General features: G+C 45.5%; 1 protein-coding gene and 1 non-coding gene across 2 annotated transcripts; both read right to left on the reverse strand.

Moving 5' to 3' along the window:
* Positions 1-26,126: 26,126 nt before the first annotated feature.
* On the reverse strand, positions 26,127-45,984 carry LOC115474566 (zymogen granule membrane protein 16-like). Its single transcript, XM_030210080.1, has 4 exons — positions 45,957-45,984; positions 44,825-44,894; positions 35,294-35,426; positions 26,127-26,661 (listed from the first exon to the last, which is right to left on the reverse strand). The coding sequence occupies exons 2-4, from the start codon at positions 44,877-44,879 to the stop codon at positions 26,340-26,342; spliced, it is 510 nt and encodes a 169-aa protein (XP_030065940.1). The 5' UTR covers positions 44,880-44,894; positions 45,957-45,984; the 3' UTR covers positions 26,127-26,339.
* On the reverse strand, positions 45,782-45,884 carry LOC115475223. The gene has a single exon (XR_003942995.1). It is a non-coding gene; the product is annotated as a U6 spliceosomal RNA (small nuclear RNA).
* Positions 45,985-72,089: the final 26,105 nt, after the last annotated feature.

Below are 72,089 nucleotides of genomic sequence, written 5' to 3' on the forward strand. Positions count from 1 at the left end.
ACTTCAGGCTTGCAGGTATCATAAATATTTAGGTACAGTAGGTAGGTATATGTCTGTTTCTGGAAAGCTCACAATTTAAAGGTAAAAAAACAGGAGAGCTGAAGCAGTAATTGAATCTGGATCCCCTGGTTTACCATCCACTGTATTGGCCACTAGGCTACTCCTCAGATTGCTTTTTGCTTTATTCACACTACCCATAATACCTGATGCTTTCATAGAGCCGGGTATTCCATTTGGTTTCATTTTCAGGGGAGAGGGAGGGGGACAGCAGCCACTGGGGGATTCATGAGAGGTTGTGAAGGCCTTAATCTCTCCAATGGTCAGCTGCTCAATCAGAACACCTTTTTGTATCCTGGATGTGACTGAAACAGGTCTAAATAAAAACGTCCTTCTTTTTAAACGTGGACGTTTCTTCTAGTTTGATTATCACTGTTGGACATCCTAATTTTGAGCACTGCCTAGTCCTGCCCGAAACACACCCACGACATGCCCCCCTTGCTATTTGGCCAAACTGCAGCATAGGACGTCCAAATTCTGCCTTTCCAAAATTGCAATTTGGATGTTTTTGGCAGATGGATGGGGGTTTTTGGGCCATTTTGAGATGTCTTTTTGCTTTGAAAATAAGCCCCATAGCTGGTTGTCCATGTTCAGGGTTGCCGCATAAAGATAAGACTCTGCTTTATGCAGTCCCATTTATGTGGTTACCCTGGCCAGTTAAGTGCTGACTCCACCCCCAGAACACCCCCCCCAAATATCCAGTTGTCATGTGGGCACTAATTGCTCATTTTCAGCAGCAAAAATTGGTTAAGTGCCCCTGAAAATTAGTGGATAGCTCTGAGCACACAATTTAACCAGTCATCAGCCTTCAGGAAGAGGTAGACATACGCTACATTCTGACTAGAATAGATGTTGCTGGTGAAATGCACACAGCTACCATCTGTTTCCCAGCTCTGCCTGCTGTTGGGCACACAACAGATTGTACAGGCTAGGAGTTATCCAGTGTGTGTGTGGGGGAGGGGGGGTAGCCTAATATCGCATCCATGACCCTTTCTCTTACTAAAGTTATCCTGCAGCACCTCTTAAACCCCAGCTTCTCAACCACCTGTAGTAGCTAATCATCCAGGGCTTTCATTTCCCATGTCCATGGGCGTAGTTTGGGGGGGAGAGGGGGGCATTGCCCCCCCCCCCCAAATGCAGGGCCAGCACAACGCTGCATGGAGCTCTCAGTCCCTTCTTCCCGCCCTCAGCTCCCCGACAGCCCTCCTCTTTGTTCCTTCCTGCCCCCTCCTGCGTTTAAACTTTTTATTTTCAGTTGCAGTGACGACAATGAAGAAAACAGCACCAGCCTTTCCCTTCCCTCACAGACAGTGACTCGCCTTCCTATGATGATGTATTTCCTGTTTCCGCGAGGGCGGGACACTGTGAGGGAAGGGAAGGGAAAGGCTGGAGATGAGCCCGCTGTGCTGTTTTCTTCACTGTCATCGCTGCAACTGAAAATAAAAGGTTTAAACGCATGGGGGAGGCAGGAAGGAATGGAGAGGAGGGCTGTCGAGGAGCTGAGGGCGGGAAGGAGGGACTGAGAGCTGCCTGCAGCATTGTGCCAGCCCTGCGTTTGGGGGGGGGGGCAATGCCCCCCCTCACCCCCTCAAACTACTGTAAATATAGAGAAGAAAAGAAGCTTTTACCTTGCCCTCCCCCCTCTTTCCTGGGAAGGGAGCATCCTGCAGAGGACAGGGAGGTACAGAGGTCTCAGGGCAGCACAACACGGATACCTTTTAGTTAAAATGCTTAGAGTGTTTAGAATGCTCCAGCACTGCTATAAAACAAAGAACTCAGGTGTCCATAAATGCTGGAGGTTTAATAAAGTTTCAGCAGTTTGTAACTGTGGGAGAAAGGATAGAAGACTTGTTACAAATCTTCCGATTGGCTGTCTGAGAGTCCAGTACAAGGCTCCTGATTTGCTGTTTGAGAGCTGGGAATAGAGGAGGGGACAGTGTGTGAGATAGCCAATAGGAGCCTGGATCTGCTAAAGGGCACGAATTTGGACCAATGAAGTGGCAGGAGGCAGTCTGATCCTTAGATTGGCGCGAATTTTGAGCCAATCCAGGGGGCAGGAGGAGTGGAACAAAGGAAAAAGTTTTTGAAGAATCGGGCAGTGCAGCCTGGGAAGAAGGAGAGAAGGAGACCACCAGAAAAGGACAATGGAGACTGCCAGCATGGCCTGAGGATGAAAGTCGATCCCAGGCAGGGGTGTACAAGCTGGAACACAGAAGGGCATGGTCAGACACGGAGAGACAGCTGCAGGTTGATAGAGGACTAACTGATGAACCCCAGATGCAGAGACAAAGAGTGCTGGTGAGTGTGGCTGGGCACTGAAGCAGACAGGAACAGAGGAGGAGGAGAAGGGGGTCTGGAGTGTGTTGGGAGCAGTGCAGAGCTGAAGAGAGAGCAGAGGTCCCTGAAGTCCCCCCCCCCCCCAGCGCATCCCTCCGTGTGTGTGTCCGCTTGTCCAGAGAGGAGAGAGAGAGAGCCAGCCAGCCAGCCAGCCGTGTGACTGTCCTGTAAAGAGGAGGCTCATCCGAAGGAGAAGGGAGCTCCACAGAGAGACAGAGGGACAACCCCCCCTGCACTGAGTGCCCAGATAAGAAAAGGAACTGTGCTTTTTGAGTGCCTGCCTCAGGAGGGATCTAGCCCAGAAGCTTGCTGGTTTGACCGTCCACAAAGAGAGAGAAAGAGGCATTCCCCTGCACTGAGTGCCCAGACTAAAAGTGAACACTGTGTTTTTTTGTTTATGTCTGCCTCTGGGGATCCAGACAAAAGCCTGCCTTGGGGAAAAGCTGCCCAGCCTAAGCTTCGAGTCCTGTGAGTGCCTGCCTTTAGGAGACTTAGGAGACATAAGTGGGGTTAGAAGGTGGGTGTATAGCAGAAGAAAAAGGGGGCATGTTTTGGGTGGTGTAGATAGGAATTTTCCTTGCTTATCTTTTATTTGAATCTAGTTAGTGCACAAGTTCCACAGAAAGTCAAGGTTTTCCTTTTTTGAGTTTTTTTGAGTCAGAGTAGTAGGTATCGTGGAGTCCCTGAACCAGTGAGCTGACCTCACCAACCGAGGAGACGTGGAAGTGGAGAAGACCAAGGTACCCAACGCAAGAAAGCAGCGATGCTAGCGAAGACTTTAATATACTGGTAACGAAATTGTGTGCACACAAATTAAAAAAAAATATATATATATATCAGATCTGAGTACACTAATTAGAGCTGTGTACATGTGTGGGATGTTTTATGTTGTTGCAGAAGTGGGGTTGGGGTCTTGGTAACTGTGATTGTAATTTTGAACATGCTATTGTCTTTATTTCCTTTGTAACTTATCTCAAAGCATTTAACATCTTGCACTAATTTTATTTAATACCATCAACCTGTAAAAATTGGTACCAACATTTAAGAAACATAACCAACAAGTGTTTCTATTTACTTTACCCTTTATTAAACCTTTACCATTTCTTTTCATGCTAGATCACTTGGTTGTGTGGAGTTTATTTGGGAACCCTATTTAAAACTGATTTGCTTACTTTATTTATTTTTTTGTCTATTAGATTGTAAGCTCTTTGAGCAGGGACTGTCTTTCTTCTATGTTTGTGCAGCGCTGCGTATGCCTTGTAGCGCTATAGAAATGCTAAATAGTAGTAGTAGTAGTAGTAGTAAAACTGTGACACTCATATATTTATTTCTTTAATTATTGTTGTAATTTACCTGCTCCACGACTAGGGGGTTTACACTACACCCATGGACATGGGAAATGAATGCCCTGGATGATCAGCTACTACAGGTGGTTGAAAAGGTGGGGTTTAAGAGGTGCTGCAGGATAACTTTAGTAAGAGAAAGGGTCATGGATGCGATATTAGGCTACCCCCCCCCCCCACTCTGGATAACCCCTAGCCTGTACAATCTGTTGTGTGCCCAACAGCAGGCAGCGCAGGGAAACAGATGGTAGCTGTTTGCATTTCACCAGCAACATCTATGCTAGTCACAATGTAGTGTATGTCTATTTATACAAATGAATATGCTAATATGCCCCGCCCCATCCTTTGCCCTCCCCCAAATGAAACAGTCAAACTACGCCCATGCCCATGTCACTACCTTTGATGCTGCTTGCTGCTTGTCCTGTGACAGTGCTGTTGAGGTTCACCCCATGTCCTCCATAGTAACTTGTTTTAATTCCTGTTGAGGCTACAGGCAGGCTACCTCACTGAGGGAAGAGGCTGGAGGCTCCATTTTAGAAAAAGATTTCCTTTTTCTCTGTAACTTTCTTGCCACTGCTGTTTCCTCTGACAGATAGAGTTCCCAGCATAGGATCAGTGCCCTCCCTTGAACTGAGCTGCAAAGGGTACTGTTTCTGCAAATCACTGGGCATGCCACTCTCGGTAAGGTGGCTCATCAACTTCCCTCTGCTAATGGCAGTGAAAGTAACCAAGAATGCACCTAAGTGTTTTTGAAGTCCTGGAGCAATGAAGCTCAAAATCGTTCTCTGAAAGCCTCCAAGAAAATGGTTCTCTGCCCCTGATGTTGTGCTTTGCCTTCCAGCCCAGCTGTGACATCACCATCCATGAGATCAGGATGATTGTCTAAAGTGCCTTATGCTTCTGGATTGTCCTCTACCCATCTCCCCTTCTTCCCCTCCAAGAATGACACCACTCTGTCAGTACTGTGCACACATATGCTTGTCCTTGAAGGAAACAAATGGGACAAATGACAATTTGTGCAAACTCATGGTTCCACACATTTGGTTCAGGGATGGTGAATCTAGCTGAAAGTGCTGCTGTTTACTCTGTTTTATCATTTATTATGTTTTACCATTACTGCAAAAACAAATGCACTTCTTTATTACATGCTGACCTTTCTAACATCTACTGCTGAAAAGGAACAGTTTATATAAAACATGCATTTCACTGTTAAGTTAGTCACTTAAAAATGTCAACGTTAATAAAAGACAGTATTACAAAGAACATTTACAAAAGAATGAGCACAGATACGAAGAGAACTGTAAAAAGAGTTCAGAACAAATTTTTGATTTGTATAGCAAGGAATTTGTAGGAAGATGTTTTCCATTATAGAAATTTTTTTTAGAGTTTTAGAAATATTTCGTACTGTTCGTGGTATTTTTCAGAACATTTAGAATGTTTTTATAGCAGGAGTTTTATATGTGCTCACTCTGCTGCTCCCCAGTATCTCTCCACACTCGTCCTTCCCTACACCCCTTCCCGTGCACTCCGCTCCATGGATAAATCCTTCTTATCTGTTCCCTTCTCCACTACTGCCAACTCCAGACTTTGCGCCTTCTGTCTCGCTGCACCCTACGCCTGGAATAAACTTCCTGAGCCCCTACATCTTGCCCCATCCTTGGCCACCTTTAAATCTAGACTGAAAGCCCACCTCTTTAACATTGCTTTTGACTCGTAACCACTTGTAACCACTCGCCTCCACCTACCCTCCTCTCTTCCTTCCCGTTCACATTAATTGATTTGATTTGCTTACTTTATTTATTTTTTGTCTATTAGAATGTAAGCTCTTTGAGCAGGGACTGTCTTTCTTCTATGTTTGTGCAGCGCTGCGTATGCCTTGTAGCGCTATAGAAATGCTAAATAGTAGTAGTAGTAGTTTTGTTTCAAAAACAAGTCATTTATAGCGCTAACAAATTAACCATTTTTACTACTGACTAATATAGTTTAATCAAAAGGAACCACCCACATGTATACATAAATGCCTAAAATCATGTTATTTACACGCATTCCTGGTGCCTACATCTTGGTGCCCTCCTTATGGAATTACCCCCTATACATGTGAAGGGTGCTTCTATAACATAAACGCCCACTTCCATATCATCATGCTGATCAATCCATAGACTGGTGGGTTGTGTCCATCTACCAGCAGGTGGAGATAGAGAGCAATCCTTTTGCCTCCCTATATGTGGTCATCTGCTGCCGGAAACTCCTCAGTATGTTCTCTATCTCAGCAGGTGGTGGTCACACACAGCAGCAGCTCTGGCTAGGCCTCCAAGCCTAATTTTTAGGTTTTGTTGAGTGCCTGGGGTTGAGGGCTCTTCTTGAGCAAGTGCAAACCTGGTGGTGCCAGGTCCCTCCTTTTCTCCCCCCTCCCGCTGGCTCCATTTAAAAAAAAAAAAAAAAATTGTGGACGTCCTTAAGGACGTTTATTTCGACGTTTATTTAAACGTTTATTGCAGCTACTCACTGGGACACCAGGTCGTTACAGCTCGGAGCGGAAAGCAGGTAATTTTACCTTTTTGTAGCGTGCAGGGGGTTCCCCGATTGATCTCCACGTGGCTGATGGCGTCGGAGGGCGAGGGCGCAAAGAATCGCTCCCCGGACCACGTGTGCGCGTCTAGCGGGGATGCGGGGGTTTTAAAGTCTGATTCGCCCTTGTTGGGTGTCAGTTTGGAGGCCGGTCAGTGTCCCGGTTCTTCCTTGGGTGCGGCGGTTTTTCCCGCCATAAACGCCCATCCCCCGCTGCTCGCCTCCGCCATCTTGACCGGCCACGCTGCTCGGACGGCTTCTTCTTGGGCCGCCCTTGAGGTGGGAGACGTTAATGCCATGGCCGCCCTTCATTTGGGTGACGGCAGAAAAGCGGCTAAAGTTAAGCGCCGTTCTTCCCGCGTGGCTCCTTCACGTAGTGTCGCGCCAGACGCCATCTTGGATGCGCAGCATGTTTCTCCCCCGCTCTTGCGAGCGCCGGTTGAAGGTGCGTCTAGGGCTGTGGCCCAGGCTGCTGAAGTGCACAGTCTGGGGGGTTTCTCCCCCAAGTTTATTTTGCTGCTGCATCAGGCCTTTCTTATGCAAAACGCTGCCCCTTCTCCCTTGTCCGATAAAGGGGTTGAGGCCCCCGGAAGTAAACACCCTCGGGTGGATTCCCAGGCCTTAGAGGACTCTGTTTCCTCTGATGTAGATGAGGGCAGCGTATCTGAGTTCTCCCAACGGTCCTTTGGGGATTCCTTGGAGGAGACGGATTCCCGCTCGGATGGAGCGGATGACCCCTCTGCAGCACGGATCTTTCGCTCAGAGGATTTGCCCAACCTGTTAGTGCAGGCCATGAGCATTTTGAAGATTTCCTCTCCAGAGGACATCTCTCCCTCAGCCCCTGTTGGCTCCGCCATTATGCTGGGGACGAAGCGCCCGCCTAGAACCTTCCACGTGCATGATGCCATGCACACCTTAATTTCGGCTCAATGGGATGTCCCGGAAGCGAGCCTTAAAGTGGCTAGGGCTATGTCCCGCCTCTATCCTTTGCCTGAAAGTGAACGGGAGACCTTTCTTTGGCCTACCGTGGATTCTTTAATCACTGCGGTGACTAAGAAAACGGCGTTGCCGGTGGAAGGTGGCACGGCCCTAAAGGACGCCCAAGACAGAAGATTGGAGGCGGCCTTAAGGTCGTCCTTCGAGGCGGCTGCCTTAAGTTTGCAGGCCTCAGTTTGCGGCTCCTATGTGGCCAGGGCGTGCCTGACGATTGTGCAGCGGGCTTCCCCCTCGGATCCTTCGTTGAGGGCTGACTGGCCGGCCCTGGAATCGGGCCTGGCTTATTTGGCAGACTTACTGTATGATGTCTTGAGAGCCTCGGCTAAAGGTATGGCTCAGACAGTCTCTGCGCGGCGGTGGCTTTGGCTGAAGCATTGGTCTGCTGACCACGCATCTAAGTCCCGCCTGGCTAAGTTGCCTTTTAAAGGCAAGCTGCTCTTTGGGGTCGAGCTGGACAAAATTGTGACCGATCTCGGCACGTCTAAGGGCAAGAGGTTACCAGAGGTCAGGGCTCGGGCCAGTGGTGCTCGCCCTGGTAACTCCAGAGGACAGCTTCAGGAAGCCCGTCGGTACCGCCCGGGCAAGTCGGGCTCCTCTGCCCCCTCTTCCTTCAAAAGGAACTTCTCCCCCAAGCAGCATTCCTTTCGCAGAGACCGCCGTCCCGGAGGTGCGCCCTCCGGTCCTCCCCCAGGGTCTCGTACCCAATGACGGGGCCCTGGTCCATGGCCCAGTGCAGATTGGAGGACGCCTGTCCTCGTTTCTGGGCGAGTGGACCAGGGTAACTTCAGACGCTTGGGTTCTGGAAGTCATCAGAGACGGCTACAAGCTAGAGTTCTGCCGACCCTTAAGAGACGGGTTTGTACTCTCTCCCTGCAAGTCTCCGGTCAAAGCTGTGGCAGTGCAGCAGACCTTGGACAACCTGATACGCCTGGGTGCGGTCGTTCCGGTGCCAGAAAATCAGATTGGCAAGGGACGTTACTCCATTTACTTTGTGGTACCAAAGAAAGGAGGTTCTGTCCGGCCTATCCTCGACCTCAAAGGGGTCAATCGGGCCTTGAAAGTGCGGCACTTTCGCATGGAGACTCTCCACTCTGTTATAGCGGCAGTGAAGGCAGGGGAGTTCTTGGCTTTCTTGGACATCAAGGAAGCGTACCTGCATATTCCCATCTGGCCTCCTCATCAACGCTTTCTGCGTTTTGCAGTCCTGGGCCGACACTTCCAGTTCAGAGCCCTCCCTTTCAGGTTGGCTACTGCTCCGCGGACCTTCTCCAAAGTAATGGTGGTCATCGCGGCCTTCCTGCGAAAGGAAGGAGTACAAGTCCATCCTTATCTGGACGACTGGTTGATCCGAGCCCCCTCTTATGCAGAGTGCGGCAAAGCTGTGGACCGGGTGATTGCTCTTTTGAGCTCCCTGGGGTGGATCATCAACTGGGAGAAGAGCCAGCTGCGCCCGACTTAGTCCCTGGAGTATCTGGGAGTTCGATTCAACACCCAAGTGGGCAGAGTGTTCCTGCCAGACAATCGGATTGTCAAACTTCAGGCTCAGGTGGACCAGTTCCTAGTAGCCTCTCCTCTTCGGGCTTGGGACTATGTGCAGCTGTTGGGCTCTATGACGGCCACGATGGAAGTAGTGCCCTGGGCCAGGGCTCATGTGAGACCACTACAACACTCTCTGCTGCAGCGCTGGACTCCGGTGTCGGAGGATTATGCTGTGCGCCTTCCCTTGGACCTAGCAGTGCGCAAGGCGCTGAGCTGGTGGCTGCAGACAGACAAGTTGTCTGCAGGAATGCCTCTGGTGACCCCGGAGTGGATTGTCGTCACGACGGACGCCTCTTTGTCGGGCTGGGGAGCCCACTGCTTGGGAAGGACAGCGCAGGGGCTCTGGTCTCCTGCAGAGGCAAAGTGGTCTATCAACCTCCTGGAACTCAGAGCCATTCGGTTGGCGCTTTTGGAGTTCATCCCGGTACTGGCGTTGAAGCCAGTACGGGTCCTGTTGGACAATGCCACGGCTGTGGCCTATGTCAACCGCCAGGGAGGTACCAAGAGCGCCCCTCTAGCCAAGGATGCCATGAATCTATGCCAGTGGGCGGAAGCGAACCTGGAACAGCTGTCAGCGGCCCACATTGCCGGAGTCATGAATGTCAAGGCGGACTTTCTCAGTCGCCATACCTTGGATCCCGGAGAGTGGCAGCTATCTGCTCAGGCGTTCTTGGACATCACGAAGCGCTGGGGCCAGCCGAGCCTAGATCTGATGGCGTCATCGGCCAATTGCCAAGTGCCGCGCTTTTTCAGCAGAGGACGGGACCCTCGATCCCTGGGAGTAGATGCTCTTCTCCAACAGTGGCCGACACAGGAGCTTCTCTATGTGTTCCCGCCCTGGCCCATGTTGGGCAGGGTGCTAGACCGGGTGGCAAAGCATCCGGGCCGGATAATCCTGGTGGGTCCGGACTGGCCCAGACGTCCCTGGTATGCGGACTTGATCAGGCTCTCAGTGGACGATCCTCTGCGGCTGCCAGTGGAGCAGGGCCTGTTGCATCAGGGTCCCGTGGTGATGGAGGATCCCTCCCCCTTTGGTCTTACGGCCTGGCTATTGAGCGGCAGCGTCTGAGAAAGAAGGGCTTCTCAGACAAGGTCATCGCCACTATGCTGAGAGCGAGGAAGCGCTCTACTTCTACTGCTTACGCCGGGGTTTGGCGTACCTTTGCAGCGTGGTGTGAAGCAGGCTCACTTTCTCCCTTCACTGCTCCAATTTCTTCAGTGTTGGCGTTCCTGCAAGAAGGTCTGGAGAAAGGCCTGTCGCTCAGTTCCCTTAAAGTCCAGGTAGCGGCTCTGGCTTGCTTCAGGGGCTGCCTGAAGGGTGCTTCCCTGGCTTCGCAGCCAGATGTGGTGCGCTTTCTCAAGGGAGTTAATCACCTGCGCCCTCCTCTGCACTCAGTGGTGCCTGCGTGGAATCTCAACTTGGTGCTAAGAGCCTTGCAGAAGCCGCCTTTTGAACCCTTGTCAAGGGCATCTCTGAAAGACCTGACGTTGAAAGCAGTCTTTTTGGTGGCTATCACTTCAGCCAGAAGAGTTTCCGAGCTCCAGGCACTCTCATGTCGAGAGCCCTTTCTGCAGTTCACTGAGGCAGGAGTGTCTATTCGCACAGTGCCTTCCTTCCTGCCCAAGATTGTTTCTCGCTTCCATGTGAATCAGCAGCTCTGTCTCCCTTCCTTTCGTAGGGAGGACTACCCAGAGGAATACTCTGCTCTCAAATATCTGGATGTGAGACGAGTCATCATCAGATACTTGGAAGTGACCAATGATTTCAGGAAGTCGGATCATCTGTTTGTCCTGTTTGCAGGTCCTCGTAAGGGTCTGCAGGCTGCTAAGCCTACAGTGGCAAGATGGGTCAAGGAAGCCATTGCAGCGGCTTATGTGGCCGCGGGGAAGGTGCCGCCTATCCAGCTGAAGGCTCACTCCACTAGAGCTCAGGCGGCCTCGATGGCAGAGGCCGGGTCCGTCTCCTTGGAAGAGATTTGCAAGGCGGCAACTTGGGCATCGGCCCATACCTTCTCCAGGCATTACCGCTTGACTGTGGCTGCTCGGGCGGAGGCCCGGTTTGGAGCTTCAGTGTTGCGGTCAGGGATTTCTATGTCCCGCCCTGGGTGAGTACTGCTTCGGTACATCCCACCAGTCTATGGATTGATCAGCATGATGATATGGAAGGTAAAATTATGTATCATACCTGATAATTTTCTTTCCATTAATCATAGCTGATCAATCCATAGCCCCTCCCAGATATCTGTATTGTTTATATTCTGGTTGCATTTCAGGTTCAAGTTTAGTCTTCAGTTCCTGTTCAGGAGGACTTCGTGTTCAAGTTTTTCAATGGATTCTTCAAGAGTTGAGACGAATTTGTGTTACAGTGAGCTGCTGCATTCCTCTCCCCTCCGTTTTACGGGGCTGGATTGAGACTTAAATTCTGCCGGCGCTCCCTCCCGCTTCGTGCGGCAGTAGGGCAGCTTTGTACCCCTCCCGCTTCGGCGGTGTTAGGGTCAGTCAGCTCCTCCCGCGGTTGCAGGATAAGCCAGATCCCCCCGCATCGGCGGGTGTGGTGTCCCTCCCCCGCTCCGCGGGGATGAGCTGGACGGATTCCCCTCCCCCACTTGTGTGGGGATGAGCTGGGTTAATTCCCCTCCCCCGTTTCGGCGGTGGTGAGCTGGGCAGAGTGTCCCTTTGTGGGTGTAATTCTCTAAGTGCTGAGTCCTGCGGATGGAGCTTGGATATCGACATACTGAGGAGTTTCCGGCAGCACATGACCACATATAGGGAGGCAAAAGGATTGCTCTCTATCTCCACCTGCTGGTAGATGGACACAACCCACCAGTCTATGGATTGATCAGCTATGATTAATGGAAAGAAAATTATCAGGTATGATACATAATTTTACCATGTACATGCACATTACACACATAAATATTTAAAATGTATGTATGCACATACTCATATAAGTGCTAGCAGGTCACTAAGCGCTATCCTGTAAATATCTGCTTAACTTACAAAGGGGGGTGTACATGGGCAGGATATAGGTGGAGATCCCACCAACACACGTAACTTACAGAATACTGGAAGTTACATGCATCTCAGCTACATCTAGGTGGGCGCCTAAATATTAGGCATGTCGAGACCAGGTTAGATTAGGACTAGGGGGCACGCAATGAAACTACTAAGTAGTACATTTAAAACAAACTGGAGAAAATCTTTCTTCACTCAACTTGTAATTAAAAAAGCAATAGCTTAGCAGGGTTTAAAAAAGGTTTGGATAATTTCCTAAAAGTCCATGAGCCATTACATTTTCGCTGCTGGTTCTCTGTTCCTGTCATCTCACTTCCTGTAAGCCACCATACGCAGAAGTTCCCCAATATTTTCAAGCTGTCTGTGGCATTTTGTGACTTTGTCTGCCTGCCTGTCCTGAATGCTTGTAGCTAGTACAGAACTGTGTTTTTGTGTTTCCATAGGTTTTTGCTGCTGGTTCCTTGCTCCTGTCAGCTAACCTTCTGTGACCCATTCCTCTGCCCACATGACGTGCTATGTAAGCCATCCTACCCAGAATTCCCCAATATTTTCAAGTTGTCTGCTGCATTTTGTGCCATGATGGTGCACACCGTGGGCACACGCCTAAGAAGCATGTACAAGGAGCAGGTCGTGCTCCTTAGGTGAGCTTCTTGGGGTGAACTCTGGGGACAAACTTGGTGGCTTTTCATTTCTTTGTTCTTTTATTCTGTTTTTTCCTTACCTTGTCCCTTCCCCATGACTCGTACCAACACTGCTGTCCTCTCTCAGCTCTCCACTGCCGTTCTGCCGGTTCTTGTTATAACTTCTAGATGGCCTCGGAATCCCCTTCTGGTATGGTCCCCCTCCTGGCTTTTGGTCCAATGTCCTACCGTTTCTTATCCGTCTGTTAAGCTCCCTGACACTGTGTCTCTTTTGCTAGGTCTTCTTAACTATAGGTCACTTTGTTCTAAGGTCACATTGCTTGCCGACCTGCTGTCTCCTTCCCATTTTGACTTATTTTGTCTTACTGAGACCTGGTTGCAGATGGTGAGGAATCCTATCTTTATCAATGTCTTCCCCCCAACTATTCTGCTTTGCACATCACCCACTCTTCCAGGCAGGGTGGTGGTGTGGTCCTGTGCTACCATTCTTCCTTCATTGTACTCCAAGTCCCCTTCCTCTGTCCTGCTACTGTTGATCTATTGGCTATCAAGATTATGGCTCCTCTTCAATTCACCCTCTTTATCACTTATTGCCCCCCCTCGGCAGAAATTGGCTGATATCACTACTAATTTATCAGACCCTGTTTTTGTAGGAGACTTCAACATCCACATTGACATCCCGTCTTCTTCTAGGGTCTCTTCCTTCCAAGCTTATCTTGACAACTTAGGTCTTGTCCAAATATTTACTTTCCCGACTCACACTGCTGGGCATACTCTTGATTTGAGTCTGGTTCAGACTTCTTCCCATCTGGCCTTCTCAGGGTTTTCTTCTCATAGCCTTCTCTGGACTGACCATTTCCTTGTGTACTTTCAACTTTTGGATAGCTCGGGACATTCAACATCAAGAGGAATGCTCCTGGTTCCCATAATCAGTTGCCATATCATGACCCAGCCATTTTCCACCTCTTTTTAAGCCTTCCCTCCTGCTTTTCTGGATCTGCCCCTCGAAGAGGCAGTCGACAGTTGGAATCTCGTGCTTAGAGAAAAATTCTTCTTCTCTCCAGCCTGTTCTTCTCCTGTTGCATCATCTGCTCCTGTCTCTCAGAGTACACAGAAGTCTCCTTGGTTCCATAATGGTCTTTTCACGCTTAGATGTCAAGTTTGCTGAACAGAGTGCTCTGGGCACCATCGTGCCAATTCAGAATCTTTTCTTTTAAGGCAGCCACTTCTCACTACAAACATGAAGTTGATCTGGCCAAGTTCAAACACCTCCTTACTGAGCTTCAGAAGTCTAATTGTTTCAGACTTATGAGTTCTTGTACCAAGTGGAGCACTGCTGAGCCCGGTACTCGGGCCAGGTTCTGCTTGGCGGCCATACAACCCTGGGTTTCACCTGTGCTGAATGACGTTCCCCAGAGGTTGAGCCCCTAGGTGTGGGTGGCCTGCAGGGCTTACGAGACGGAGCAGGAAGCGGGGTGGTGAACGTGATGGCCAGACAGGCAGCAGGCAAGAGAGTGATCCAGGTACAGGTAAAGTCAATAGGCAGGCAGCAGGCAAGGGAGTAATCCAGGAACAGGCAATGCTAACAGGCAGGCAGCAGGTCAAGAGAGTAATTCAGTTAAGGGCTAAGTCAGTAGGCAAGCGGCAGGTCAAGAGAGTAATCCAGGCACAGGTAAAGTCAGTAGGCAGGCAGCAGGCAAGAGAGTAATCCAGGCACAGGCAAAGTCAATAACGAGGGACAAAGTAGAGAAGAAGCACACTACTGAGCAAGTAACACCTACCAAAGTAGAAGCCGAAGCATGGAGTCCTGAAAGAGCTCAGCTGATAAAGGGCTGGCATCTGACATCAGCAGGGACCAGCAGGGAGAAGGAGCATAGCCATAGGACAAGAGCAGAGGAAGGAGGAACTGGAAGACCAATAGGAGAGAAGCAAGGGAAGCCAGGCAGAGAGAGAGCAGACACGGGTGGAAGCAAAGCAATCAAGGAGCCTGCAGCCAGAGAAGAACTACACAAACATGGCTCAGGGCTGTGCCAGTCAAGTGTGCGTGTCGACAGGACCCCAGGCAGCCCGAGGACGCTGCTTGCGTTGAGGTTGGGGACATGACAAATTGCCCTGCTCAGGTTCTTTTCAAATCTGTTTTTTTCTCACTAACCAACCTTCCTCTCCATCCTTGCAGTCCTCCCTTCTCTCTTCTGATGATTTCCTGGGTAGTTTCTTCATTGACAAAGTAGCCCAACTTAAAACCTCCCTTCCTTTACCCTCTATATCCAACCATTCCAACCCCTCATTCCCTCCTGGTTCCTCAGCAATTTGCTCTAGATGGGGATCTTTTAACATCCCACCCCTCACTTCTTTTACTGTTCTTCTCAGTCATATTCATCTTACTACTTGTTCTTTAGACCTGCTCCCCTCCAGCTGGATTAACATTTTTTGCCATGGTCTGTCTCCACTTCTTTTACATCTTGTGTTCACAAGTTTTTCTGAGGGTACTGTTCCCTCAGCTTGGAAAACCGCTCTTGTCTCCCCTGTACTCAAAAAACCCACAGCTGATCCTTCTGTTCCTTCCCATTACAGACCAATATCTAATCTTCCTATTGCAGCTAAGATCACTGAAAAACTTGTTTTTAATCAGCTTCTGTCTTTTGTAGAGGACCATACCATTCTTCATCCATGCCAAACTGGATTCCATTCTAATCACAGCACTGAAACCACAGTCACTTATCTTCTTAGTGAACTTCATTCAATTCTATATCAGTGGCATAGCCAGACAGCCAATTTTGGGTGGGCCTGAGTGCAAAATGGATGGGCACAAAATTTTCTCTCTGCCCCCTCCCCCAGCTCAAAATATATTTATATTTAGCTGATGAGGATCCCCAAGCTCTGTCAGCTAAAGACTTCCACCAAAGATGGCCAGAACTCCCTTTTACCAAATATGGCAGGCAGCAGCAACTCCTTGAACCACCAATGCCGGCACCCCATACATGCTTAGTTGTCAGTGGCTCAAGAATGCTGCCCCCATCTGCCAAGCTCAGTGGAAGGGAGTTCTGGCCACCTTCAGAGGAGGTCCTCAGCTAGCAGGGCTTGGGGATCCCCACCAACTATAGCAAGGGTCAGGGCTACTGTTAGCCATGCTGGGGCCAAGGGCAGAAAATAAAGAAGCCCCCACAATTCCCTCTCCTCTCTGCCTCCTCTCCAATCCCCCCATCTGCCATAACAATCACACTGACAGACCCTCACCATATACAGAACAAGGGATCACAAATTAGAAATAAAATATGTAGACAAAATTGAACTGGAACCTCAGCATGTACTGCAACACTGGAGAAATAAAACTAAAATGCATTTCCTTTTCTACTGAATACAATAAAAAGGCATCCGCTAGGCACATTTCCCAAAGCTAACATATTTCATTTAAAACATTGAAAATAAAATGATTTGTCTACCTTTGTTGTCTGGACATTTCATTTTCCATCATTCTGGTTTCAGTTTCTCTTTCCCGCTTTCCTGTGTCTTCTGCTAATTCTTCAAGTGGCTTCTGTCCATTTCTCTCATACCATTTCCTCACTACACCTGCCTCTGAAATATTGGTCTTTCCATTTTAGTTCTTTCCTTTTTTTTTTTTTCTGCCTCTGTCCACTCAAATTTCACCCTCTTTCTAAACCTTCCTTCTTATTACTTTTTAGATATCTATCAACTTTCCATCTCCTTTCACCCACTAGCTCTCCCATTCCTCCATCTCATGCTTTCCCAGCCTTCCATTCCCTTCCACCTTCATTCTACGTGCCACTACCATATTTCTACCCCCTGTAATCACTATCCTCTCATTCATTTCCTTGCCATCTCCCCTCCCTGGGCATCTCCCACATTTTATTTATTTATTTATTTGGATTTTACTCACACCTTTCTCAGCCCAAAGTGGGTGGGTCCATGCCCACCCGGGCCCACCTGTGGCTATGCCCCTGTTCTGGATAAAGGTAAGGTTGCACTCCTGGTGTCTTTAAACCTTTCTTCAGCTTTTGATCTTGTCAACCACTCTCTTCTCCATTATCTGTATTCTATCAGGATTCGAGATACAGTTCTTAGCTGGTTCACCTTCTATTTATCAAACCATACATTTTTTGTTTCTACTAAATCCTCAACATCTAAACCATTTCCCTTCCATTGTGGCATGCCTCACAGTTCTGTTCTTTTACCCCTTTTGTTTAATATCTTTCTCAGCCCCCTGGCTGCTCTGCTCCAAGACCCTACCATCCGATTCTTCTTCTATGCTGATAATATCCCTCTTCTTTTTCCTACCTCCTTCCTAATCCCCAATCACAGGCTCAGATGCAGAAAGGTCCCGTTAAAAATCCGTCTGTATTTCCAAATCGGTAAAATCACATGCAAATGAGATGCTCATTGCTTTTGTGACCCAGCTCATTTGCATGCGATATAGGGGAAGCCAGTCAGTGAGCTGATCATGCGCAGAACAATCGCTATGCTATGAAAGCAGTAGATGTAGCCCTTTTTTTTTTTGCAAGCACAAACACGCCTTTTTTTTAAATGGAGCTGCATGTAGGCAGCAGCAGGTGGGACAGCGCTGGCTAATGTGCAGTGTGACTCAGTGGCTGACAGGCAGACCTGTGTTGGGGATCCCTGCCTCCCCGCTGCTGGGAAAAAGTGGGAAAAGTGTAGATATGCTCTCTGCTGTTCTCGGCTGACATTTTCTGTGAGGAATCAGCATCGGGGCTTGGTTCCATCCCCAGCTGTTCCTGCTGCTTCCTTCTATTAGCTGGCTGATATCCTGGAACGCTCTATCTCCCTGAAGATGGACTCTCGTTGGCTGGTTGCTGTCTCAGCTCCTCCTCCCTGCAGGGCTTCCCTGATGACATCACTCTAGAGCTATGAATTAATTGAATCCGAACTTCCTGGTGTCCCCCTCCAGTAGTGAGTGGGTGGGACATCCCAAGGTGACACTGTCCAATTGGTTTAGCGTCTCTCTGTTGTGCTTCTAACATGGGGGATGCTATTTCCCAGTAGACGCTGTTTGACAGACCCTTGTCTTCATTGCATTTTTGGTAAGTCACCATTACTTTTATGCTTTACATTCCGGCACTGCAATATTTCCTTTTCTTGCCGGTAGAACGTCATTTGAAAGAGAAGCATGGCACGGCTTTCATACACGCAAAGAAGCTGCATGTTTTTTTTTGTTCTCCATATTCTCTGCCTTGTTTCTCCCCTTCTCCTACTTGTGACAATGAAGAACCAACAGCTCCAGACCTCCCGTTAAAATTTCCACAGTAAAGGTAGGGACTGCTTTTGTGCATGGGTTTGGAAACGGATGTGCATCACCTTGCATGCACATTATAATACTAATTAGCTCATTATAATAAGTATTTTATCATTTGCATTCCATTTTCGTTAGCTGCTACCGTGACAGGAAAGTGGCTCGGATAACTCTTTTGTGAATGCCTCATTTTACTACTTGCTCACTAAACTGGCTAGAACTAGTTTAAAAATCACGTTGCTGGCTCATTAGGTTTAGTGCATCTGGCTCTCTGTCCCTTACAGCCTGCTTTTTGGGCTCTTTCAGACTGGCTTCTCACTCACGAACTTGTATTTAATGCATCTAAAACCGCTGTATGCTGCATCTCTGGCACACATCCCATACCATCAGTCCCCCTGATTCTTTTTGATACACATTTGCATCCAGTTTACTCCTTCTGCTATTTAGATATAATCATTGACTCTTCTCTGTCCTTTGTACACCAGGTATCAAGTAGTAAAAAAGGGTTTCTTTTGACTTCGCCACCTGCAATCTATTAGTAACTTTCGTGATTTCCCTTCCCTTCTGAGGCAGTTGGAGGAAATATTCAATGGCACTTTCTGGTTAGTGCTACTGAATATCCCTCTCACCGGCATTTACCCAGTTAGCAGCATCTGCTAATTGGAGAAGTGCTGTTAAATATTGGCCCAGCAGATGGTTAAATTGTCTTCTTGGTGAGGTAATTTTTTTTTCTTCTCTAATATGGGAAACCCCCTATTACTCAGAAATTGAACCATAATGAGAATACAAACAGTTGTTCATTTATTTCTTGAGGAGCAGTGAGGTTGCTCAGCAAGGGAGCCAGGATGCTCTTTAAAAAAAAAAATGCTGGCTCCTGCTCCTGCTTTTTTTCCCACAATCTGGGATTCTGCCCCCAGGTTGCACACCTCAAGCAAGATGCTGGAATGCCCTCTGACTGGAACATACCCAGATCATGTCAGGCCTCTGCCTGATCCTGTACGCAGAAACTACAGAAGGAAGATTAAGCAACACCACAAGCCTTGGTTTAGCTGGCTTGGCACCAGCAGGCTATAACTTCCTAGTCTTGAAACTAATTGGGTTGATTCCCAGTCTACCTCATTTGGACCTCTGATTTGACTTTCCTCCTCTGCTACCCTGGGGACCTCAGGGCTCTGGTTCCAGCTCTGCTGCCATCAGAATACCACCCTGAGCTTACAAGTCCCACCTCCAGCAACTGAATCCGAGGTTTGAATGTGCAGTGCCAGCAGGTCTTATGGGGTCCTGAGTGTTCACAATTCAAATTGAAACTGGATGGTACAGAGAAGGAAGAGGCAACATAAAGTATCTCTCTCATCCTACTGGTTGGAGAGACAGGGAGAGGATCGCTGGGGCCAGGGCATGGTTGACAGATTTGCACAGGCAGTTGTGAGGGTTTGAGAGAGGGTATATTCAATCCTTACCTAATCACAAGCTAACATCCTCCTTCAACCTCCAGCTGTGCTCCACCACCCCTACTCACCGTGACAGCCATTGTCTTGACCTCGTCCTCTCCTCCTCCGGCTCACCCTCCAATTTCCACGCTTCTGCTCTTCCTCTCTCCGATCATCACCTGATCACATTCACACTTCTTCAGCCCCCCCCCCCCTGCCCCGTCCAACTTTAACCACCACCCAGGAATCTCCAGGCTATTGACCCCCCCACTTTAGTATCTCTAATCTCCTCCCCTCCATCATGTCCTCCGAGACTGTAGACAAAGCGGTCTCCGCTTACAATGCCGCTCTCTCCTCTGCTTTGGACACCCTCGCTCCATCCACCTCCCGTCCCCAGCCTTGGCTGACCCCTTGCATCCGTTACCTTCGCTCCAGCACCCGATCCGCTGAACGCCTCTGGAGGAAATCTCGTACCCATTCAGACTTCCTTCACTACAAATTCATGCTATCCTCCTTCCATTCCTCCCTGTTCCTTGCAAAACAGGACTATTACACCCAATTGACCAATTCTCTCAGCTCCAACCCTCATCGTCTCTTCACCACCCTTAACTCCCTCCTCAAAGTGCCCCCCGCTCCCACTCCCCCTTCACTCTCTCCTCAATCACTGGCTGACTACTTCCGAGACAAGGTGCAAAAGATCAACCTTGAGTTCACTACCAAGCCACCACCTCCTCTTCACCCTTTAACCCTCTCCCACAACCAACCAACCCAGGCCTCTTTCTCCTCCTTTCCTGAGATCACCGAGGATGAAACCTCCCGCCTTCTTTCCTCCTCGAAATGCACCACCTGTTCCTCTGATCCCATCCCCACCAACCTACTTAACACCATCTCCCATACTGTCACCCCCTCCATCTGTCGCATCCTTAACCTTTCTCTCTCCACTGCAACTGTCCCTGACACCTTCAAGCATGCCGTAGTCACACCTCTTCTAAAAAAACCATCACTTGACCCTACCTGCCCCTCCAACTACCGCCCCATCTCTCTCCTACCCTTCCTCTCCAAAATACTTGAGCGCGCCGTTCACAGCCGCTGCCTTGATTTTCTCTCCTCTCATGCCATCCTCGATACACTTCAATCCGGTTTTCGCCCTCTACACTCGACAGAAACAGCACTCTCTAAAGTCTGCAATGATCTGCTCCTCGCCAAATCCAGAGGCCACTATTCCATCCTCATTCTCTTCGATCTATCCGCCGCGTTTGACACTGTCAATCATGATTTACTTCTTGCCACACTGTCCTCTTTTGGGTTCCAAGGCTCTGTCTTCTCCTGGTTCTCCTCTTATCTCTCCCACCGCACCTTCAGGGTACACTCTCATGGATCTTCCTCCACTCCCATCCCACTATCTGTTGGAGTTCCCCAGGGATCTGTCCTTGGACCCCTTCTCTTCTCAATCTACACCTCTTCCCTAGGCTCACTGATCTCATCTCATGGTGTTCAGTATCATCTTTATGCTGATGACACCCAGCTATATCTCTCCACACCAGACATCACCGCGGAGACCCAGGCCAAGGTATCGGCCTGCTTATCCGACATTGCTGCCTGGATGTCCAACCGCCACCTGAAACTGAACATGTCCAAAACCGAGCTCCTCGTCTTTCCACCTAAACCCACTTCTCCTCTTCCTCCACTCTCTATCTCAGTTGATAACACCCTCATCCTCCCCGTTCCATCTGCCCGCAACCTCGGAGTCATCTTCGACTCCTCCCTCTCCTTCTCTGCGCATATCCAACAGACTGCCAAGACCTGTTGCTTCTTCCTCTTCAACATCAGCAAAATTCGCCCTTTCCTCGCTGAGCACACCACTCGAACTCTCGTCCATGCTCTCATTACCTCTCGCCTTGACTACTGCAACTTACTCCTCACTGGCCTCCCACTTAGCCATCTATCCCCCCTTCAATCCATTCAGAACACTGCCGCACGTCTTATATTCCGCCAGAACCGATATACTCATATCACCCCTCTCCTCAAGTCACTTCACTGGCTTCCGATCAGATACCGCATACAATTCAAGCTTCTCCTCCTTACCTACAAATGCACCTGGTCTGCGGCTCCTCACTACCTCTCTACCCTCATCTCCCCCTATGTTCCTGCCCGTAACCTCCGCTCACAGGACAAATCCCTCCTTTCAGTGCCCTTCTCCACCACTGCCAACTCCAGGCTCCGCTCATTCTGCCTTGCCTCACCCTATGCCTGGAACAATCTTCCTCAACCCCTAAGCCAAGCCCCCTCCCTACCCATCTTCAAATCTCTGCTTAAAACTCACCTCTTCAATGCTGCTTTCGGCACCTAACCTTTCGAGAAATATAGTATGCCCCCCAATCTATCTGCCCTATCAGATTGACTCTACACTTGTCTCTTAGATTGTACACCTGTTTTTTAGATTGTAAGCTCCTTGAGCAGGGACTGTCCTTCCATGTTAAATTGTACAGCGCTGCGTAACCCTAGTAGCGCTTTAGAAATGTTAAGTAGTAGTAGTAGTATATGTAACCACTAGCTCCTCAGAAATTAGACAGAAAAATAGGAATCTAATGGATTTGGGGGGCAATTCTATAAATGGGCACCTCGATACAGTGCAGTGAAAGCCTATCCTATAATGACATCCTGATTCCATTATGGAACACTAGTGTAACCTGGTATGGGCACACCTTACAAATTCAGCAAGGGTGTAACTTACTGTATTCTGTGCATTGCATGTGTAAATAGCAGCCCCACCCATATGAACACATGCCTTGCATCTACACACTCTGCCACTTATGTGCCCGCTTACAGAATAGTGCTTAGGGGTTTGTGTCTGTGGTATAGCCACGGGTGGGCTCAGGCCCACCCAGATGCCACAGACTGATGAGGTGGCTGGCAGGGATCCCCAAGCCTCGCCAGCTAAAAATGTCCAGCACCCCCTCCCCTGTGTACCCTTTAAACACCACTTCTTCGCTGGCAGCGGGCAGCGACCAATGCACACTGCTCAGTGCCAGCTCATAGCCTTCTCTCTGATGTAGGCCCACCTATGCAGAAACAGGAAGTTGTGTCAGACTGAGGGAAGGCTATGGGCCAGTGCTGAGCAGTGTGCATCAGTTACTACTGGCTGCCAGCAAAGAACTGGTGTTTAAAAGGTATGCATGGGGAAGGGAGGGGAGTTGAGAGCCTGGATCACCCACGGGAGGAGGGTTGGAGGGAGATATTCCAAAAAAGAGCGGGGATGGGGTTCTTGTGCCCAGAATTGGGTGTCTGTCTATGCCACTGGTTTGTGTACACTACTTACCTGTGAAAGTTACAATATTCCGTACACATGCAATGAAGTGGTGTGTAAATGTAGGTGCCCCATTATAGAATTTCCCTTTTTGTGTGTATGCCACCTTAATTATCTTAAATAATAAACAATAGTGTTATAGTGCGAGTCCAGTTGTTTTTAACTCCAGCACATTTCAAAGGACAATTACCATTGTGCTACAGCAGAACCTCAAGTAGACTGCAGCACAGGAGGCTGTGAAAGGGCTACCTGCAGAGCTTGTGCCTGTCCAGCCCCAGAAAACAACAGTAGAGGTGCTATTTGGGGGTGGTGGGGAAGGAAAGCACAAAGAAAAGGAAACTAGGATATAATCCTGAATATAAAAGCAAGTGGATTTCATGCAACATGATACAGCAGCGGCATCTAGTGGCCATGTAGGGGTAGGAACACAGCATAGAATCCTAAAAATAGAACACACTCTGCATATGATAGTAATACATATGGTGATGGTTCTAGAGACGGGAGAACTGCAAAGTATTTTTATTCTCCATGAATGGTGCTAGATGTATAAGAGGCTAAGGTAAGGACCACAAATTCATACTGCAGATTTACAGATGTATAGTAAAGTGGTCTGGTAGCCGCAGTGGTGTGCTGGAGCAGGCTCTCGAGAGCCGTTTGTTAAGTTTTTAAGAATTTTGGGAGCCGGTTCTCCATGGCTACTTTAACAAATGGATCCCAAAATGTGGGCTTGGGACCCTCCTGAATTCTCTTTTACTTTGCTGGCGAGAGAGAGCCCCCTGTTAACAATTTACCAGCACACCCCTGGGTAGCAGTGTTAGTCCACTTTTAAAGGTAATAAATAGAAATAAAATATAGCAAAGAAAAGAAAATTAGATGATCTTTTTTGATTGAACTAACAATACATTTTTTGATTGTCTTTCAAAGGCAATACCTTCTTTAGGTCAGAAGTTCAGAAATTAGCAAATGATGACATGTATCAGAATATTTTTGTGAAACATAAAAGCATTCCAAAGACAGGAAAGGTAGGGGTGGGGGTGGAGAGTGAAAAACAGGGCAATATGGATGGGTGATCAGAAGGTGACAAAGCAGTATAATTTTATGGTTTAGACTGTGATAGTTCCTATCTGGTGGGTGTCACTGCATTAATGACTTTATGGTGAGAATACTAAAAGGAAATGTTAAAACCATCCAGGAATGAAAAACCTTTGAAGTTAAAATGATGAAATATTTTGACATCCACCAGACAGGACTTAACAAAGATCTGGGATTCCTATGACATTATAAATCATAAAATTATACTGCTTTGTCACCCTCTGATCACCCATCCATCTCTCCCTGTTTCTCACACCCCCACCTCCACCCCTACCTTTCCCCATGACACTGTCATTGGAATGCTTTTATGTTTCACATAGATATTCTGATATATGTTATCATTTGCTCATTTCTGAACTTGTGATCTGAAGAAAGTATTGCCTTCAAAAGCTAATCAAAAAATGTATTGTTAGCCCTATAAAAAAGGCATCATCTTATTTTATTTTGTTTTATTTCTATTTATTGCTTAGATTTCTAGTAATAGCAGATGATGACAGGAAAAAAAAACAGTTGCCCTCTGCCCATTAAAAAGTAACAGGCAAGCAGTATATTTGTCCTTAGATTACAAAATATGGTGCCTGAAAGGACAACTTGTTTTGTTCCAAGCTTCCAAAATTTGTTTTGGCAGTGACATTTTGCAAACTTCAGGCTTTTTGATGTTTGTGTATCAGTCTCCCGTGTTCTGTATTTTCCTCTAGGATTTTCAGCAATTTGTGATCAGTATATAAGACAATCGTAATTTTACATAATCAGAAGTGAAGACTTCACTTAAAGAGGATAAAGAGGCTTCACCTTTTACCCAGCTGAAGCCTTAACACCCTGTTTCTCATAGCACTCCCTAACTTTGCTTCAGCCTCCTCCCCACACCTCAACTACGGTTCCCTTTAAGCTGAGCAGAAGTCCTCTAATGGCATCATTGCCAGTGTGGTACATAAGTACATAAGTAATGCCATACTGGGAAAAGACCAAGGGTCCATCGAGCCCAGCATCTTGTCCACGACAGCGGCCAATCCAGGCCAAGGGCACCTGGCAAGCTTCCCAAACGTACAAACATTCTATACATGTTATTCCTGGGATTTTGGATTTTTCCAAGTCCGTTTAGTAGCGGTTTATGGACTTGTCCTTTAGGAAACCGTCCAACCCCTTTTTAAACTCTGCTAAGCTAACCGCCTTCACCACATTTTCCGGCAATGAATTCCAGAGTTTAATTACACGTTGGGTGAAGAAAAATTTTCTCCGATTTGTTTTAAATTTACTACACTGTAGTTTCATCGCATGCCCCCTAGTCCTAGTATTTTTGGAAAGCGTGAACAGATGCTTCACATCCACCTGTTCCACTCCACTCATTATTTTATATACCTCTATCATGTCTCCCCTCAGCCGTCTCTTCTCCAAGCTGAATAGCCCTAGCCTCCTTAGTCTTTCTTCATAGGGAAGTCGTCCCATCCCCGCTATCATTTTAGTCGCTCTTCGCTGCACCTTTTCCAATTCTACTATATCTTTCTTGAGATGCGGCGACCAGAATTGAACACAATACTCAAGGTGCGGTCGCACCATGGAGCGATACAACGGCATTATAACATCCTCACACCTGTTTTCCATACCTTTCCTAATAATACCCAACATTCTATTCGCTTTCCTAGCCGCAGCAGCACACTGAGCAGAAGGTTTCAGCGTGTTATCGACGACGACGACGACACCCAGATCCCTTTCTTGGTCCGTAACTCCTAACGTGGAACCTTGCATGATGTAGCTATAATTCGGGTTCTTTTTTCCCCACATGCATCACCTTGCACTTGCTCACATTAAACGTCAACTGCCATTTAGCCGCCCAGTCTCCCAGTCTCGTAAGGTCCTCTTGTAATTTTTCACAATCCTGTTGTGAGTTAACGACTTTGAATAACTTTGTGTCATCAGCAAATTTAATTACCTCGCTAGTTACTCCCATCTCTAAATCATTTATAAATATATTAAAAAGCAGCGGTCCTAGCACAGACCCCTGAGGAACCCCACTAACTACCCTTCTCCATTGTGAATACTGCCCATTTAACCCCACTCTCTGTTTCCTATCCTTCAACCAGTTTTTAATCCACAATAGGACATTTCCTCCTATCCCATGACCCTCCAATTTCCTCTGTAGCCTTTCATGAGGTACCTTGTCAAACGCCTTTTGAAAATCCAGATACACAATATCAACCGGCTCCCCTTTGTCCACATGTTTGTTTACTCCTTCAATCCTTTCAATCTCTAGAGACAGGCAGGCTCCCTGGAGACCTGCAGAGCTTGCATGCCCCTCACCATTGAAAATGTGATAGCCCCCCCTGCCCCCCCCCCCCCCACCCACATACACACACACACACTGTCTGGCACAGGACTGTAGATAGAGGACTCCCGCTCAGCTTAGGGGGAACATTGACCCAACACTGTATGAACCCATAGACTTACACCCACAGCTCCAAGAGATTAAGGTGCAAACAAAAGTTAAGCAACATGCATTCTTTAATTGACCATTTTCGTCTGAGAATAATAATAAGTACAATTAAAGAGGTCAGTTCCAGTCTCTGGTGACAGCTGCATGCTGGGAATGAAATGTGTGGAAGGAAGAAGGAGGGAAGCCATAAGTGGGGCTTGCCAATGAGAACGGATCATAGCATCAGAAATGCAGAACTATTACACTTGGAAGACAGAAACAAATAAACGAAGGATGAATAGTTATAACAGAGAGCCCCTTGCAGACATCCTCTGCCCTCACTTGTTGCAATGCACACAGTTACTGGTATAGGTGTCCCAGTGGAAGCTTATCGCATCAATCAAAGAGCCAGATCTTCCACTGAAGAAGCGCAGCACGGTCCCAGGATAAAGGGGTGCGCCATTGAAGCTGGTACCGTAGTCATTGCCGAAGACGAAGTAGCGCTTCTGGTCAGTCACGAACATAAGTCTGCGCAGATACAGGGTGTACTTTCCAGAGACCTGCACCACGCTCTCCCCTGGGTGCAGGAAAACCTCTTCCAGGTTCCCTCCCTTACCCCCCACAGGTGTTGACCAGGTCGTCCCATAGCGCACCTGCAGACTGTGAAGAAAGTTGGGGGAAAACATTAGCTCAGGGGTACTCCCTCTGCACATCCAAAATGTTGAGAATAGCTGATTTTTCATGTCATGGGCCCATAAGCAGTCTGCAAAAGTTACATGTTTGAACTTCTGTAACTTTTGTATTTTTTCACATAAAAGGATAGAGGTTTGGACTATTGTATCACAAACTATTTACTATAATAGAATTCATTCAAACCTCATTTTTTGTTTCTGGTGACATAGATCACCTTTTGCCAGAGCTGGTCACATACGTTACATGAACACTCAGCCTTCCCACAGAGTCCCTGCTACTGAAACCTGACAGATGGGAACAGGCCCTGATTTAAGCACAGAAAAGTAGGCAACTAGCTCTAGTGTCAAATTTTAATAGCTGCCACAGTGTTACTTCTGCTGCTGTAGCTCAGCCTGGACTTGATATTGTAGTGGATCTTAAAAAAGGGTTCTTTAAAACAGGCCTGATTAATGCTTGCCTTAGCATGCCCTTACATGGATCTTTCCTGCATACTAAGGCCATTTTTACCACTGGGGTAAAATAGCTGATTTTTCTATTTTTAAATTAACAGCCACACACTAAGGGCCTTGTTTACTAAGGTGCACTAGCATTTTTAGTGCATGCAAAAAATTAGCGTGCGCTAACCACATGGTTAGCGCACGCTAATGACTAGCGCACACTAAAAATGCTAATGTGCCTCTAGCATGGCTTAGTAAACAGGGCCCTACTTTTGCCATTACTTCACATGGCTATTATCGCGTGAGCCCCCTATAGAAGTGGTGGTAGCCTAATGAGTGGAGGAGTAGCCTAGTGGTTAGTATGGCAGACTTTGATCCTGTAGAACTGGGTTTGATTCCAACTGCAGCTCCTTGTGACTCTGGGCAAGTCACTTAACCCTCCATTGTCCCAAGTATAAAATATGTACCTGTATATAATATGTGAACTGCTTTGAGTGTAACCATGGACATGCAGTAGTATATCAAGTCCCATCCCCTTTCCCCTTAAGCACACACTAATTGGTTAGCACTCAGCAATGCAGCTGTGCTAACTGATTAGTGCAGAACACACCCACTTTCATTCCCCAGACACACCCCCTGTGCCAAGAAATACAACGTGTGCAAATCCTCAATTTACCATGGGACACCTCAGCATGTCCCGTAGTACACCATTTTTTGCTGCAGTAAGCATGCATTAGTGGTTGCTGCAGCTTTATAAAAAGGATCCCTTAAAGTGTTTTTGAAAGCTCATTTTTTTTAGATTTGCTTTTGAGGGTTGCGCCCTGGAATGATGGGTTTACCTCTTTTGGATTAATTTTTGTGTGGCTGAGTGTATTCCTGTATGAATGAATGAGATATTTTCCACTCTGGATTTGGCGTTCCTTTTTTATTATTCTATGATAAGATTTTTATTTTTGTACACCGCTTTGACCACTATAAGCTAAACAGTTTATCAAGTTTTAATGAACATAAACAAACTCCCCGATATTCAGCACTATTTAACCGGCCAGAACAGCTGCTGACCAGTTAATATCTGCCGATATTTAGCGGGGAATAACCGGCTATCCCCCACTGAATATCCCCAGTTAGCAGCTAGCTCGTTATATCGGCCAATATAACTGGCTATCCGCTGATTTTCAAATCCGGTTAGGCGGCCATATTTGACCACATGAAAGCATGAGATATCTTTGGCCAATTTAAAGATAACTGGCTAAGTTTGAAGATCAACTTAGCTGGTTATCTTCAAACCATTCAAAAATAAACTGAATATTCAATGCCAGGCACCGGAAATGGCTCGGCATTGAATATCTGGGTTCAGTACCGACCACAGGAGTTAGCCAGTCTAACTCCTGTGGTCTGAATATCGGCCCCAAACAGTATGGAATATGGAATAAAGTCATGGTACACTGCGGTAGCTGCAGAAAGAAAAATCGGTTCCAGGCCCAAAAGCCCTTGTCTGCTGCGAGACTCTGTGACATGCAGTCCCACACCCTATGGGTTTCCATAGTGTCAGGAAGCTCGTGCTTGGAATAGGGCTGGGTGTAATACTGCCATACAGCTTGTGATTTTAGTTTCTGCAGAGAAGCTGCAAGGTTAGAGGGACACCCTGCAGATCTGAGCAGCAGCAGTAGTATGACTGAGGGGGGGGGGGGGGGGAATTCCCTCTCCTTCTTCCCCATCCACAGGTTTGCCTATGGGGTGCCCACACTTAAAATCTGTCCCTGGATATGAAACAGGCAGGGACTCCATATAGTCAAAATATCAAAAATTGATTAGAAAATGTACAACGTAGGCTAGTATTTTGATTTTTTGCCATTCATCATGGTCATTTTGGGGAGAGAGGGGGCCTGGCAGTTTTCTCTTGTTTCTTTGCTCTTCCAGCTCAGTTGGAAGCAGCCTTAGTTGGGTTACATTGCCATAAGACCCTATTGACACCTTGATGGACTTCTCCTGTTTTACAAACCTCACTTTTGCCGAGCCATTGCACTGACAATTCTTAGACAAAGGCCATAGATTGAGCTTCTCTTCAGAGCTTGCTATATATATAGTTTGAGCCCAAATTTCAATGGAACATCAATATAATAATTTGAAATGTCTAATCTAGATGTTTTAAATTATTTGGATTTAAAGTGGCACAATGGGGGTAATTCTACAAAGAAAACGCCAATGTTTAAGCACCAAGAATGCATATAAATCACCAGAATACTGTTTTATAAGTGTGTATGTGACTGTATGCATACACACATAAATACTAATATTCCAGTGTTGCACTATTCCATAAAATGACACATAAATTGGGGTGTTGCCATAGGTGGGCCTGGGTGGGCCATGATCCCTCCGATTTAGAGTAAGGCCCACCCACTCAATGGCAGTGATCCAGGCCAATAATAGGAGAACTTGAGGCAATGTCAGTATCCCTGGTGTCTCAGGAAATAATTTAAGGGTAGGGATTCTCTACCCATCTGAGGTGCATAAATTTAACACCTACAATTAGATTGCTAATAAATTTTCTTACTTCTAGAAATCATTGTTTTATCAGGCATCTGGTAACTGATTATCAGGGTTTAAAAGAGAAATTGTAGGATATTGATAAACACAGTTAGAATTTTAAAATGAAAAAAAAAAATAGCAAACAAACGTTATTAGCTAGTCTCCATACCCTTTTCCCCATAGTTTTAAAACTTGAAGTTTCTGCCACAGCTTAAAGAGGAATTGCAGGATATTGATAAACACAGAATTAAAAAAAAAAAAAAAAGCAAGCAAACTTTATTAGCTAGTCTCCATACCCTTTTCCCCATAGTTTTAAAACTTGATGTTTGTCACAGCTTAAAGATTAGGGTTTAAAAGAGGAATTGTAGGATATTGTTAAACACAGTTAGAAACCCTTTTCCCCATAGTTTTAAAACTTGAAGCTTCTGCCACAGTATTAACAGATAGTCTCTAGAAGGCACAGAAGGGCCCAGTTCAGCCCTCATTCCCACCAACCCCTATCTCAACCATTTATAGTCAACTAGTAAAAAAGGCCCGTTTCTGACACAAATGAAACGGTCGCTAGCAAGGTGTGCCTCTGCGTGTGGATGTTTGAGAGAGTGTGTGTGAGTGACTGTGTGAGAGAGCGAGAGACAGAGAGTGAATGTGTGAGTGTGTGTGTGTGAGACTGTGTGTCTGAGAATGAGAGTGTGTATGTGAGAAAGACTGAGAGTGTGTCGTCCCCCTCCCAGCTTTAGGGTGGTTGGCTCCCCTACCTCCAGCTGGCATGGTCATGCCCCCCCTTCCTTCCTTCCTCCCTCCCTGCCACCCACGTTCAGGTTCATTCCCACCGTCCCTCCCTCCCTCCCACTGCCACGGTCAGGCAGGCTCCCGTCCCACCATCGTTCATGCTGGCTCCCACATTCAGGCTGGCTGGCTTGCTGGCTGGCTACCTGTCTCCCTCCCTCCCAGTCTCCGACGTTCAGGCTGTCTGCCTGCCTGCCTCCCTCCCTTCCTCCCTCCCTCGCACGTTGTTCCAGGTTCGCTCCGTGAATCGCTGTCACCCCATGTCTTATGTAGTTTGCAATGGTTTTTTGTGTTTCGGGATGCTCTGTTTATGTTTGTTGGTTCGCCTCCACGCCTGTGCCTTGTGTGTTTCGGCACTCGAGAGGCTGCTTCCTCCCTCCTTACCTCGCATGTTGTGGCTGGCTTTGTCCGTGAAACGGTAATACCGTATATTTTGTGTTTTTTTCGGGATGCTGGTTTTGTTTTTGTTGCTCCACCTCCGCACCTGTGCCTTGTCCGGTTCGCCCCTCGAGTGTCAGTGCTCCGCCCTCAACGTCATCACGTTGTGACGCGAGGGCGGGGCGGGCAAACCGGATATCTATGCCACCTCAAGTTTCCGACTGAGGCTTCATTAGAACGTTGGAGGTGCGTTTTTATATAGAGAGATTATTCTAATTAAGACAACAAGAGGGGAATTTCAATTTTCATTAGAGTCTGAATTACATTAAATTAGTTTCTAAGAAGCAAATCCTAAATAAATTACAAATTACAACAGGCAAAAGATCATTATATTCATCTGATATCCCTAGTGCCTTAAGAAGTTTTAATTAAACAACTCTATAATATTAAGATGCAGACAGTAGTCCAGCTGCAAAAGGGGTGCTATCCAGTCTTTTGCATTGAGTGTCACATGTATGATTTATCTCCCATTTGGTGAGACATCATATGTGTGTGCTTGATGCAAAGAGCTCCTAGCTCTTAGAGAATGAGTCCGTTCTCTTGAAGCTAGAGTAGCAGACTTGGAGGAGCTGAGGGAGAAAGAGAGGTGCATAGAAGAGGCCAACAGGGACGTTGTAGAGAAGTCCTACCTGCAATCTGGCAGCCCCTGTAGACAGGACCAGCACACCAGGGAATGCAATATCCTCTCACACTGAGGATGTGTCTCCAGGAGCTACTGCCCAGGAGGGAAGGGTTAGGACAGCTGTTGTATTTGGTGATTCAATTATTAGGCATGTAAATAGCTGGGTGGCTGGTGGACATGAGGATCACCTTGTGGCTTACCTGCCTGGTGCGAAGGTGGCAGACCTCACGCGTCACCTGGATAGGATTTTAGATAGTGTTGGGGAGGATCCGGCTGTCTTGGTACATGTGGGTACCAATGACATAGGAAAATGTGGGAGAGAGGTTCTGGAAGCCAAATTTAGGCTCTTAGGTAGAAAGCTCAAATCCAAAACCTCTAGGGTAGCATTTTCTGAAGTGCTACCCATTCCACAATCAGGGCTCAAGAGACAGGCAGAGCTCTGGAGTCTCAATGCGTGGATGAGACGATGGTGCATGGAGGAGGGTGGGACCCGGCTGCTGGAGATAGAGCAGATATAAACTAGAGACTGGGGGAAGGCCGACAGTTACTCAAAAGCACATGGTTCGGAATAAGGTATCTTAAAATTATCACCAAAACAGGGAAGATAGGGTATCCCGATAGTAAGGTTGCAAAAGAGACCCTAGTAGATCAGGTGTCCTTAAACAAAAGTAAAAATCAGACAAAAGATTGCAAATTAATACTGTGAAGTACTGTAATTAGGAACAACAAACATAGTTTGAAATGTCTATACGCGAATGCCAGAAGCCTAAGAAATAAGATGGGAGAGTTAGAATATATTGCAGTAAATGAAAAATTAAATATAATAGGCATCTCTGATACCTCGTGGAAGGAGGATAACCAGTGGGACACTGTCATACCGGGGTACAAATTATATCGTAGTGATAGGGTGGATCGAATTGGTGGAGGGGTAGCATTGTATGTTAAGGAGGGCCTTGAATCAAATAGATTGAAAATTCTGCAGGAAACAAAACACATCTTAGAATCCCAGTGGACTGAAATTCCATGTGTAAAGGGGAAAAGGATAGTGATAGGAGTGTACTACCGTCCTCCTGGCCAGGATAAACAGACGGATGTAGAAATGTTATTGAAAATTAGGGAGGCTAACAAACTGGGCAACACAATAATAAGGGATGATTTCAATTACCTCGATATTGACTGGGTAAATGTAACATCAGGGCATGCTAGGGAGGTAAACTTCCTTGACAAAATCAAAGATTGCTTTATGGAGCAGCTGGTACAGGAGCCAATAAGAGAAGGAAAAATTCTAGACCTAGTCCTTAGTGGAGTACATGATCTGGTGCGGGAGGTAATGAAGATGGGGCCGCTTGATAACAGTGATCATAATATGATCAGATTTGATATTAGCTTTGGAATAAGTATAATCAGGAAATCCAATACGTTAGCATTTAACTTTCAAAAAGGAGACTATGATAAAATGAGAAGAACGGTGAAAAAGAAACTTAGAGGAGCAGCTGCAAGGGTTAAAAATTTATCTCAGGCGTGGATGCTGTTCAAAAATACCATCCTGGAAGCCCAGGCCAAATATATTCCTTGTATTAAAAAAAGGAGGGAGGAAGACCAAACGACAGCCAGCACGGTTAAAAAGTGAGGTGAAGGAAGCTATTAGAGATAAAAGAAAATCCTTCAGAAAATGGAAAAAGGAACCAACTGAAAATAATAAGAAACAGCATAAGGAATGTCAAGTCAAATGCAAAGCGCTGATAAGGAAGGCTAAGAAGCACTTTGAAAAAAAGATTGCGTTGGAGGCGAAAACACATAGTAAAAATTTTTTTTAAGTATATTAAAAGCAAGAAGCCAGCAAAAGAATCAGTTGGACTTCTAGATGACCGAGGGGTAAAAGGGGCAATCGGGGAAGACAAAGCCATAGAAGAGAGATTAAATGAATTCTTTGCTTCGTTCTTCACCGAGGAAGATTTGGGAGAGATACCGGTGCCAGAAATGGTATTTAAAGCTGACGAGTCGGAGAAACTGACTGAAATCTCTATAAACCTAGAGGACATAATGGGGCAATTTGACAAATTGAAAAGTAGCAAATCTCCTGGATCGGATGGTATTCATCCCAAAGTACTGATAGAATTGAAAAATGAGCTGGCGGAACTATTGTTAGTAATATGTAATTTATCTTTAAAATCGAGCGTAGTACCAGAAGATTGGAGGGTAGCCTAACAAAGCCAACATGAATTTAGTGAAGGGAAATCTTGCCTCACCAATCTATTACATTTCTTTGAAGGGGTGAACAAACATGTGGATAATGGCGAGCCGGTTGATATTATGTATCTGGATTTTCAAAAGACGTTTCACAAAGTAGCTAATGAAAGACTCCAGAAGAAATTGGAGAGTCATGGGATAGGAGGTAGTGTCCTACTGTGGATTAAAAACTGGTTAAAGGATAGAAAACAGAGAGAAGAGTTAAATGGTCAGTATTCTCAATGGAGAACGTTAGATAATGGGGTTCCCCAGGGGTCTGTGCTGGGACTGCTGCTTTTTAACATATTATTAAATAATCTAGAGATGGGAGTCTAGTGAGGTAATTAAATTTGCTGACGACACAAAGTTATTCAAAGTTGTTAAATCGCGAGAGGATTGTGAAAAATTATAAGAAGACCTTATGAGACTAGGAGACTGGACATCTAAATGGCAGATGACGTTTAATGTGAGCAAGTGCAAAGTGATGCATGTGGGAAAGAGGAACCCAAACTATAGCTATGTAATGCAAGGTTCCACATTAGGAGTAACCGACCAAGAAAGGGATCTCAGCATCGTTGTTGATGATACGTTGAAATCCTCTGTTCAGTGTGCTGCGGCGGCTAAGAAAGCAAATAGAATGTTAGGTATTATTATGAAAGGAATGGAAAACAAAATTGAGGACGTTATAATGCCTTTGTATTGGTCCATGGTGCGACCGCACCTCGAATATTGTGTTCAATTCTGCTCACCACATCTCAAAAAAGATATAGTGGAATTAGAAAAGGTACAGAGAAGGGTGACAAAAATGATAAAGGGAATGGGATGACTTCCCTATGAGGAAAGGCTGAAGCATCTAGGGCTCTTCAGGTTGGAGAAGAGACAGCTGAGGGGCGATATGATAGAGGTCTTTAAAATAATGAGCAGAGTGGAACGGGTAGACATGAATCCTTTGTTTACTCTTTCCAAAAATACTAGGACTAGGGGGCATGTGATGAAGCTACAAAGTAGTAAATTTAGTACGAATCAGAGAAAATATTTTTTCACTCAATGTGTAATTAAACTCTGGAATTCGTTGCCAGAGAATGTGGTAAAGGCGGTTGGCTTAGCGGGGTTTAAAAAGGGTCTGGACGGCTTCCTAAAGGAAAAGTCCATAGACCATTATTAAATTAACTTGGGGAAAATCCACTGCTTATTTCTGGGATAAGCAGCATAAAATGTATTGAGTTTTTTGGGATCTTGCCAGGTATTTCTGACCTGGATTGGCCACTGTTGGAAACAGGATGCTGGGCTTGATGGACCTTTGGTCTGTCCCAGTGTAGCATGTACTTATCAGGTGTTTGGTAATTGTATGACAGTGATGTATAGACAATGTTACATTTATCTATAACAGATATAAATGTCTTTGTTTTGGTTATGTTTTTATTATTTATATATATGTTTATTGTACCCCCAAAAGAATAATGGATAGCTGTGGGTTGTATCTATTTTTAAATAAATAGATTTGGGGCAGTCCACTTATTTCCTCAGGAAACCTTCTCCTCACGCTGTCCTCACTCACCCTACGATGTAATTACGGTTCAGTCGGATTCTTATTGCAGTGATGGGTCCATCCAGTTGGTTTCCTGAGTGTGAGAAACTCTTCCCAAATGCTCCACCATATTCTCCAGAATAGGATGAGGTGCGGGGACTAGCTGTGGTGAGAGAGAGAGAAAAGAGAATCAAAGGTAGAAAGAGACCCACACCCCTCTCCTTTCCAGCATGGTGGAAACCTGGGAATGTGAAACATACACAGGCAAGCCACAATCTCCATTCAAGAAATGTAAGTGTAGCAATAGCAAGCAATCAACCAGAGTGCTCCCATGACACAAAGTGAAGGCAAACTTCTGCCATCTGATTGGTTGATGAGTCTATCAACATTTCTAGTACAATATAATACCAAAATATATCACAATATAAATAAAATAGTGCAGCATTAGATAGCATAGAAATTCCTAAACCTGTCCTGGGGGCACCCCAGGCAGTTGGGCTTTCAGGGTATATTGTAGAAAGACAATAGAGGTAGTGCATGCAAATTGCAGTTTGAAACCCCTGCTTGAATTTAAGAGAAACCATTACCCAAATGAGGCCCTCATGATCAAAAGCAAACTCCGGTGCTAGAGGCTGTTAATGCCATACTAGCGCCGGAGTTTGCAGCCGACCCATGATCAGAGCCCTTGAGCGCCTGAAACAACGCACTCGAGGGCTCTTAGCACAAGTAGCATGCAAATGCATGCTAAACAGGGCTAATCAGCGCTTAACGCATTCATCCCCAATGATCAGCGGCCAGCGCGCCAAAGATTGGGTCGATGGCCGCGGCAAAATCAACGCCAGCTTTGAGCTGGCGTTAGACTTTGCGGATCATTGGGGAGGAATGGTGAGCCCTGTCCAGCATGCAGTTGCATGCTGTCAGGCCCCCATTCCCCCCCCAAAGCAAAAGCAAACAGGGGACTGGAGGTCCGGTGGACCTCCAGTCCCCCCGACGATCCGACCCCCTCCATGCCCAGGGAGGGCTGGAGATCCGGTGGGTCTCCAGCCCCCCCCGAACCCCCATAAATCGTGGTGGCCACCTCCGGCCAAACGCTATCCCACCCTCCCTCCCACTCAGCGACAGGGGGGGGGGCTGGAGGTTCAGTGGGTCTCCAGCCCCCCAAACCCCCAGAAATTGTTGTGGCCGCCACCCTGTTATCCATCGACGGAGGGGGGTGGGGGGGGGGGGGCTGGAGGTCCGGTGGACCTCCAACCCACCCCAACTCCCCCCCCCCCCCAGCATTCTGAATCCCTGGTCCCCCCAGCGTTCTGAATCCCTGGTGGTCCGTGGTCACCCACCCTCCCTGCTGGCCCCCCTACCTTTTGTTGGAGGAGGGACGCAGCCTGCCTGCCTCCCTCCTCTTTCTGTTGACGCCACTGCAAAATGGCGGCGCCCAGCCCTGCCCTCCCTTACATGGTCTGTAGCCCCGCCCAGCGCATCCCAGGATGCAATAGGCGGGGCTGGGCGCCGCCATTTTGCAGCGGCGTCGACAGAAAGAGGAGGGAGGCAGGCAGGCTGCGTCCCTCCTCCAACAAAAGGTAGGGGGGCCAGCCGGGGTGGGGGGCCGGCAGGGAGGGTGGGTGACCACGGACCACCAGGGATTCAGAATGCTGGGGGGACCAGGGATTCAGAATGCTTGGGGGGGAGGAGTTGGGGTGGGCTGGAGGTCCACCGCACCTCCAGCCCCCCCCCTCCGTTGATGGATAACAGGGTGGCGGCCACAACGATTTCTGGGGGTTTGGGGGGCTGGAGACCCACCGAACCTCCAGTCCCCCCCCCCGTCGCTGAGTGGGAGGGAGGGTGGGATAGCGTTTGGCCGGAGGCGGCCACCACGATTTATGAGGGTTCGGGCCTCGGCAGGCTGTTTGACAGGTTTGGGCTTTTGACAGCCCAGACCTGTCAAACAAGTGCGGGAGGATTGTGCTGAGCGCATGCTCGGCACAATTCTCCCGCACTTTAAACATGATGACCAAAGATAATAGCGCTGCTTAGATTTGCATGCATTATCTTTGATCATCGATGCAGAAAAGCCCTGCGCTGTCCCGGCGCTATTTTTAGGGCGCTGGTTGGAACAGCGCAGGGCTTTTGATCATCAGGGAATAGACTGATTCTATTTAGTGAGATTGGGGTGGAGTCATTCCAGCAGAGGACACATTTGGAGCTCTGCAAGAATTTTAAGAGACTTTGAGAGAGAGTTGAGTGAGTCTAAAGATAGCTGAGAGAGTAAGCAAGTGTGAGAATGACAGGAGCTTGGTATAGCAAAGGGAACTGTGCATATTGTATCAAGGGAGACTTCTTGCTGTAAGAAACAGAAGAAACTCCATTATGATCTCCATTTCTCATTAAGCTGAAGGATGAAAGAATGACCCTTTAACAACTGCCTGGTCACAGGATCTTTTATTTGGTCAGTGCAAGAAGCAATAGGGGCATCACAGAGAGAGACATCCTAGAAACTCCTTGAAAGAAGACTGCCAACAGCTGTTTCACCATGCTGCATGGGAATGGAGAGTAGAAATCACTTGGACTTTGATTATCCCTGGAGTGCCTTAAATTTTAATTTGTAGGAAATGAGTACTAGCCCCAGGTCCTGGGCATCGTGATCCAAAAGTAGTAAACTGATGGACTTAACTTTCTTTTGTAACATGGTAACGTCCAAAAAACATCCAAAAGCTGAATAGGAAAAAATGTCATTTTCAAAAAAGAAAAATGTCTTTTTTTTTTTTTTTTTTTTAAATAGTTTTGAACAAGGTTTTGTGATTTGGACGTTTTTGGTCCATTTTCAAAAAACACACAAAATCAATCCATTGGGATGTAAGAGGAGCCAGCATTTTTAGTAGACTGGTTCCCCAAATATCCCAGGAAAGTAATAGGCCACTGAATGTAAGCCCCACCCCTGGGAGCCAAACCACACCCTACAATCACCTTGCCTGTGTAGTTAGTGGCCGCTACCTCAGGTGTGATCCCCCCCCCCCCCCCCCCCCCCCCCCCCCAGGTGAACAGGTGCCTACTAGAAAAAAAAGGAAAGGAAAAGGTTTAAGGCGGGAATCAGATAAAGGGCATTTTCGAAAGAAAAGTCTAAGTGAATTTGGACGATTTACAAAGATATCCAAATTCTAAGGCGGGAAGAAGGTCATTTTCGAAAAAGATGGATTCCATCTTTTGTGTTCAAAAATAGATAATTGGAGTCCCTATTTAATCCCTCCCAGAACCATTCTCTTTCACCTGTTTCATTTCAAATCATTCACAAATCAATTTAAAGTCATACACAAATTAAAAGCCGAAACTAACAAAAACAATGTACACCCAGTCTGAAACATTTACTATTTAATATCCCAGACTTCAAAGTTCCAGCTTTAAATTTCCTAAAGCTGTCACTATTCAATTTAATTGAATTTGCAAAACGAAGGAATATTTCTTTCCTTTTACAACTTCTAAATTTTGTTCTGCTCATAGAAAAGCTGACATTTTTAAAACAATAAACAGCTTTAAATTATCTAGAACCAGTTTGGAAGCACCTTTATTACTGACTTTTAGACTGTTTTTAAGCAGCTGCATTCAAACTCTTATTTGTTCAAATACTAATCTTGAAGAACTCCATAACAGACTTCCATAAAATCATTAACAGTTGAGGACACAGTCCCTTTACAGAGCCAGGAACTTCCCAGTTCAAATTTTTTTTTTTTACTCCAAACACCTACTGTTTTATAATAAACACTCTCTGCTGTCAAGTAATAGTCAAAACGCCCACCTGCAAAGCCAGGGTTTTACATTTTAACTTCAGTAAACCCTAATTTTAAATAAGACACCAAATTTTAATAAATTAGGCTCAGATTACAATATTACAACCCAGTCACTCAATTCCCTGAAGCCAAGTTACACCGTGGGCTTCTAATTTAACTAATTCAGTCTCACACCACACATCATTTACAGAATCCGTTCAAGAATAACACTAGGCCGTTATACCAACCTCTCAAACACAAGTCTTCCTCTCATGATAAAATCCACCCAACTGACTCCATGGACACTTTTAGAATCTTCCCGGGAATTCTGCCAGCTCAAACAATGCACATGCTTCATTCCAAAATTCCCTTCACACAAATAAAATCATTTAATTACAAATAAAGGGAAAAACCCATTTAAATGCAATTCTCCAGCTTCCTTTACCTTACTAGAGGTCTGTTTGCTAGCAATTCATTCTTTTCCTGAATTCACTAAAGCACCTACAGCTGCTTGGCTCTGCCCACGAGCCTGTAACTGCCAACGCTGTCAACCAGACAACAGAAACCTGCCACATGCGCATGTGTGCATAGCCAATCCGGCCTGCGCTTGAGGTGACCACAAAAAATCTTTAGTAGGCTCTCTGGAGCGCTTCTCAACCCCAGCTGACCAGCTACCACAGGACCCCAGGTAATTAAAAAAACACATTTAACCCAACTGGGTTACATTCATAAAATGCCCCCAGGTACACATCTCACCATTGCTCCCTTGTCTGCTGAGCCCCCCAAAATCCCACTACCCCAACTGTACACCACTACCATAGCCCTTACAGGTGAAGGGGTCACCTATATGTGGGCACAGTGGGTTTCTGGTGAGCTTTGGAGGGCTCACAGTTTCCTCCACAAGTGTAACAGGTAGGGGGGTATGGGCCTGGGTCCACCTGTCTGCAGTGCCCTGCATCCACCCCTACACTACTCCAGGGACCTGCATGCTGATCTAATGGACCTGAGTATAACATCTGAGGCTGGCAAGTAATGTTTTAAATTACATTTTTTGGGGGTGGGAAGGGGTTAGTGGCCACTGGGGGAATAAAGAGAGGTCATCCCTTATTCCTTCTAGTGGTCATCTGGTCATTTAGGCCACCTTTTTGTGCCTTATTCGTTATAAAAACAGCTCTAGCTCAAAGCATCTCAGTTTTAGTCCTGAATGGTTTTGTTTTGTTCCATTATGGCTGAAAAACGTCCAAGTGTTAGGAACGCCCTTAGCACGCCCCCTTGTGATGGACTTAATAGGAAAATATCTAAAAATTGGTTTTGAAAATATCAATTTGGACGGTTTTGTGAGAAAAACTTCCAAATGCAGATTTATGCCACTTTTTGGACATTTTTCCTTTTGAAAATGAGCTCCACAGTATTGTTGTCAGAAACACCAATTGGACCATCTGATCTGTCCAGTTATCCCTGTCCACATTGTAAAGATATATCCAGGCTGCCAGCTCTAGAAGCTTGACTGCTTGCAGGATATCACTGCTTTCCAGTCAGCTTGCTTCCTTATAGGTTCTCTGCCATACTAGATAGATGACCACACAAAATCCTCTCTAGTCTAGCACCTAACTCCTACTCCATTCCATGCCTTTCCACCAAACTCTGTAATAATCTAGAGAGCTACAAATCTAATAATGGCCTTCCTAGACAGTACCTGGCAACTACCAACCCGCCAACAACAACATGGTTGTTTCCTAAGGAGCTGTAGCCTTTTGGTAGCAACCTGGCTCAGTGCTTTATTATATCATTATCTCTTCTCCTCTTTCTTCTGCTCTTCAGGGAGCGAATGGTGGTATATTAGCAATACTGCAAACTCCCAACCCTGCTCCTGACAGTGAAAGAGGACCACTAGGTCCATTCAGTCTGCTTAGTTTCACTTTTGAGGCAATGCCACAGGCCTTAGCCAATATCTGGCTTTCCTCACATCTTCAAAACTAGGGAGCTTCTGTCCTTATCCTATGCACTTTTGAATTCTGTTAACTTGTTTGTTTCTATGGTGTCTACTGGGAGTTTACTCCATGCATCCACCATCTTTTCAGTAAATGTTGCTCCCAAGTCTGCTTCCCTCTCAAGAATTCCATAACATGACCTCCTCTTCAAGAATATTCTCTCTTTCTTTTGAAAAAGAAGCTCTTTTTGTGCCTGATTTCTAACTTTGAGGTATTTCAGTGTCTCTAGCTTATCTCTTCTGTTTTGTCCTGCAGAGTGCACATATTTTGGTCCTTCATTCTTATCTCATAGGGCTTTTGGTACAGATCCTACACTATTTTGGTAGCCTTTCTCTGGACCATCCATGCTGCCTATATCCTTTCAGACGCATGGTCTCCAGAACTGAATGCAATATTTTAGGTGAGGTCCTATCAATGACTTTGTTTCCTGCTGTTTATGCCTCTTCACTAGATCCTTCTGACTCTGCCACCACATTCTCATACTGTTTTCCTACTTGGAAATCATCAAACTGTATCAGCCCAAGGTCTCTCTCCTGGTTGGTGCATATCAGTTTGAGTTCTCCCATAAAAGATAAGCACTATTAAACTGTGACAATAACCTCACCGATCTCACAAAATATCAGAATAGGGCCTACAGATGTGTGTGAAGGGAATTTTGGAATGCAGCACGTGCAATGTTTGAGCTAGCAGAATTCCAGGGAAGATTCTAAAACTGTCCATGGAGTTAGGGTTACCATATACTGTAGCTCCAGAAAAAGGACACATTGATCCAGTCCGGGTTTTGCTTCCATTGAAAGCAATGGAGGTAAAACCCAGAATGGCTCAATCTGTCCTCCTTTTTCTGGAGCCATATGGTAACCCTATGTGGATTCAGTTGGGTGGGTTTTAGCATGAGAGGAAGACTTGTGTTTGAGAAGTTGGTATAAGGGCCTAGTGTTAATCTTGAAGGGATTTATCTTGTTGGGCACACTGGATGGACCATACAGGCCTTTATCTGCCATCATTTATTACATCCTTTTGTTTGAAGTGCAGATATTTCCCTCTTGTTACAGTGCATGAGAGGTTGCTTTGCATTCCGAAGAAGGAATGCACTGGATCTATTTATTATTATTATTACATTTGTACCCCGTGCTTTCCTACATAATGCAGGCTCAATGCGGCTTACATAGTATAGAATTTTAATAAAACAGTAGTAAAACAATGTAAAGTTGGGCTTAGTAGTGTATGATAAGTTGAGCTAGATAAAAATATGACTAGGATAAAAGAGGGTAGACAGGATAGGATAGTGTAATTTGGGAGTGTCAGAGGCTGTGCCTGCTATAATAAGCATGACTGTTGTCAGCTCGATCTCGTGGTTCATCTTGAATTTTACTAAGGCAGTAGCCCTTCTTCTTCTCCCCAAGGTTCACACTCAGTGGAAGGGGTCCTTTCCTTTCACTTGGGCAACAGAAGCTTTAAAATACTTGGGGGTATATCTGCCTGTTTCTTTGCCAGATTTATATACTGTTAATGTAAGACGTCTGGTGGAAGATACATTGGTAAAGCTGCAACTGTGGAAAGCATTGCCTCTGTCTCTCTAGGGGCGAATTCACTTATTTAATATGATTCTAGGACCAAAGTGGTTATTTTTGTTTCAGATGTTGCCAGTGTTTCTCTTCCAGAGAGATGAGCAGGTATTGTGCAGGGGTCTGTAGAAATATCTGTGGCGGGGGAAGAAACCTCAATTACCGTTGGGTATTCTGCTGATCCCATGAACTCTCGGTGGCATGGGCCTTTTGAATTTACGTTATCTCAATGTAGCCAGTGGCATACATCATAATCTATTATTGTTATAACTATCTGGAGTATGCCCCTTCTCTTGTTACCTGTAATGTAATGTAAATGACTGGTTCAGGAATATACAATGTTTTTCTATTCCCTCTTTAGAAATGCAAGACTGTTTGGTGAACTGAACAAATTGATTTTTCTCATTTGTAAATACATAGAACTACAACTGCAATTAAACAGTGGATTCTATACAAAGCACCCAAAGTTGTGTGCTGAAGATGCTCATGCAACTTAATTAACGAGCTTTTAGCTAGCAATAATCAGGCGCTAACAACCAATTATTACAGTTAATTGGACTCAAGATTTGTGAGTGCATCTGGCTATGCGCTATTCTATAAGGATAGGAGCCAAACTTTTATAGTGCGTATCTGAAAAGGGGGCATGGCCAAGGGGTGTGTCAGGGCATTACAAAAGGTTACAGATTTACAGAATATGTCCAAGTTCAGTGCCAGCATTTACACCTGGTTTTACCAGGCATAAGACCAGCACCTAAAAGTTCAGTGCGGAATCGGTGCTAAGCACGATTCTATAAAGCATGCACACTCTTTATAGAATAGCACCGATGTTTTGGGGTGCCAAATTTTGAATTCTTAAACTAGGCACCTCCATTTTGGTGTCTTAAGGCCAAGTAGGAGGAGCCTATTGTATAATAAAACACAGGTGCCTAGGTTCTGTTATAGAATACTAGCATAACCAGGTGTCACACCAGCCAGGAACGGCTCCTGGCCAGTTAAATAGTCTTAAGCCGGCAAAGCGCTAATATTCAGCACAAGATAGCTGGCTACCTCGGCTGAATATTACTGCTTAGCGGCTAGTCTAGTCACTGGCTATGTTGTGCGACATAGCCAGTTAGCGCCAATATTCATTGGCTGACCTGCTAAGTTTAGCGGTCAGATAGACCCACGTAAATAGCAGGTCAGTCTGGTTGCCCATATGGTCAACCTCTGCTCCACATGCAAAGCCTTGGGAACACTAACCTGGTATGGGAAGTAGACTGTTGTATCTGCTCTGGGTTTCCTGCTGCTTGGGATCCAAGTCAGCATCTCCGTGTCCCTACTACTGCTGTGAGTGGGAAAGGTGGCCCTACTATATGACATAATTTGAAGAGATGAAAGGAGAGAGAAGTAAAAGGGAAGAAACAGATGTACAGTGAGAGAAAAAGAGAAACAAAGATACAAACTCCCGTGGTTAAGCCAACAGCATAGAACCTATAGTGAAGGAATAGTGCACAAAAATAGCTCCCCAATGCTCAAAGGAAATGGTTTTCAAATTATATGCATGCTGTAAAAGCAAAATCAAGGGGGGAACATGCTTGGTGCATGCACAGAAGAGTTTCGCGGAAGCTCTTGTACGCATGCGCTTGGTAAAACTGAAAGTGAAACACCCATTGGTGCCTGTTTTCTGCACCTTTAAATATAAGCTTTTCAGTTTTTTGTTTTTACTTGGAAGGCATATATTTAAGTGCAGGAAACAGGAGCCGTTGTGAACTTTCAGTTTTGGGTATGCTCTGACTCGCATACATTTGTCTCTCACTGCCAGCGCTTAGTAGCTTGCACAGGTTTTCTTCTGCTTCCAAATTATATAAAAACTGGCAGATTGTAAAGAAAGAATCATAAGAAATTCTCTCTTCAAAAACCCTAACGGCTGCTCCGAGCTGGTGTTAGGTTTTCAGCGGTAAGGGCGGCTTTGTTTTGGGCGCTGTTCTCTGAGCATTAGAAGGGAATAGGAAATGACCTCATTAACATCCATTTGACTATGATATTGCGCTAATCTTTGGCATGTACATTGTCTCCCATGCTAGAGCCCTCTGAGCATTCTGTGCTCACTGGCTCTAATCACCTCTAGCGCTGGCATTACGTTTTGAGCATTGGCCCATGAAAGAAGAGGGAGCAGATGATCCATTCATCCTGCACAATATCAAATACAATCAAGATTGAAGTTGAATTACCTGGGGAAGCCACTCCATTTTCCCCTGTATCCCTTACCTGCACTGAGACAGCTGCCAACACAGAGCAGGGAGAAAAAGAAGACACGCAGCATCCTCAGAAAAAAGAACTGCAGGGGAGAAACCCAAAAAAAAAGAGGGTTCATTTAATATGCTTTTCACTAGAGAAGAAGATTTCTTTTATTGTATGCCCTGCCATTGTACCTTAGAGGGGACCATTTTTAAGAATGAAATGGAAGTTCATTACCTGCTAATTCATGTATGTACGCATTGCGGAGTGGGGGACAAGAGCAGCAATGATTTGTTCTGACCCTAGAGACTGAAATCACCACAGCTATCAGATACTGTAGTACTAACTTCTCTGAATAAGTCAAAGCTGTATTTCTGTTTATTTCAACCTGCTTTCTAAAGGCAAGAAGGCTTAGTAGATAACCATGTCTGTGTGGGTGCCCCTAAAAACTCCTATCCATGCCAAATTCTCAGGACATGTCAGGAGCTCCAAGGATGTTTTTGAAATCCACATACACATGCAGATGTGCAATCACATTCCAGGAAGTAGACTCTGTTAATTCTGAATACCATTTTTGTGTTAATGAAATTTTTATCATCAATATGCTATTAATAAACCTGTTCTTTACAAAAAAAAAGTATACAGACCTGTTCAGTAGGTGTTTATCAATTAAACTCTCTAAATTGCTTAGTTACTTCGGTCAAATACACTTCTGTTCTTTGGTTTTATGAGATATCTCAGTAGTATGGTGTATATTACAGAACACATTCAACTAGTGCTAATAATAATAAATAAAAAAGGAGCAGGAAGCCCCAGGAGAGATTTGATTCACAAACAGCAAAGCTTCCAGATTTTTAAAGTTATTTTATACATTTCTATCATCAGTCATGACCATTATCTTGATGGAACACAAAAGGTCATGAGTCAGATTCACAGACTGTGCATTGCCCAAACACCTACAAGCTCAATCCTATATGTGAGACTGTTAAAAATAAAGAATGCTTCATAAATTTGTGTCTCATCCCTGAGCAGGGATAAGCTAATCTTTTCTTTATCATTACATTTAGCAGCTGAAGCCAGCCTGTGTTCCATTTTACTGAGCCAGTGGGAAGTAGAAGGAAGGACAGAGAAGATTATCAGTCATGAAGGAGCTATAACTCACTTCTTACTTGTGCCGTCTGTCTCTCTGGGGTCCTGGGAGTTGCTGGTTTTCCCAGGGAGTTTTTATAGAAACAGAGGGGTGGAGGCAAAGGAATGACAGCTCCATATGTTGATTTAATAGTGGGAAATCTACCTCCTGTTTAAATATCATAAAGAGATTAAAAGGTTTTCAATGAGTAATTTTTATAGCTTGTCTTCAGGAATATCTGTGCCCTACAGCTGTCTCATTTTGAGGATAGGTAGAGCAGCAGCAGACAGGAGACTCTTCAGGAAGGGGTGGGCTGATAACATGTTCAGATTAGTACATATTGTACCTGGTAGGGAGAGGCCTATCAGTGAACACAAGGGTTGTATAGTTTTAGGAATGCCCTGTTTATATCTATTGTTTCTGTACATCTTTGAAGCCTGAAAAACCAACAGAAAGAGACAGAGTAAGACATAGAGAAATGCAAAAAGACACACATGTACATGCAAGACAGAAAAGGATATAGGCAGCTTAACAGACACACACACATAAACACAAATGCATATACACAGATGAGACAGAAAAAGATATTCAGGCATAAGAACGTAAGGGTAGCCATACTGGGTCAGACCAATGGTCCATCTAGCCCAGTATCCTGTTTCCAACAGTGTCCAAGTCAGGCCACAAGAACCTGACAGAAACCCAAATCATGGCAACATTCTATGCTACCAATCCCAGGGCAAGCAGTTGCTTCCCCATGTCTGTCTCAATAGCAGACTATGGACTTTTCCTCCAGGAACCTGTTCAAACCTCTTTTAAACCCAGATACGCTAACGGCTGTTACTACATCCGCCAGCAAAAAGTTCCAGAACTTAACTATTCATTGAGTGAAAATATATTTTCTCCTATTTGTTTTAAAAGTATTTAAAAATTGATTTACTTCAACTCATTCTACACCACTCAGGATTTTGTAGACCTCAATCGCATCCCCCCTCATCCGTCTCTTTTCCAAGCTGAAGAGCTCTCTTTAGCCTTTCCTCAAATGACAGGAGTTCCATCCCCTTTATCATATTGGTCGCTCTTCTTTGAACCTAGCACTGAGCCCGACTCGGTCAGCAGCAGTGAAGTGCGCTCTAAGGTAAAGATGTTTATTATGTAGGGGCTCAGTGGGTTCTCTTCTTTTGGGGTAAATTGGTGTACAGGGCTCCCTCAGAGGATGCGGCATATATATCGGGATCTACTCACCTCTTGGCGGGCGCACTCGCTCCTCCTCGGTTGCATTGGTGGTGGTTTTTGAACCAGTTGCTGACCTGCGTGAGAGAGAGGCCGGTGTCTGGGCCAGCCCAGGCAGTGTTTCTAGTCAGGTGCTGGGCAGCTGTTGCGGTGGTAGCAGTCTTGCAGGGCACTGCCGAGAGTTCAAGCGGCAGCCTCATGAGACTTCCGCAGAAGTCTTACAATATCACTACTTCAACTCTTGGCAGCCATTTTGAATTGGCGCCAGAAGAAAGACAGTCTGCAGATGCACCGGGCAGGAAAGAGTGGGCTCTTTCCTGCCCCGAAGAGATCACTAGACCACCAGGGCACCAGGCTGGAAAAATGGGGAGGGGATCGACACGGGGGGGAAGAGTGGGAATCTGGCTTTCTTTGGGAAGGTCAAAGTGGCAGAGGACAGAACGGGGTGTGATGGGGGCAGGGCAGGGTGTGACAGGGGGCGGGGCATGTGATGGGGCGGGGCTTGTGTCCTCTTTTTTTCTTAGAGCAAATATGGTAACCCTATACAGGCAGCTTTACACACACACACACACACACACACACACATATACGGATGAGACAGAAAAGGCAGCTTCACACACACGCACACACACAGTGGCATAGCCAGACCTGGCATTTTTTTGGGGGGGGCACAGTTAACATGGGGGGGGGGGCACTAGGCATGAGTAGTGCTTGATATACTCCTAAATAATGCCTTACAGTTTACTTGATGACAGATTTCTAAGTAAACTGTCTGTCCTGCATCAACATAAACCACATGCACATTTATGGAACCTCAGAAGTTCACTGACATTTTAAAAAAGTCACATTATCCCAGGGGCATATCTATGGGGGACCATGGAGGCCTGGGCCCCTGCAAATTTCATCTGGGCCCCTGGTTTGGCTGGTGGGGGTCCCCAACCCCTGCCAGCCGAAGCCTTCTTCAGCACCGGTCTCCGGTGCAGCCACATTCACTGCCCTGCTTTTCTTTCTTCTTGCTCCTCCTGTGCATGCTGACGCTCCTTCTCAGTTCCATGTAAAGAAGCATCAGTGTGCACAGGAGGAGCAAGAAGAAGAAAGAAGAGCAGGGCAGCGAACGCGGCTGCACCGGAGACTGGTGCTGAAGGCTTCGGCTGGTGGGGGTTGGGGACCCCCGCCAGCAAAGGTATTTGTGAGGCAAGGCGGGCGGGGGCAAGGCGGTCAGTGTGGGGGGGGGAGGCGGCACTCAAAATGTGTCCCCAACCTCGGGCCCTGGCCCCCTCCCACCATAAGGTCTGGCTATGCCCCTGCATTATCCTGTAACTTAAACTTTGCCATTATAGTAGACTTGAGTCTAGTCAACATCTCAACATACGTCACAGTATCCTGCAAAATTACCACAATGGCACATATCCTTCAACTTTGCTTTATAACAAATATAAATGCCTCATTCCCCAGGAAATCAAAATACAAAAAAGTTCTGATTTTTGTGTAATCTCTATAAACATATAAACCCTCTCCTGTCCCAAGCATATAGTGAAGTACTTGTAATACAAAACCTACAAAAATTACTCAGGACTTACATAGTAAATGATGGCAGATAAAGACCTGTACAGTCCATCCAGTCTGCCCAACAAGATAAACTCATTTACCTGGTATGCGATACTTTATATGAATACCTGAGTTTGATTTGTCCTTGCCATTCTCAGGGCACAGACCATAGAAGTCTGTCCAGCACTGTTCTTGTACAAAAAGTTTGACTTATAGACATAGGCGTAGACTGGGGGGGGGCGAGGGGGTGCAATGCCCCATGACGAGGCGCCGCCGTGCCATTAGTTTAAAAAAAAAACACATGCAGGCACGCGCTCCTCTCCTTCCGCTTGGCTTCCCTGCCCTCTCTGTCTGCGTCAGGCGGGACGCAGACAGAGAGGGCAGGGAAGCCAAGCGGACGGAGAGGAACGTGTCCGTCTACCCCTCTCTCTTCCTCCCTCCCTCCGGCGCAGGCAGCAGTCTTTTTCAGCGTTCCTGGCAGTGGTAGCGATGTACACACTGCCTTCGGCTCTGCCCCAAAGCCTTCTCTTCAAGTTTCTGTTCCCGCATAGGTGGGAACAGGAACTTGAAGAGAAGGCTTCCGGGGCAGACCGAAGGCAGCGTGTACATCGCTACCGCTGCCAGGAACGCTGAAAAAGCTGAAGACTGTTGCCTGCGCCGGAGGGAGGGAGGAAGAGAGGGGGTAAACGGAGTCACGATCTTGGACCTCGCGGGGGGGGGGGGGCAGTAGAAGGAAGATGGATGGAACTGGGAGGGGTGGGGAGCAGAGGGAAGATGGATGGTACTGGGAGGGGTGGGAAGCAGAGGGAAGGAGCAAGAGATGGATGGGACTGGGAGGGGTGGGGAGCAGAGGGATGGACCAGGAGATGGATGGGATTGGGAGAGGTCAGGCACAGCAGAGGGAAGGAGCAGAAGATGGATGGGATGGAGGGATGGTGAGCATAAGGAAGGAACAGAAGATGGATGGAACTGGGAGGGGTGGGGAGCAGAGGGAAGGAGCAAGAGATGGATGGGACTGGGAGGGTGGGGAGCAGAGGGAAGGAGCAAGAGATGGATGGGACTGGGAGGGGTGGGGAGCAGAGGGAAGGAGCAAGAGATGGATGGGACTGGGAGGGTGGGGAGCAGAGGGAAGCCTACCGGAAAGAAGACACTGCATAAAACAGAAGACACTGGGACCAAAGCGAATAGAAAAACTAAATGATCAGACAACAAAGGTAGATAAAAGTATTTTATTCATAATTTATTAATTGAAATGTGTCAGCTTTTTGAAATGTGCATCTGTGATATTTTGCCTGTAAATTTCAATTCCTTCCTCCATATTAGCATATTCATTTGCATATGTATATATGCAAATGATATGCTAATATGCTCCGCCCATTCTTTGCCCCCCCCCAAATGAAACAAACTACGCCTATGCTTATAGAGCTAATCTAGTTCACTATAACGCCACTAGCTCACAGAAGTAACACATGCACCTCTAGCCGCTAGCACAGCTTTGTAAATAGGGGGGTTAATCCAAAATTTAAAATAAAGTTATTTTTCTACCTTTGTTGTCTGGTTTCTGCTTGCTTCTATCTTTTCGTAACTGCTTCCAAGAATCTCCTGTCCATCTGTCATTTTCTTTACTCTCCTCCTGTCTTCTTTACATTCTTTACATCCAGCTCCAACATTGATTTATTCCTTTCAGCTTTCTTCCATTTCTTTCTGCTGCTCTATCCATTCAGATTTCATTAATTTTTCACTCTCCCTCTTTTTACAGTTTTCCATCTTTTCCCTTCACCCCAGCTCCTCATTCTCATTTCTCTTATTCCCCAGTTTTTTGAACTCTGTTCTCTCTCTTCCCTGCCAACTAGGCTGTCCTTACCTCCCACCCCCTGATATCCAGGCTATTTCTACCTCCCCAACCCCACCATCCAGCATTTTCTCTCTGTCTCTACCCCTGCCATCCAGCATTGCCCCTGTCTGTCTCTGCTGCTTGCATGCAGCATTGCCCCTGTCTCTCCCTCCACACCAGCATTACTGCTGTCTATCTCTCTCTCCTTCCTATGCATGATTGCTCTCCTTTCTCTCTCCATCCCACCCAGCATTGCCTTTCTTTCTCTCTCCTCCCATCTCTTTTTCTCTCTCCCACCATCTAGCATTGCTCCATCTCTCTCTCCCCTCCTCTTTTATGCAGTTTGCATCTATTTCTCTCTCTCTCTCCCCCCCCCCAATCCAGCATTTCTTGTCTCTCTCCCATCAGTATTGCCTCTGTCTCTCTCTCTCGTCCATCCCATCTCTTGCACCAGTCCACCTCTGTCTCTTTCTTTCTCTCTCACCCAAGTCAAGTATTGCCCCTATCTCGTCTCTCTCTCCAATCCAACATTCCTTCCCTCATTTATTTCCCTTTTACCTCTCTCACCCCTCTGTCTCTCCCCTACCCACCCACCACCATGCAGCATCTTTCCTTTCTCTTGGTGCCTCTTCCATTCGGCAGGACCGCGGTTCTACATACTGCTACTTTATCTGGCGGTTCCACCCCATCAAATATCAACTTCTTTGGTCCTCTCTCTCTCAGAGGGGGTGGAGCTGCCAGAGGAAGTAATGCACATGGAACCGCAGTCCCGCACGTCTTTACTCTAACTTTCCTGTCAGAAAGTTGAAAAGAAAGCAAATGTTTCTGCAGAGCTCCTGCCAGCCCAGCCTCTCCACTTGATTGATGCGACCAGACCACCACCAGGGCTCAAGGCTCTTTTTTAGACATGCGTACAACAGCTACAGTGCTGCCGTGTGCTTAGCGAATGACTATTGTATGCGTTTCCTACACCGCTGCTGGGGATTTCAACAGGTTAGCAAGACTTTCATGCATCCATCTTTGTAGTACCACGCAGATCATTTGCATGCATATTTTTTAGAGCATCCGTCATTTTTTCAGAATTGGTATCTTAGAATGTGGACCTTTACGTTTTCGGTTCTTCCACGTTTCTTTTATGCATCTAGCCCTCAGCAAGGGAGAGAGGGGACTAAAGCCAGCTTGATTGAAAATACCGGCAGCCACTGTCAGTGGGGGCGTGTCAAGGCTTCTATTACATTAAAGCTGGGAGGCAACACATGCGTGGTTACATAGCAGCAGCAGCCTCATGGCGCAACTGCATCTCAGCGCTTCTCAATATTTTAGAAAGCTGGAGCCTGAGTGGAACTTTACTGCACCTCCTGCCTATGAATGTGCATTGGGCAAGACGGTAACCGCCCGACAGAAGAGGCACCAAGAGAAAGGAAAGATGCTGCATGGAGGAGGGTGGGTAGGGGAGAAAGAGAGTGAAGAAGCTTGTGGTTGTAGCCTGTAATATGGCTATGCAGCCCGGTAACTCTTTTCCTTCCCTATCCTGTGGTCTGGCATCTCTTCCCATCCTCTGCCCACCCCCTCCCTTCAATCCTCTGCCTTTTAGTAGTGAGGAGTTGACGGTCAAAGCAGCCTTCCCGTTTTCCTCAGTAGACCCCCCCCCCTATGCGGGCACAGAAAATTATGCAGAGGGAAAGCTTTCAGGGCTGGCAGGAGGGGAGGCTGCTTTGATCTCCATGGCTGCTAAAAGTCAGAGCAGTGGCGTAGCAAGGGGGGAGGGGCGGTCCGCCCCAGGTGTCAGCTCGGGGGGGGGGGGGTGCTCCCTGCCAGCTCCTCCCCCTTGGCGAATCGACACCCCCACCACCTTTTAAAAGAATATTGGGAGTCGCGCCTGCCCTGCACGTACAAGAAATGTGGACCGTCGGCTCTTCCCTCGCTCTGTCTGTCCCGCCCTCCGCTGACGCGACTTCCTATTTCCGCAAGGGCGGGACAGACAGAGCGAGAGAAGGCCCGATGGTCCACATTTCTTGTATGTGCAGGGCAGGCGCGACTCCCAATATTCTTTTTAAAGGTAGGGTGCGGGAGCTGGTCGTCGGGGGGGGGGGGGGTGTCATCATGCTGCACCCGGGGGGGGGGGGGTGCAACAGCGAACCACCCCGGATGGCAGCCCCCCCGCTACGCCACTGAGTCAGAGGATTGCAGTGCTGGGGGCAGGCACAGGAAGGTTTCAGACACCGGACCGTGAGAGGGAAGGGAGAAAAATACCAGAGTGTGTTTGGAGGCGGACTGCATGCCGGCCAAGCAACTACAGATACCTGAGGCGTGGGTGCAGGGGGGCCTGGGCCCGGGCCCCCGAGGCCCCACGTAGCTACACCTCTGCACACACACAAGACAGAAAAGAATATACAGGCAGCTTCGCACACACATACGAGACAGAAAAGGATATTCAGGGAGCTTCACACAAACACACGAGATAAAAAAGGATATAAAGGCATCTTCACACACTCTCTCTCCCTCTCTCTCTCTCACACACACACACACACCAGACAGAAGAGGATATACAGTCAGCTTCACATACACTCACTCACACACACATACACACACACACACACACACCAGACAGAAGAGGATATACAGGCAGCTTCACACACACACACACACACACACACGACAGAAGAGGATATACAGTCAGCTTCACATACACTCACACCAGACAGAAGAGGATATACAGGCAGCTTCACACACACACATACACTCACACACACAGACGAGACAGAAAAGGATATACATGCAGCTTCACCAGTGGCGTAGGTAGGTGGGCCCAGCCCCTTCAACCTGGCTACGCTTCTGAGCTTCACATACTCACACACAGACAAGACAGAAAAGGATATACATGCAGCTAAACACACACACACACAAATACAGAGACAGAAAAGGATATACGTGCAGCTTCATAGACAGAAGAATGAAAGGAGAGAAGAAACTTGCGGGGGGAACACAGAGGTCATGAGGATGAAGAATAATTGAATATTCCTCATGTCAAGTCTAACTGAGTATCTTTATCTGGTGACCTCAATAAATTACATCTAGACCAAGTCTCAGCAAGGCAACTGCTATCATTGAAGTCTGAATAGAAAGAAAAATCCATACTGGCCATGTGTGGCAGAGAATAAAATTATGCCCACTGTTAGCCTCAGCACTAGGGATAATGAAAGTGGTAGGGAGGATGCAGGAGCAGGATCTCCATGGAAAGATAATAGCGTATCTGTTCATGAACCCACAGTAACAGGAAACAGGCCACAGCTGCTAACCAACAAATTAAGAGGATGTCTGAAAATAAAAAGGAGATGGGGGCCACTTTCAAACAATCCCCCTAATTCTGTATAGTGCACCACAAGTTACATGCCATGACTGCACATGACATGCGCATGACTGCACGTGGGTTCTATTCTATAAGGTAGCACTTGAGTGCTGTGAAGCCACATTTTAGAAAGGACATTGAAGCTGGAATTGAGACGTCCGGGTCAAAACATCTCAAGTTTCACTTGTATTTTGGAACAGAATCTGCTGACACAGAGGCTGTTCTTATACCGGAGAAATAGACATTTATGGCCCAAGTGCGGGCAGCATAAACATCCATTTTAGAAAAAAAATTGAAAATTTCAACGGGTTGAAAGCCAATGTGCCAGCACATACACGATTATCTTTGCCATTTCTGAAAAACAAATGTGTATTTTCCCAGCGCCGTCGCTGAGACTGGTTGTCCGTGCCAGTTTGGCATTGGAGGAGAGGGGGTACAAAAATCAAGGGGGGGGGGGTCAAAGGGGGCAACTTGCTTGGTAGCAGGTGTAACTCTCAATGTCAGTCTTTTAGGACAAGGACATTTAGGACTAAATTCTGTAAATTTAGGCAGCTCCTTGTGACTCTGGGCAAGTCACTTAACCCTCCATTGCCCCAGGTACAAATAAGTACCTGTATACAATATGTAAGCCGCATTGAGCCTGCCATGAGTGGGAAAGCGCGGGGTACAACTGTAACAAAAATAAAAAATAGAAATAAATGGCGCTGAAAGACTGGTGTTGAAATAAAAGTGCTTAGCGCTGGGATCCGCAACGGTTTTCAGGTGCGAGCATTTACACCAACTGAACCCTGGTGTAAATCCTAGCACCTAAATTAGGCATGGATCACTCTTATTCTATAACAATGCACATAAATTGCGGGGACGCCCCACCTTTTTGAGGCTGCTTTTAGTTCCTAACCCCTGTTCACTTGTTCAGTGCCAATGTCTGTTCTATCATTCCCACCTTAAATAATTCCCTTATCCCTTATTTGTCCTGTTTATCCTGATTAGATTGTAAGCTCTGTCAAGCAGGGACTGTCTCTTCAAGTTCAAATGTACAGAGCTGCATACGTCTAGTAGCACTATAGAAATTATAAGTAGTAGTAGTAGTGATCCACCCATGACCCCTTTTTGGAGCTGCACATAAAATTTACTTGCAGATATGGGTGCATAATTTGCATGCTTAAATTTCAATTAATGCCAATTAGCACTGATAATTGTTAGGGCCAATTATCAGTGCTAATTGGCTCATTAATCAATTAAATTGTGATTGCAAATTGGGCATATACCTAAATATGCACCATTTATAGAATTTGGGGGGTAGACCCCACCTGAAATGGGGATTAAACATCTATTAACTTGCTATGCCCTGGATCCACCCAATAACAATAACGAACCAGGGTGCTTAAATGCCAAGTATCAGGAAAGACATAAACTTAATCAACTGAAAACAGTGTATGTCACAGATAAATAAAAAATACAAGCATAAAAAATACCATATATATCCAGAAAGACATCAGAAGAAATTCTCAGAGTAATAACTCACCCAAGCAGAATGCCACCCTTAAGGTCAAAGGTTATTCTTAGAGGGTGGATAAGTTTCTCAACCATTGAAAATCTCCATATTTTTTATGTTTAATTTTTCTTTATATATATATATATATATATATATATATATATATATATATATATATATATATATATGTGTGTGTGTGTGTGTGTGTGTGTGTAAAAGCACACCCTGTGCTCCAAATTCTTTCAGACCCAAGTCATACACTGTGAACAGTAAATAAACAATAAATACCTTAATAAAAACTATCTCGACAATAGTTGTCTATCTCTCATTTAAAGCATTTATAACATTTCCTATATCCTTCCATCTATGAAACGCACACATATGCTAGTAAAACACTCAGTATCTTATAGTACTACTTCTGACACCTCCATGCTGTTTGTAACATATATAAGTGCAGTAAAATCTAATGATTGTAGCAGCATAGTAAATGACAACATGAATGTATTAAAGAAATCTGGTGCTATTATGGTTTCCCTTCCAGTGCATACTAAATGAATGGTCATTCAAGTGTGAATCAAACCAGCTGCTCTGCCCCAATGTTCAGGTATATTGTGATGTATATTCATGGCTTTTTTTGCGTCCATACGCACCGGTATAGTGTACCGGCACCTTTATTTTTTCTTCCCCGCTCATCCCCTGCCACAGCTACTTTTTCCAAAGAGCAGCAGAAGTGGGCAAAGCAAAGAGTAGCAGGTGCAGGGCTGCAGTGCTAGAACATGTGCTATCGACTCTGCCCAAGGAGGTTAGATAAAAACAGCAGATGGGATGACGTCAAAAACCTGAAGCCAATTAGGTAAGTCTCTGTTTCCCCTTCTTTGTGCAGCCATCATTTTACATACACACAAAACAAAGCAAGCAAACCTATGAGCTGCTGCATCCACATTGTCGTTCTTTATTGGTGGTAGCATTTTTATTTAATCTCCCTTATATTTTCAAACATGCTGGCTTGTGCAGCATATGGATGTACACAGAGGACGTATAATAACAGAATAACTTTTCATAGGTAGAGTAGTAATTTGTTATAAATCGTACTCAGTGTGTTATTTGGAGGGGCTGGCTATAGGGACACCCTGGCATGCGTTATATTCATGCAGAGATTTTTTTTCTCCTGGTAAAGGACCACTAGAACAGACATCATGTTATGATAATCAGGTGCTCAACATTCAGAGTTTCTATCTATCTATCTATTTATTTATTTACTTATGACATTTCTATCCCACATTAAACATGAATTAGATTGAAACCTGGGAGCATTTAAAATCTCTTTTTTTTTTCCTGTACCTACATCAAAAGAAAAAGATGGCATGTGGGAACTGCTCATTTTGTTTGTGGATTGCAGTGGTATACGATAAAAATGCATTTGCCTTTTTTATTACTATTATTTTCACAGAGAAGTATTAAATAATGAGGGAAGGGCTGCCTTCATGCAGAACTTTTGTCCAGCATCAGTCTAAATATGCCAGCTGGATGGTGATGTCACTAGGAAAGCAAGTTTAGTCCAGTGAAGACTAACTCAAAATAACCTGTTCTTTAGCAGGGTTTTAGTATTACCACATTGAAAATACGACCATACCATGCCTTCGTGGTTATGTTCCACTAATAAGTAAATGATTAACTGGCTTTCTTGAAAGGATTATATAAACTTTGGATGCATGACTAGGGACACAAACATATACTTATTTATTTAATATCACAATTCCTCATGTACACCACAAAACAACCTTTTAGGGTGGATAGTGTTCACAATGAGCTCCTTTTATTATCAACCAGGTAGAAGTAAGAGTTTTCAGTTTTGGCACAGTATAAGTCATCACAAGAACAAAATATAGTAAAACCAGTGGACTCCATTAGGGCCTTATAGCCCATTAAGTTATATTTCAACAAATAAGAGAAATGTATGAAACCAAATATTTATTTTTATTATTTTGACTTATAAAACCACTTGTCCCAGAAACATGCTCAAAACAGAATAATCCATTTGTGTATCTAAAATGTAAACTTCTACAAATGAGATGAGGTGAAGATGTGATTCCCATGTGATCCAATAAAAGGAGAGTTTAATTTTACTTTCATTTAATTTCAATATTCCATCTTTATAACACCAGGCTTCCCAAGGCAGATTACAATAACAGTTAAGATGAACTCACCAGGAAACAGGATATCCTCACTGAAATTTGGCCATATATTACTGTAATGTATAGAACTGTGTAGAAAAATGAGCACAAAATACAGAATTTATAACTGCTGTTTCTACCAGTTACAATAATTTTTAAGCTGTTTCAGTGATATTCAATTTTTACTTCATGGCATTTATATTTAGATATTGGAAGCTTTCAAATAAATTAAAAACCCATCAAGTAAAAAAAAAATCTTTTGTCCTCCACCTTTTAAGGCACTGCCTATCCAACTGGAACAGCTTTAGACTTTTTACAGATGGACCGTGCATAGGCAGTCCCTTATTTTTAATAATAATTTTGCTATCATTTTCAATAGCGTTTGCTATTGTTTTGGGTGAACCAGTGTGTCAACAATTTCCACCTACTGCAAGCTCTGCCTACTTCTACAGGAACCCTAGACTCAGAGTCCAGCCATGGCGTGGAGGAGGAAGAACAAGCATCACCACTGAATGTTAATCCAAACTGTACACAGATGTGCGGAGAAGGCCGCAGTGGACGATCATGTACCAACATTTGTGTAGCTAAGGTATATCCAAAGGCAGTAAAAATGTATGCCATCATAAATGAGCAGAGTAACTAGATAGGTCAAAAAGAGTCACATGACGCTATGCAGAGGAGTGGACGCTAGTTGTTTCGCTCCTGCTCCCTCACAGGCGAATCAGCATAGAATATCCCGAAAAGTGACTTCAGTTACCCAGAAAATTGGCGAACCACCACAGGAGGCAAAGCCACAACTTTAAATACCACACTTCTCCGCGATGGCTGCTAAAAACCTGCGCAAAGATAAGGAGAAAAGCAGATTGGCGGACGACAAGATGGCGGCTCCAGTGAGCCCAGCGGCCTCGCAGGTGGGATCCGCTTGGGCCGCCGAGATAGTAGAAGAGGTCACCACCACCATGGAAACAATATTGGAGAGAAAGTTGGGCTCATTAACAGCAAAGCTGGAAGCTCTTCATAATAACGTTACACAAATTGGAGAAGATATGGCGACTTTTCAGCGCCGGACTGGCGAACTGGAAGACTGCATGGTGAAAGTCGAGGAGGCTCAAACGAAATTACAAAAACTGGTGGACTCCTATGCTGATAAAATCGAGGATCTGGAGAACAGATCCAGATGAAATAACTTAAGGTTGGTGGGCATACCAGAAAACCAAGGGGACTACGATTTGAAAAGGTACCTGGAGGCGTGGTTGAACAAGGAGCTGGAGCTACCGACGGAGCTGGGTCCCTTGAGAATTGAACGGGCCCATCGGTTGGGCATAAAGCAGGCGAACTCAACAAGGCCCAGAGTGGTCATCTGCAAAATCCTCAATTTCGCGCACAAAACAGCGATATTACAGGCACTGCGCTCTGGGAAAGAACTGCTTTGTGGCACTCAAAAAATCTTGTGTTTTCAAGATTATTCGGCGGGGGTGTCGGCGCAACGGAAATTATTCTCGCTGATTTGTGCTGAGTTGGTGAAACGCAAAATTAAGTTTGCACTGATGTACCCTGCAAAACTGCGGATCACTTATCAATCATCAACGAACACCTACTCCTCCGTCGAGGACGCGCAGAAGTTTGTGCAGCATTTGGATTCTAATCGCTGAAATATCGACTTGAAGCAGTAAAAAGGAAATATAATTAGCTCGAAGTATGATAAGAGCGATGTAAAAGGTTTGATTTTGTATTTTTGAAATTGATCTGTTGGGACTTACAACCTGATGGCATAGAGTATTATTGTTGAAGTTTAGAGCCACAGCAAGAACTTATTGACATGGGGGGACTGGCGATAAGAAGAATTATTCCTCCCCTTATGTAGACTATATATATGATTGAAAGAATTTATGTCTAGTTGGTATGGTCATTATCACTTGTATAAATGGGGTTCTTCTGAAGAAGATAAGTTGAATGTTAAGGTGGGAGGGAATTTGAGAGATGGAGGGGGGGGGGGGGGGTAAGGTTAAATAACTGAGATACCAGAAGGGATATTAATAAAACTTTTAAAACATTTATGTTAATAGGCCTGATTTGAGATTGAGGGGGAGGCATTTAAAGTGACTTGATCCTAGGGAGGGATCCTGGGGTAAGAAGGGATTTGGGAAGACGGTAATGGGTGGGATAGAGAGGAGAGGGATAGGGAAGGGAGGGTCTCAGGGAGGGGGAGTGAGCGGGTGGGCATTAACAATAAGGATAAGGGCTCAATTACTTTGGATAATTACTCAATGTGAAGTGTGGGCTTGGAGGAGAGCTATTGGATTACACAAGGGGGGTCAGAGGCTGGGCTGGCTCCTCTCAGACAATATGGCAACTATCTGGTGGACAATAAACACTAAACGCAAGGAAATATGATTACGATAGTCACGTGGAATGTGGGGGGTATTCACTCCCCCATAAAAAGATCAAAAATACTACATTATTTACAACGAATCACAGCTGATATAGTATTTTTACAAGAAACACATTTGTCAGAGAGTGAACATGCCAAGTTGGCGAAATGGTGGGTGGGGGAATGCGTAGCTTCGGCGGCAGTGGGACGTAGAGGAGGAGTGGCGATTCTCATCTGAAAAAGGGTGGCAATGCAACTCACTAACATCTTAAAAGACCCAGAGGGTCACTTTATTTTCTGTAAGGCGGTAATAGCTAGACAGCCGGTGACCTTAGGAAGTATATATGCCCCTAATCAACTTGATCTTAAATTTTATAAGAAATTAGTATCAATACTAACTCAGATAGATTCTGTCCCGTTGGTGCTTGAGGGTGATTTTAACATGGCTTGGGACACGCAGTTGGATAGATCTAATCTTTTGCAGGGTCGAGGGCCACAAACATCGAGGGGTTTGCCGGACCTCTGTTCTATACTTAATCTTATAGACGTTTGGCGAGTCCTACATCCTTTAGAAAAGGAATATACTCATCAGTCCAGGGCTCATGGTACTCATTCCAGGATCGATTATCTGTTGGTCTCAAGAGAGATCTTTTCAGAAGTAGGAGAAGCTGAAATTGGTCCTTGTATAATCTCAGACCATGCGTTGGTCTGGATGACCTGGAACTTGGGGAGTCAGGAGGGGGTGAAAATAAGCTGGTCTTTCCCTAGCTACCTTTATAATGTTGAGAAGTTTAAGGAGTTCTTAGTAAATAAGTGGGGGAATATTCATACTTCAACGAAGGGGTGAAAGATAATTCAGCACTATTTTGGGAAGCTGGGAAAGCAGTACTGCGAGGGGACATTATAAGCTATGTAAGTCATCATAAGAAAGTCAGGGATAGAGAAATTTTACGCTTGGAGAAACAATTGCTGGGCTTACGAAAACAATTTGGGAAAAAGCCAACCCCCAAAACTAGACAAGATATTATAACAGTCCAGACAACTCTGAACTCCTTACTTCATGACCGGGCGGTTAAATCACAAGCGTACTACATATAAATTTCAACTTTACAAACAAGGAAATAAAGGAGGCAGGATGTTGGCAAGGTTAATAGCATCTAAACGTTCTTCCAGACACATTTTAACTGTCAGGAATGAGGGGGGGGGGACGGGGACTACTCCACACAGACAAAGAGAAAAGAGACGTTTTTCAAAGATTTTTTCAATTGCTGTATGGCTCGGGGGAAGAGAGAGGTCTCAGCGAAGAGGTTTATTTGGAAAATGTCTCAACCCCTAACATCCAATCGAAAGAGCGCAAAATTTTGAATGCTCCTATAAGTTGTGATGAAGTGAGTTGGGCAATAGGATGTAGTAAACTGGGTAAATCTCCGGGCCCAGACGGGTTTAAAGCAGAATTTTATAAATTGCTGGGAGATTCGATAGTACCGTCTTTAACTAACGCATTTAATGCCTGGGTAGACCATGATCATTTGCCAGAACATCTTAACTTGGCCCAGATAATAGTTTTGCCTAAACCTAAAAGGGACCACACTTTAGCAACTTCTTATAGGCCTATTTCGCTTCTCAACCAAGAAGTAAAATTATTTGCGAAGATACTTGCGAATAGGTTGAGACGTGTCCTCCCAGGCATTATTCATGAAGCTCAAGTGGGGTTTGTTCAGGGAAGGTCAGTGGCACAAAATCTTAGATGTATCTTAGCGTCCCTGGAATGCCTAGAGGCTAGGGGTGAATCATCTATTATGATTAGCTTCGATGCCGAAAAGGCATTCGATCGTGTGGAGTGGCCTTTTTTGTTCTCTACCTTAGACAAATATGGGATCCAAGGGTGGTTTGTGAGGGCGATTGCGGCCCTGTATGAATCACCAAAAGCTAAGCTGTGGGTGAATGGAATGTATTCTGCGGAATTTGAAATTAAGAGAGGGACTCGGCAGGGCTGTCCGCTGTCGCCCTTACTTTTTGCATTATATATGGACCCATTAATCCAAGACATAAATCAATGCTCAACAATTAGGGGGGTGCGGCTTGGAGAACATGAATTTAAGATAGCGGCTTTCGCTGATGACTTGTTGGTAATGTTAACAAACCCGCAGGAGTCATTAGGTGATCTCTTGGAAGTTTTTTCAGAATTTGGAGCATACTCTGGGTTCAAATTAAATTATAACAAGTCGGAAGCGATGGCTATAACAGCAGATACTCATAGAACTTGGAGGGGACAGTTCCCACTGAAATGGGTGGAGGAATCATTCTGCTATCTGGGCATTTATTTAATACCAAGGACAAAGATGCTTTATAGAACAAATGTTCAGTGGTTGTTAGACAAAACAACAATTGGATGCCTGGAAAGGATTGACACTGTCACTATCAGGGCGCTTGTGTCTAATTCGCATGGTAATTCTCCCCAGGTGGTTATATGTAATGCAAACTTTGCCTTTGCAGTTATTACAGAAAGATATAAGGATGTTCTACCGTATAGTGATGAAGTTTTGTTGGGCATATAAGAAGGCAAAGGTCCGGATGCCATTACTACTTGGGTGTGGAATCAGGGAGGAATGGGCTTACCCAACATTAAATACTATAACATTGCATGCAATTTGAGACATTTGCGTGACTGGATCTTTGCCTCGGAATATCATACACCTCTGGATAGAAAAAGAGCAGTTTAAACCATACCAGCTGGTTTCATTATTCCTCCCCTTATGTAGACTATGTCATTGCTCCAGTTGATGAGAAAATCAGTATTGCTGGGCCCTGAACGAGAGGCGTGGAGATTCCTGGGTAAACAATTGGGAGGTGACCCGAGGGTATCAGAACTTCTAACGATAAGGGGGAACCCAATGTTCAGACCTGGACAGGAGAATTCAGTGTTTATACGGTGGGAGGCTCAGGGTCTCCGTAATCTGGGAGCAGTAGTAGATCGGGCAGGGGTGCCTAGAACTCTAGACAACTTGATTTCACATGAATCAATTCGCTGGGGTGACAATTTTGCCTACTGCCAGCTGAAGCACTATGTTCACTCTCTTGACAAAGAAGCACTTAAGTTTAAATTGGGAGAGAGAATACAGAATTTATTTACAGAAATCTCAGAAGAGGCGCCAGCCGTATCTAATCTACAGAAGAAAATTTGGTCTCTGGCACCTGGGAAGGAGCTGGCCCAACTTCGGAGAAGATGGGAGTTGGATGTGGGATGTGATCTTGCTTTTTGGGATATTGCAGCTCATCTTAAGGGCATTCCCCAATTAATTAGCGGGGCAGGATACCGAGAATGTGCATATAGAGTTGTTCACAGAGCCTATTTCTCACAAGTACAGCTATTTCGAGCGGGGGAAATTGCAACACCCACTTGCCTGAAATGTAAAGCTGCTGATAATTCTCTATACCATGGGCTCTGGGAATATCCGGTTATAAGATGTTTCTGGAGGAAGGTGGCAGCTTTCCTCTCCCTTTTGATGTCAAGCCGTGTTCAGGGGACATCTATTCAAGTGGTGCTTGATTGCCCGGGTTCATTTGGGGGGCTCAGAGTGGGAGAGGTGCTGCTATGCCGTTAGCTATGTTTGATTGCAAGAAAATGTATATTGCAAGAGTGGACTTCATCGGACACCCCAGAATTCTGGCACTGGCACTGGCGTAACCAAATACATCAAGTACTTTCATGGGAAGCACAAGAGGTTAGAGGCTCATATAAACGTAAAATCCGATTTTTGAAGCTCTGGAATCCTTATTTAGCCAAGCTATCACATCAGGGGAGAAGCCTAATCCTTAATAAATTATGAAAGTAGGAGGTTAATGTTCTGGTATATATGTAGAGAACTTATATGGGGTAAAAGGGAGGGTGAGGGAGGGGGGGCATAGGGAGAGTTAAGAAGGTTAAAACATGAGAATGGATCTGAACGATGATTTGCTGTATAATTTGAAGGTATGGCAATATGTACTTGCTGGAGATTGTAATTCTGAGAATTTTTGATCTAAAAAAAAAAGTTGAAATATAGATAGGTCAAAAAGTTCTTTGACCTATTTGACATCCAAGGAGCTTGCTATCCCTCCACCTCAAGACCTGCACAGGAATGACAAAGAGGATGGGGAGAAGAGCAAGTGGATATGTGATAGAAGCGATAGATGGTAGCAACAAGGCCCATCTACCGACTCTTATTGAATGTAATCAGATACCTGGTAACCGAGAAGAAATTCTCACAGCAGAGGTTGCACAACACCATTTCATCTTCAACTTATAGTGAAGTATCTGCAGCTTTTTGACCCAAATGCCAAGATTTTACTCTTGTTTGGGAAGAGATGCACCAACATTGATCAGAGTTTGAGGGTCACGTGCAGATCCACTTGATGCCCCATATGCCTACTGACTCGCCCTGGGATGGGTGATAGTAGGTGACATCTACCTTAAAATAATGAGGAGACCAAGTGTAGATGTCTACAAAACATTTGTCTTGGAAAATGGGCGCAACACACCTTGTTCAAGCCTTATCCTAACCATGTGCACATGAAGGACGTTTACAGGTGGGAAGAACCTCATCCTTCTCGATCTATCTGCTGCTTTTGACACTGTTGATCACAGCCTACTCCTTGATACGCTGTCCTCACTTGGATTTCAGGGCTCTGTTCTTTCCTGGTTTTCTTCTTATCTCTCCTATCGTACCTTTATACTTTGGTGGATCCTCCTCCACTTCTGTCCCACTGTCAGTTGGTGTACCTCAGGGATCTGTCCTGGGACCTCTTCTTTTCTCCATCTATACTTCTTCCCTTGGTATTCTGATCTCATCCCATGGTTTTCAGTACCACCTTTACACTGATGACTCCCAGATCTACCTCTCCACACCAGAAAACTCAGCAGGAATTCAAGCCAAAGTATCAGCCCGCCTGTCTGACATTGCTGCCTGGATGTCTCACCACTATCTGAAATTAAACATGACCAAGACTGAGCTTCTTATCTTTCCCCCTAAACCAACCTCTCCTTTTCCCCCATTCTCTATTTCTGTGGATAACACGCTCATCTTCCCTGTCTCATTAGCTCGTAACCTTGGGGTCATCTTTGACTTCTCGCTCTCCTTCTCTGAACATATTCAGCAGACTGCTAAAACCTGTCGTTTCTTTCTCTACAACATCAGCAAAATTCATCATTTCCTTTCTGAGAACACTACCAGAACCCTTATCCACACTCGTATCACCTCTTGCTTTGACTATTGCAACTTACTTCTCACAGGTCTCCCACTTAGCCATCTCTCTCCTCTTCAATCTGTTCAAAATTCTGCCGCGCGACTTGTCGCTATGCTCATATTAGCCCTCTTCTCAAGTCACTTCACTGGCTCCCTATCCGTTTCCGTATACAGTTCAAACTCCTCTTATTGACTTATAAGTGCATTCACTCCGCAGCTCCTCAGTACCTCTCCACTATCATCTCTCCCTACACTCCTCCCTGGAACTCCGTTCACTGGGTAAATCTCTCTTATCTGCACCCTTCTCCTCCACTGCTAAATCCAGACTCCGTTCCTTTTATCTTGCTACACCATATGCCTGGAATAAACTTCCTGAGCCAGTCCGTCAAGCCCAATCTCTGGCTGTCTTCAAATCTAGGCTAAAAGTCCACCTTTTTGATGCTGCTTTTAACTTCTAACCCTTACTCACTTGTTCAGTACCCTTATTTTAGCATCCCCACCTTAGTAATTCCCTTATCTCTTATTTGTCCTGTTTGTCTGTCCTAATTAAATTGTAAGCTCTGTCAAGCAGGGACTGTCTCTTCATGTTCAAGTGTACAGCGCTGCGTACATCTAGTAGCGCTATAGAAATGATAAGTAGTAGTAGTAGACCCCGGCTCAATCATTTGTCAGGACACCTCTCCACCAGATTTAGGAGAACATCTGGGGAACTCAGTGTTCAAAGTCTCCAAGGATGATGACAAACCAATTAACTATATGACAGAGAGTTCTTGAGAATTATGAAGAAGGAATTCTACAAGGATGAGTCTAACAACTGGGTGGCTCCACTACCATTCCAGACACCCAGAACACAACTACCTAACAACAGACAGCAAGTTCTCTCTTGTCTCATTTCATTGCAAAACACTCGGAGAAGGAAACCAGGGAGAAAATAGCACTTTACAACATTCATGCAGACCATGCTGGATAATGGCCATGCAGAGCCAGCTTCACCACTAAAAGACAATTAATACTTCTGGTACTTACCTACCTTTGGTGTACATCATCCTCAATAACCAGGCCAGATCAGGATTGTGTTCGATTCCAGTGCTCACTTTCAAGAAATGTCACTCAACAATGTGCTGCTTTCTGTGTCTGACATGTGTCAGCCGCTCCTCTCGGCCGCGTAATTGTCTCTCTCCCTTATCCGTGCTGTCTGCTTCCGACTCCACACTCGTCCGTGCAGTTCGCTCTCACTGCCACACAGTTCCGCTAGCCAGGCGGGGCAACACAGTTCAGCTTGCCAGTCTTTTCAACAAAGTTCAGCTAGTCAGGCTTTAAACACCGTTCTGCTAGCCGGGATTCAAACACAGTTCGACTAGCCAGGCTTTTCAACAAAGTTCGGCTAGTCAGGCTTTAAACACAGTTCTGCTAGCCGGGCTTCAAACACAGTTCGACTAGCCAGGCTTTCCAACAAAGTTCAGCTAGTCAGGCTTTAAACACAGTTCTGCTAGCCGGGATTCAAACACAGTTCGACTAGCCAGGCTTTTCCACAAAGTTCGACTAGTCAGGCTTTAAACACAGTTCTGCTAGCCGGGCTTCAAACACAGTTCGACTAGCCAGGCTTTCCAACAAAGTTCAGCTAGTCAGGCTTTAAACACAGTTCTGCTAGCCGGGATTCAAACACAGTTCGACTAGCCAGGCTTTTCCACAAAGTTCGACTAGTCAGGCTTTAAACACAGTTCTGCTAGCCGGGGTTCAAACACCATTCGACTAGCCAGGCTTTTCAACAAAATCCAGCTAGTCAGGCTTTAAACACAGTTCTGCTAGTCAGGCTTCCAACACAGTTCGGCTAGCCAGGCCTTCTCACCACCGCCTTCTTCAGCAAGGCCTCAAAACTTCAACTTAGCTAGGCTTTAAACACAGCCCAGCTTAGCCCGGCTTTCTCTCCAAAGTTCAGCTAGCCCCGCTTTCCAATACCGCCCTCTTCAGCAAGGCCTCAAACAGTTCAGCTTAGCTAGGCTTTTAACACAGTCCGGCTTAGCCAGGCTTTAAAGATCCACCACCCTCATTTGTCAACACTTTACCTCTTGACATCCACCCGCCGGATCTCTCCTATTATTCTTTTTCTTGATCCTTTTTGGCTCCTCTAGAAGTCACTCTTCTTCTCCAGCCACTTCCTCTCCCACCTCCATTTCCTCTTCCACACCTTCTCCCCCTACCTGCTCCAACTCCTGTTCTTCCAGGCAGTCTGAAATCTGTGTTCTCTACGCTCCTGCCTCCTCCCCTCCCGCAATGCATTCTGGGATCTGTAGTTTTTCCACTCTGGCTTTTCTCTCTTCCCCCCTGCATTCTGGGCTCTGTGGCTTCTCTGATTCTCACACATGATTAACAGCCTATTAGGAGTCTTGACTCGCTTCAGAAAGGATCCTATTGCCATAACAGCAAATATCCAGCAAATGTTCTTTTGTTTTGTCATACACCCAAACTACAGAAATTACTTGAGATTTCATGACATCAACCAGGAAATTATAGAATAGAGAATGAAAGTTCACTTCTTTGGTAACAGTCCATTGCCTGCAGTAGCAACCTATGGGCTTAGAAGGACAGCCCAAGAAGGTGAATGGGAATATGACACAGATACCGGATGTTTTATTGAGATAGGCTTTTATATAGATGATGATTTGAAGTCCTTGCCTACCGAAGGAGAAGCCATTAACTTCCTAGAGAGTGCACAAGCAATGCTGGTAGTGGCCAATCTGAGAATTCATAAAATTGCTTCTAACAGTCCAGAAGTAATGAGAGCATTTTCTGAAGAGGATCATGCTAAAGGTTTAAAGGATCTAGATCTATGAGTAGACATCCCTCTGTTTCAGAAAAGCCTTGGATTGCATTGGGATCTAAAAACAGATGTTTTTACCTTTCAAGTCTCCACCCAAGAGAAGCCATATACACACAGGGGTGTCAATAGTCTGTACGATCCACTGTGGTTTGTGGCTCCAGTTACTACTCAAGGAAGATCCCTACTGAGAGAGCTTATAGAAGTGATAGGTAGTAGTAGTAGTAGGAATGTTCCGTTATCACCAGAAATGTGACAAGAATGGGAGACGTGAAAAGATTTTTTAAAGATTCTCAAACAACTGCACATTCCACTCACTTACATCCCTGCAGCCCTCAGTACTGCCTCTCACAAAGAAATTTGCATCTTCTCAGATGCTTCTGAAAAAAAGCTATAGCTGTAGTGGTTTATCTGAAGGCTATGATGCAAATGGGCTATCTCATGTGGGATTCATCTTTGGAAAAGCCAAGTTAGCACCACTACCCAATCATATCATTCCACGCTTAGAATTGTGTGGAGCAGTGCTAGCAGTAGAGATAGCAGAAATGATACTCAATGAAATGGACATTCAAATAGATGCTGTCAAATTCTACACCTACACTAAAGTTGTCCTGGGCTACATCTACAACCAAACCAGGAGACTTAACATGTACGTTAGCAACAGAGTGGAATGTATACAAAAGTCAACATGGCCAGAACAGTGGCATTATGTGCCAACTGACAAAACTCCAGAAGATTGTGCCACCAGTGCTGTGTCAGCATCTCATCTAATGGAAGCCGCATGGTTAACAGGACCAGACTTCCTTCTAAAACCTGACCACACACCTCCAGTGACGGAGAACTCTTTTGAACTTATAGATCCTGACTCTGATGGAGAGATCTGTCCATTGATGACTGTTTTGCAACTAATGTTGTGCCTGAAAGCAACTTGAGAGCTCAGAATTTCTCTTGTTTCTCAAATTGGATAATGCTCAGAAGAGCTATAGCACATCTTATTCATACTGCATCTTCATCTCATCAGTCAGCTGATAAAAAAACTCAGCACCTGTCATCACTGGCTCATCTGTTCAAAGCATCTCTTAGTAAATGTGATTATCCGAGCAGAGAGTACCATCCTACGCTGCGTATAAGAAGCAGCATATGTGGAAGAATTCAAATGCATCAGTAGAGGCATGAATCTTCCAAAGACTAACCCACTTCTAAAGCTGAATCCTTCACTGACAAGGAAGGCATGCTGAGAGTCAGTGGGCACCTTACTGAAGCAGAACTAGAGAAGGGTGAAAGACCCCTCTCAAAATCCCAACTTTGTGGAGACTTGTGGAGAGTTGAACATCACATCTACAAAATTAGACCATTCTGCTATTGAGAGGTACCTATGCAACCAAAAGTGTACCTGGATCTTCACATATGGGAGGACCATGGGAGTGAATGGAGTAGCTTGACGTATCCTTGATGCCTTGCTCTTGGAAAGTGATCATCTTCGACTAACATGAAGCTCTGATAACCTTTCTTGCAGAAGTCACTGCCATCATAAATGCCAGACCCTTGGTACCAGTATCTTTAGACCCAGAGTCGCCAGCGATTTTAACTCCAGCTATGCTTCTAACACAAAAAAATGAATACCATTCCTACTCCATGTGGAGATTTCAAAGGTAGCAACATCTACATGCATCAGTGGAAATAGGTTCAATACCTCTTAGATGTCTTTTGGAAACGTTGGAAGAGAGAAAACCTTCCTACAATGCAGTATTTAAATAAGTGGCAGGATAATCAGCCTAACTTACAAGAAGGTGACCTTGTACTATTGAAAGACAGCCAAGCACACCATAACAGTTGGCCTTTGAGGTTCATCACTAAAACCTTTCCAAGTGATGTGGAAAAGTCCGCAAATTGGAAGTCAAAACCACGAATCAAGAGTCAACGAAGACCTTCATCCGACCAGTCACCGAACTGGTACTTCTCTTACCTCATGAGGAGACATGAACACTATAGACTGTTGTCCACTCCAGAGACTCAAAGACTTTTCTCTCTCTTTTCTTTTGTTTGTTGTTTGTATTGTCTCTCTTGTCTCAACTCCTGCGAAACTGCAAGAGAGATGTCACCAGAGCAATAGTGAATTGGAGACAACCAAGACGTTGCCAAATTTAAGATCCAGAAATAAATGGATTTTTACATGCTTATAATGTTTTTAGTTTGAGTTAAATAGAGGTATCTACCAATACCAGGTGGGGAGTGTCTGCGTCAATGTTCAAGGAGGCAGAGTATATTGTGATGTATATTTGATATGGGCATTGTCTGTACTTGATTGCATTGTTGTGTATAATTAGCACTACATTTTAGGGCTGCTTTTCCTACAATTTGCAGTATCCTCTGATTGACTCCATGTGAGCTTTCCCTATTGGCTGTTGGCTCTGGGCTAGAGCCAGCCCTCCCTCTCTCCCCCTGCTGGCATGCATGATCATAAGCTGTTCTGGAGCTGATCGCTCCTTAATCTACTGTAATTCCATCAAGAATTTTTACCATTTCCCCAAATCATTCCCCATTTATTTTCACTGAGTTTCTCCCCCTTATTCTTTGAATGTTATAACTTTTCCTCTCAGCTGTGCTGAAGTTCTGGCCATCTTCTTGCCTCTGGGATGGCTAGATACAGACTCTATGTGCAAAAGGCAACAATTCTCTTCTAAGCAACTGAACTATAAGTTGGATTTTGTTTGATTATGAGTTCTACATTAAAGAAGATTTGCTTAAGAATCGAGAGTCTACTGATAAAGCTTCTACTTGAGGATGGTCTAGCTGGCTGTTTACCTACATTATACTTTGCCTAGAACAGTACACCAGCCAAAAGCAGACCCTTATAGACCAATATCAGAAAGCATTTGCAATAGAATATGATGATCCACAAGACTGAAAGCGGACAAAAGCTCTGGTGATATCAACAATAGAGCACTCACCAGTCTGTAATTTCCCTTTTTAAAAATCAGCGTTACATTGGCCACCCTCCAATCTTCAGTTACTATAGACAATTTTAATGACAGGTTACAGATTACTAACAGCAGATCAGCAATTTCATGTTTGAGTTCCTTCTGTAACCTGGGATGTATGCCATCTAGTCTAGGTAATTTATCACTTTTTGACTTGTTGATTTGGCTCAGTACATTTTCCAGGCTACTACTACTACTATTTAGCATTTCTATAGCGCTACAAGGCATACGCAGCGCTGCACAAACATAGAAGAAAGACAGTCCCTGCTCAAAGAGCTTACAATCTAATAGACAAAAAATAAAGTAAGCAAATCAAATCAATTAATGTGTACAGGAAGGAGGAGAGGAGGGTAGGTGGAGGCGAGTGGTTACAAGTAGTTACGAGTCAAAAGCAATGTTAAAGAGGTGGGCTTTCAGTCTAGATTTAAAGGTGGCCAAGGATGGGGCAAGACATAGGGACTCAGGAAGTTTATTCCAGGTGTAGGGTGCAGCGAGACAGAAGGCGCGAAGTCTGGAGTTGGCAGTAGTGGAGAAGGGAACAGATAAGAAGGATTTATCCATGGAGCGGAGTGCACAGGAAGGGGTGTAGGGAAGGACGAGTGTGGAGATATACTGGGGAGCAGCAGAGTGAGTACATTTATAGGTTAGTAGAAGAAGTTTGAACAGGATGCGAAAATGGATAGGGAGCCAGTGAAGCGACTTGAGGAGAGGGGTAGTATGAGTAAAGCGACCCTGGCGGAAGACAAGACGGGCAGCAGAGTTTTGAACCGATTGGAGAGGGGAGAGGTGACTAAGTGGGAGGCCAGCAAGAAGCAGATTGCAGTAGTCTAAACGAGAGGTGACATGGGTGTGGATGAGGGTTTTGGTAGAGTGCTCGGAAAGAAAGGGGTGGATTTTACAGATGTTGTAAAGAAAGAAACGACAGGTCTTGGTGATCTGCTGGATATGAGCAGAGAAGGAGAGAGAAGAGTCAAAGATGACCCCAAGGTTTCGAGCTGAGGAGGCAGGGAGAATGAGAGAGCCATCAACAGAAATAGAAAACGGGGGGAGTGGGGAGGTGGGTTTGGGGGGAAAAATGAGAAGCTCGGCTTTGGTCATGTTTAATTTCAGGTGGCATTGAGACATCCAGACAGCAATGTCA

This window comes from Microcaecilia unicolor, chromosome 7 (genome assembly GCF_901765095.1).
Source record: "Microcaecilia unicolor chromosome 7, aMicUni1.1, whole genome shotgun sequence".
Lineage (NCBI taxonomy): Eukaryota > Metazoa > Chordata > Amphibia > Gymnophiona > Siphonopidae > Microcaecilia > Microcaecilia unicolor.

Bases quoted from the DNA above. Each gene is read 5' to 3' on its own strand.
- LOC115474566 (XM_030210080.1), bottom strand. From the start codon at position 44,879: ATGCTGCGTGTCTTCTTTTTCTCCCTGCTCTGTGTTGGCAGCTGTCTC. The intron at 35,427-44,824 runs GTAAGGGATACA...CTCTCACCACAG, and splicing joins TGGCAGCTGTCTCAGTGCAG to CTAGTCCCCGCACCTCATCC. The intron at 26,662-35,293 runs GTGAGTGAGGAC...CTTTCTTCACAG, and splicing joins AACCGTAATTACATCGTAGG to TCTGCAGGTGCGCTATGGGA.